Source organism: Miscanthus floridulus, chromosome 2 (genome assembly GCF_019320115.1).
Source record: "Miscanthus floridulus cultivar M001 chromosome 2, ASM1932011v1, whole genome shotgun sequence".
Classification (NCBI taxonomy): Eukaryota; Viridiplantae; Streptophyta; class Magnoliopsida; order Poales; family Poaceae; genus Miscanthus; species Miscanthus floridulus.
The window spans coordinates 48,049,558-48,121,646 of NC_089581.1; the positions used below are offsets into that span (position 1 = coordinate 48,049,558).

General features: G+C 44.4%; 2 protein-coding genes across 3 annotated transcripts; both read left to right on the forward strand.

Moving 5' to 3' along the window:
- The first annotated feature begins 28,850 nt into the window (after positions 1–28,850).
- LOC136536497 (uncharacterized) lies at positions 28,851–29,705 on the forward strand. The gene has a single exon (XM_066528769.1). It carries the CDS (start codon positions 28,851–28,853, stop codon positions 29,703–29,705), a length of 855 nt encoding a protein of 284 aa, XP_066384866.1.
- A 1,635-nt stretch (positions 29,706–31,340) lies between these two features.
- Positions 31,341–36,717, forward strand: LOC136538712 (tobamovirus multiplication protein 1-like). 2 transcript variants are annotated; one of them, XR_010779439.1, is made up of 12 exons: positions 31,341–31,718; positions 33,893–33,983; positions 34,061–34,113; positions 34,342–34,434; positions 34,539–34,610; positions 34,759–34,831; positions 34,922–34,967; positions 35,044–35,107; positions 35,440–35,493; positions 35,593–35,651; positions 36,217–36,296; positions 36,376–36,435. XR_010779439.1 is itself a non-coding variant. In XM_066530674.1 (11 exons), the coding sequence occupies exons 1-11, from the start codon at positions 31,527–31,529 to the stop codon at positions 36,472–36,474; spliced, it is 915 nt and encodes a 304-aa protein (XP_066386771.1). In that variant the 5' UTR covers positions 31,350–31,526; the 3' UTR covers positions 36,475–36,717. The 2 variants fall into 2 exon arrangements, 1 of the variants encoding a protein (XP_066386771.1); XM_066530674.1 differs by lacking the exon at positions 35,593–35,651 and having other exon boundaries at positions 31,350–31,718; positions 36,219–36,296; positions 36,376–36,717.
- Positions 36,718–72,089: the final 35,372 nt, after the last annotated feature.

Below are 72,089 nucleotides of genomic sequence, written 5' to 3' on the forward strand. Positions count from 1 at the left end.
TCCTCCTCCATCTTCATCAGCGCAGGGAAAACATAATTCTTGTCGTCATCCTCCTCCACCTCAGCCCAAAATAAGATCAAGGACATCCTCGCAGTCGCAGAAAAGGTCCTTAGATTCGGTCGCTAATGCTCCCAAAGTGGACCAACAGAAAAGAAAAAGACCGTTCAGTGGCAGCTGTTACCACCTCGATGAAAGAAAAATTTACAGCACACATCTTGAAGGAAGATTGTGTTAGTTTCTTCAATCTCTGTGCCTCACTGCCTTCGTTTTTTTAAGTCCGAATTTGAAAGGCAAACACAGAATAAATATGCTACAACAAGAGATGAAGAAATACACAATAAAGATTTAAGGAACATACAGGAGTATGTCGAAGACAACCCAGGATTAACCATGAAAGAGGCCGCAACCATCTATTATGATGTACAAGGGACGGCAACACCGGCAATGAAGTATAAAAGGGGCAATCTTTTGGTTCCCGATCATTAGTATAAAAATCTGACAACATATATGCGCCAGTTACATGAATATTATATGGCTCAAGCAACAGAGACGGACGACTTTGGTTTTGAGGTTATTATCCGTTCGCCACATGTTTTTCATTATCCTGAAGAAGAGAAGTTCGATGTCGAGTGGGAGTGCTTCTTCCAGCTATACCAGAAACGCTCTCTCGATGTTCAAATGTTGACGCTGTGGACTATGTAAGTACCCTACATGCACGATTTTACAATTAACTACTCTCTCGAGACACAAATTGTTAACTTTTGAACACTTCACATGATTTTATATAGGTGTATAGCAAAATTTTGTATTCTAAAAAGCAAATGGAATTACATAGGTTTCTTAGACCCCATGCGAGTCAATGAGAGGACATATCTAGGCCTCTATGGATGTGATGTGGAAGACCTGAAACAGAGATTGATTATTGTTTTCGATGAATTCACGATGAAAAAGAAAACCCACATAGTTCTAGCCTACAACTGTGAGTATGTGTTCTCGGCTTTTAATTTTATGCTTCTTTTTTCGTTAAGATTATTCGATAATTAGGATTCTGTGATTGCAGCAACCATTTCGTCTTCATTTGTGTTAATCTTGCCAAAAATCTGCTCGAGGTGTGGGACTCGAAGAAAAAACCATTTCATCATCTGGATACACTGGTGGCAGTGCTGAATTAGTAAGCGATCCTAATAACAAATTATTTTCTAATCACACATACCGCTTTCTAATATTTCTCCTTTTAATGTTGCTCAGTGTCCGAAGAAGACATATCGGTGGGACGTCGGTCCTATTCAAGGTTGTCGAAATAGAGGGGAAGTACCTATCACAGCCGGCGGGAAGCAATGAATGCGGGTTTTATGTAATGTGGGCAATGCTTCGCTACATCAGCAGAAAATCGGAAGAAACCGATAAGTTGGTGTGTATAATCCCTATTTCATTTATGTCTGTTAATAATTCAACAAAATATTTACTGTTTCTCTTTGGATATCATCTTTTTTGAACGACAGCGCAAGAAATATAACCATGAAAGGCTGTTAGACATGGAGATCATCGCACTGCAATCGGAGCTGACAAAATTCATCTTAGCCGAGGTATTGGAAAAAGATGGAGAATTTTCCATTGCATAATCCGTGAAGTACAAGGACCAGTATGGCCCAGAGCGGCTCGCCAGATTATTGTAAGAAGTTCGAGAAGCATGTGTGAAGTCTAAGAACATTTCTTTTTTATTTTGAGGGATCGAGATGTGGATAAGAACATTTGAATTATAACCGTAACATTTGTAATGTTTAATATTGATGTACCTATCGTCTACTTAGCGTATATAAAGCGAAACCTGATTCCACAAAAAAATAAAAATTAAAATCAATTATAAAACAATAAATTGCGAACGTGACATCACTGTCGGTTATCAGAAAATCGGCAGTGTTGTCATAAACATCACTGTCGGTTAGCAACAAAACCGGCAGTGATGGCACTGCCGGCTCGAGCCACAAACCGGCAGTGTTGGCTTAGCCATCACTGCCGGTTCTTGTCACAAACCGGCAGTGATTCTTACTACAACACTGCCGGTTGAAACACAAACCGACAGTGTTGTTGGAACTGAGCTCTACCGAGTGATCTTATGAACCGACAATGTTGGTTGAAATGAAACACTGCCGGTTGTGTAAAGAACCGGCAGTGAAGTTGAAGAACACTGCCGGTTTGTAGGAACCGACAAGTGATAGTTTACTCTCATCACTGCTGGTATAGTTGTGCCGGTTCAAAATCCGATAGTGATGGGGTATTCTGACGTAGTGATAGCTAGCCAATTACAACGGCCAACATTCTTTGTGCTATATATAATATAACACTCACTTTGTCAGACATAACCAATAGCTATGCCACCATGTTTAAAGTGATTTCGGTGATTGAAGAAAACATAACCAATAGGACTAAAAATTGTATGCAAGTCGAGAGGTTGATGTGAAGACTCGATGGAGAATCAAGTAGGCGAGGGAAAATAAAGGACCTCACTGGAAGACCATGCTACAGTGTGCGTTGACAAGTGGAGATAGTAGCCGATAAGAAAAATACACACACTAGACGGAGATACCTTAGAATCAAATAAAGATTTAGATGCCCCCCCCCCCCCCCCCCCCCCCCCCCCCCCCCCGTGGAAGCAAGAAGGGATTAGATACAATAATCGCAGAAGGAGTGGAAATCCTATACAAACATCAAATTAGTTGGAATGCAATTCCCACTAGCTTGACAAATAAACGACACTCATTTTCTTTTCCAGGAAATAATGAGGGACCGTTCCCTCAAAACAAAATTAAGGGACCGGTCATCTAGAAGGCTAGCGGCAGAAGAAGAAAACAACATTGGACCGGATGGCAGATTGGCAGTGAAGGTTGTACTAAAATACTCTACTACCTAGATGAAAGAAGCTTGGGACAAAGTTGCAAGCACCATACGAGAGTACAAATCTCTACCACTAATAATGTACCGGTCGTGAACTTTTCTAAATCCACACACACAAAAAATATCCACCACAGTTATGAACTATTTTAAATGCACCCGAACAAATGCACACGAAAGCAGCCATCCTTTTTCAAACGAATCGACGAGATCCACTCTAACCTCTCCTGACTCTCACTCACTCAAATCCAACGTACCGGGTTGGCCGGACCAAACCTCGTCACTCATCCCTCGTCCCGTCGCGCGCATACCCCACGCGGGGCTCTCCCGCACGAGTGACTTTCCCTCTCCCTAGGCGACTCCGACCCCTCCCCTCACCTCCCTGCCCCATAGCGTCGCGCACCCGAGGCGGCGGCGGGCGCAGGGCGACGGCGCCCCTACGGGCGGCGCACCGGCGCGAGCGGTCCCCGGCGGCCCTCCTCTTCCCCTGCAGCGCACACCCACGCCGTCCCCGTCCGCCACCCTCCGCCTCGGCACCGGCCCCGCATTCCCCGACGACGACCGCGGCGCCGGATCCCTCGACCTCAAGGAACCCGCCGCCGCGCCTCCCCGCACAGTCTGCGCCTCGTGGGCGCCGCCCTTCGCCTTGGATGCACGCACGCAGGAGGAGACGACATGCGCGCCCTGATGTCGGAGCAGACAAAGGGCCGGGTGCGGCTGGCAGGCGTCCTAAGTGGGGCAGTCAACGACGGCAGCCTCGTCCGTCTTGCCGCCACCGCCGAGCGGGAGCGGCTCGACGGCAGCGTGCCCAGCGCCGTTACTGGGGCCATCATGGTCACGGACGTGAACTCGTCGGGAGGGGAAGAGGCGGGCCCTCGCACGCTCCAGCGTCAGAACTGGCTCAGCGACGCAGTGGGTCCACGCTTGTGCCGCCGCACGGGCTAGAGCACTGAGCTTGACTGCCCGTCGTCCTCGCCGCCGCACACCTACTTCGACGTCTTTGCCCCGGAGTCGCCCTTCGGTCGCTCCTTCTCCACCGCCTCCCTCACCGAGCCCAGCCTCCGAGAGGTATCGTACGACAGCAAACTAACCGAAAGGTATGCCAGGGAGGGGAGAAGCCCGTGCCTAGGGACCCGGCTGCAGCCGAGACCTTCCAACTTCACCACTCTCATTTCAGCCTTCAGAGTAAGCCACCTCCCCAGTACGCTTTATTCTTGCAAAGAAATTTCCTTTCCTCTAACAATTAGTAACACCGGGTATCATCTTTTCTTCTCAAGGATTACTGAGCATTATTTTGGTGTAACAACTGTCGTCCAAACATTTTGGTGGTTCTGTGTGTATTTTGCATGCTAGTATGCAATTGTATTGTACTAAGGGGTGGCTGCCTATCGGTGCAGGACCCACAGGATACCCCGCAAGGAAGGGAGAAGAACTAGCCTAACTAGGATTCTTTCCCTGTAATCTTAGTAGTAGTATTATTTTTCTGTAATCCTACTACGGAACTCTCATTGTAAACCGACCGATAAGGACTCTAGCCTCCTGACTATATAAAGGAGGGAAGGGCTCCTTGGATCGGGAGTTCAAGAGAACAATTGTACAACACAACACTTTACGATCAATCCAACGCAAAGGCTAACGCCGACTGGACGTAGGGCTATTACTCGATCTACGATCGAAGGGCCCGAACCAGGATAAATTGACTGTCTCTTGCGTTAACCGTCGAGTTCTGCATACGCTGAAGCCCGAACATACTGTCCCGGGGACCCCCGTGGCAGGCTATCGGTGGTCAAACATCGACAGCTGGCGTGCCAGGTAGGGGCTTTCGGCGACTTTGCATCCGAGAGCTCGATGGACCTCGACAGCATGATCTTCTCGACAGGATCAACTTTCATCTTCAGTTCATGGATCTGCGAGGTAGGCGACTGATGGCAAGCTCCAAAGCCATCTCCTCGAAGATTCAGATCATCATCAAAACTTTTCCATTCCGGCGACAACAACAGATCAACTTGCCGGAAGATTCGCGCAGCTCGTGATGTCCAATCCAACCCGGATTTCGCGACTTCACGCATCTATTCAAACTCAAGTTCCGCTTCCGAGACAAAGTCTTATCCGAGTTCTTTCGGAAAACTGAGTTCTTTCCTGACAAAGCTCCGGGACATAACGTCAACCTATCAAGAATACTACTCGGAGTACACTCAGAGTACTTCAAAGAAGTCGGGTCCTCTTCCGTTCAGACTCCACAACATGGCAACGTCTTATCAGACACGGCCCAAAGGATTCCTCGATCTGGTGCTCAGAATGCCACTAAAGGGAGCCTAGGAAGGTCTCGTTCTAACTATAACATCTTAAGACTGCATCGTTCACTAGCCAGGTACCGTTCCTAAGGATGACGGCACCTAACTAGTCGATAATACGACAATAGCAACTCTACCCTACCAAGAAGGAGATTTGATCTATGACCTTGAAACCTCTACTGAAGTTATCAATAGCTCTGGCAGTACGGAAACCAACGACAATGATAGGACAACTCATGCTAGAGAAGTATTCATGATTTGCCGTCCTTGATCACCATTGATCCCCCCAGAAGTACCCGACGTGAGATCTTTAGATGAATCCGAATCCAACATATCACCATTTATCCAGGGGCACGATGGTGAGACTGAGAGTCAGAGGCAAGCGAGAGAAAGAAAGAACAAATTGAAACAAGGACATCAACACCGTGCTAAGCAGTGAAAGGACACTTGGATCAAATATGAATCAGACCTAGCTGAGTACAATAGAAGAAAATCAGAACGAGAGGTCGAAGAAGGACGGGTAGCGAATACATCCTACTGATAAGATCCGAGAAGCACTAGAAGAACTCAGGGCGACCTCATATCCCAATGAAAAACAAGAATAGCTCTGAGACTTTCTCCGATCAACAGTCTTTAGGACACACGATGGAAGGGCAACATCTCATGAATAGGAAGATCAAAATCAAAGGAAGTTCGCTTTCGAAAGACTTGGACCAAGTGGAAGTCACAACGGAGAGAGCTGAAGAAATCATGGTCAAAACAACCGAGTCGAACAACCAAGAAAGGCCAGAAGCAAAGCACCTACTCGGATAGCCACATAGAACTACTCTCACCAAGACGACAGTTGGCAAGAAAGGGGCGCAGAATCAGAATATACAGAAGCCAGAACGCACGATAGATTCCCCTGTTTTGTAAACAGACTTGCTTCCATATGACTACCTCACAAGTTCAAACCGTCCAACTACTCCAAGTACGATGGCAAGACCGAACCAAAGCAATGGCTCAGGATTTACTCACAATCGATTGAATTGGCTAGAGGAGACGATGACATCAAGACCTTGTTCTTTCCCATGGCCCTAGGAAACTATGTCACTTCAATGGTTTGACAAATTGAATCCAGGATCAGTCAGAAATTGGGAGGACTTGCAAAGAGCTTTCTATGAAAATTTTCACGGGTATTATTACACACCTAATCACCCACGCAGAGTTAAAAGGACTCAAGCAGAAAGGAGGTGAAAGTCTCAGAAATTACTATTGATGATTTGGTGAAACTATGAGCTCAAGTACATGACATCACACAACGAGAAGTAATCGAAGCTTTCTCTCACAGAATCATGGCTAGGTGGCAATTTCAAGACTTTTGCAAAGAAAATCCAAGAAACAATGAAGAATTCAGAAGAACAGTGGAAAACATGATTACTGCAGAGGAAAAAACAAGAGAAAGATTCCTAGATAGAAACAACAAAGACAACTCGGACAGGCAAATTCCTCAAAACTGCAGACATCAGGAGAGAAAGCGTGGTCCAGACAACACAGTAGCAATGGCTGATAAATCAAAGAAATTTTCAAAACCTAGAAGATATGACGACATTGAGAACATACGTTGCCCCTTGCACCCTAATGGAAAACACACCATCGGAAATTGCTACACCTTCAACAAGAGATACACAAGAAAAGATAGCAAGGGAAACAATAAAGAAGACAATTAGAAAAAGAAGGAGACAACCATGAAGACAAGGGATTCCAAAAATCTAGAGGGACAGTGGCAGTAATCTTTGCCAGGGTTCCAGATTCTAGAAGCAAACATCAAGAAAAACTAGCGTTATGAACCATCATGGCAGCAGAACCTGCTACACCAAGATATCTCAATTGGTCAGAGTATCCAATCCAATTTTCAAGAGAAGACCAATGGACAAGCATAGGAAATGCAAGCCATTACCCACTGGTTCTAGATCCAACCATTGCTGGTATGACTATTATGAAAGTACTAATCGACGGAGGAGCCGGACTCAACATCATTTTTTTAGAAACTCTAAGGAAGATGGGACTACAACTCGCCGAGATGATCACACCAACAAGCACACCTTTTTATGGCATAGTACCCGGCAAGGCAGCAATGCCACTTGGACAAATCACTCTACCGGTTACCTTTGGGACTCCCTCGAACTACCGTACAGAGTTCATCAAGTTTGAAGTCGCAGACTTCGATTCATCATATCACGTGATCCTCGGGCGCCCGACACTTACAAAATTCATGGCAATACCACATTATCCGTACCTATTGTTTAAGATGCCAGGGCCTAATGGTGTTCTTTCTCTTCGGAGTGATTTAAAGCACGCATTTGACTATGATATTCAGGCTATTCAAATTGCAGCAAGAGCATAGGCAAACGATGTAAGAAAAGAAATAGTCACTATTGCCGCTAGAAATAAGCCAAGAAGAACTAGAGATACCGGCTAAAAAGCCAAGCATCCTAGCACCACCAAAAGAAGCCGACGTCAAGCAAATCGACCTGGGCACCGGTGATCCCTCAAAAACGGCAACCATCAGTGCACACCTATCAGCAAAATAGGAACTCGCGCTCACCAACTTTCTTCGGGACAACAAAGATATCTTCGCTTGGAAGTCGACCGACATGCTAGGGGTCCCAAGAGAGTTGGCTGAGCACAGAATTGATATCAATGAAGGCTCCAAGCCTATGAAACAATGACTACGATGATTCTCTCCCGACAAGAAGACAACAATTAAAAAGGAAATTACAAAACTAATGGCAGCCGGATTCATCAGAGAAATCCTTCATCCAGATTGGCTAGCAAACCCAGTTCTAGTATAGAAAAAGAATACGGACGAGTGGCGCATGTGTGTCGACTACACAGATCTCAACAAACACTGCTCGAAAGATTCATTCGGGCTACCACGCATTGATCAGATAGTTGATTCAACAGCAAGATCTGCCCTATTATCCTTTCTGGACTGCTATTCCAGATATCACTAGATCGCATTAAAAGAACAGTACCAAAGCAAGACATCTTTTATCACTCCGTTCAGCGCCTACTGCTACAAGACCATGTCGTTTGGACTCAAGAATGCTTGAGCCACTTACCAAAGAGCTATCCAAACATGCCTTGGTGATCAGATCGGCGAAAACGTAGAAGCATACAGTGGATGACGTGGTTGTAAAAACAAAGAACCCGGATGCACTGATCGAAGACTTAAAACAAACCTTCGAGAATCTGAAAAGGTGGAGGTGGAAATTGAACCCAAACAAGCGTGTATTCGGAGTCTCGCGTAATCGAAGCAAGCGGAAGCAAATTCGAGCCTATAACAGAGATGGGCCCTCCTCGAAGCGTCAAAGATGTACAAAAACTAACAGGCTGCATGGCGGCACTCAACCATTTCATATCAAGACTCGGCGAAAAAAGGGTTTCCTTTCTTTAAACTACTAAAGAAGATAGACAAGTTCGAGTGGACGAAGAAGCCAATGAAGCTTTCAAGAAACTTAAGGCATACCTCACCTCCTCACTAGTCCTCACACCTCCAAAGAAAGACGAAGACATGATGCTATACATTGCAGCAACTTCTACTGTAGTCAGCACGGCGATAGTAGTAGAAAGAGAAGAAGAAGGGCGCGTGTATAAAGTACAACGCCCAGTATACTACATCAGCGAAGTACTGTTAGAATAAAAAATCTGGTACCTGCATGTGCAAAAACTATTCTACGCCCTACTGATCACTTCATGCAAGCTTCATCACTATTTTGAAAGCCACAAGATTACCGTGGTGACAGATTTCCCACTAGGAGACATCTTACACAACAAAGATGCAATAGGGCGCATATCCAAGTGGGCGGTTGAACTCGGTGCTCTCAACATCGATTTCACCCCTACGGAAAGCTAATTAAATCTCAAGCCCTTGCTAGATTTTGTTGCCGAATGGACAGAGATTCAACAACCTATGTCAAATACAATCCTTGACCACTAGAAGATATACTTTGATGGATCACTCAAGCTAGGCGGAGCCGGTGCGGGCAGTTCTCCTAATCTCTCTGGACAGGAAAACAACTCAAGTATGTCCTTCAGATATTATGGCAAGCTACCAATAATGAAGCAGAATACGAAGCTCTCATCCATGGGCTATGAGTGGCAATTACCCTCAGAATCAAGCGATTACTCATATACGGTGATTCGACAGTAGTCATCAACCAAGTCAACAAAGATTGGGATTGCACCAAAGAAAACATGGGTGCTTACTGCGCTGAAATCAGAAAACTCAAAAAACATTTCTAAGGATTGGAAATTCTACATGTCCTGCATGATTCCAACATTGCAGCAGATATCCTCGCCAAGCTCGAATCAGACAGGGCAAAGGTCCCACCCGGTGTATTCATAGAGGAGTTATCAGCTCCTTCTATCAAACAACCCGGTGAGACAACCTCAGAACTCACAGCAAAAGGCAACCAGATTCTGGTAATCAACACTTCATGGACATAGGTTTTTATTGATTACATCAAAGAGAATAAGTTGTCAGCGGAAAAATAGGAAGCCACACGACTTGTTCGCAGAAGCAAGAATTACAGTCCTAGTAGGAGACAAGCTCTATAGAAGAGCCGCATCATCAGGAGTACTCCTAAAATGCATCTTATTTGAAGAAGGCAAACAAATCCTAGACTGAAATACACTTAGGTTGCTGTGGAAATCACGCCGCTTCAAGAACACTAGTCGACAAAGCATTTCGCACCAGTTTCTACTGGCCAACCGCTTTGAAAGACATAGAAGAACTCATCAGAAGATGCAAAAGTTGTCAGATGTTCGCAAGATAGGCTCATGTGCCAGCCCACAACCTCATCTGCATACCACCTACTTGGCCCTTCTCCTGCTGGGGGCTGGATCAAGTAGGACCTCTCAAGAAAGCAAAAGGCAGGATTCGAGTACATCTTCGTGGCAATTGACAAGTTCACCAAATGGATTGAATTCAAACCACTAGCAAAATACAGTGCAGCCAAAGCAGTTGAGTTCATTCAAGACATTATGCACCGCTTCGGCATGCCCAATCGGATCATCACGGATTTGGGTTCTCCCTTCACGGCCATAGAATTCAAAAGTTGGGCACAGGACTGCGGTTTCAAAATAGATTACGCATCAGTCGCACATCCAGAGGCCAACGGATAGGTCGAAAGGGCAAACAGACTCATACTAGCTGGATTAAAACTAAGACTGTATGAAGAACTAGTAGACTATGGATCAAAATGGATTGAAGAATTACCCAAGGTTGTATGGGGGCTACGGACTCAAATAAGCAGAGCCACCGGATACTCACCTTTCTTCCTAGTGTATGGATTAGAAGCCGTACTACCCACAGACTTGATCTGGATGTCACCATGGATAGAGCAATACGGCGAAGGAGAAGCAGAACACACCTAAAGATTAGAACTCAATAGTACAGAAGAAGTCAGAGTAAACGCTACCCTGCAATCAGCAAGATACCTCCAAGGACTAAGGCGCCACTGCAACAAGAATACCCAGTCTCAATCATTACAAGTCAGAGACCTAGTACTAAGAAGAATACAAAAAACCGACAGACACCACAAACTACTCAGTCCATGGGAAGGTCCTTTTATCGTCACAAAAGTCATCAGACTGGGCACATATAAGCTCATAACTGAAGACGGAAAAGAAGTCAACAATACATGGCACATCAGTCAGCTATGAAGATTCTACGCATGAAAACAACTCAAGGGAAAATATGTATACAAGGCACAAGAGATCAACGTTCATGATCAACAAAGATAGCACTCACCAAAAACATATGTATCATTATGACACATCAATATTCATGATCAATAAAGATGATTCTTTCTCGACAAAAATATGTCTCATCATGGCTTTCCCCGAGTTGTTTCTTAAAAGCAAAATGGCTGAAAAGATGCCTAAGCATCCTGGCCAAGAGCAAAATAGCTAAAAAGATGCTTGAGCCCACCGATGAGGGTAGCTAACAAGCTAACACCTGAAATAAAAAGCAAAATGGCTAAAAATACACCTGAGCATCCCGACCGAGAGCAAAATAGCTGAAAAGATGCTTGAGCCCGCCGATGAGGGTAGCTAACAAGCTAACACCCGAACCAAAAACAAAATGGCTGAAAATACGCCTGAGCATCCCGGCCGAGAGCAAAATAGCTGAAAAGACGCTTGAGCCCGCCGAATGAGGGTAGCTAACAAGCTAACACCCGAACCAAAAAGTAAAATGGCTGAAAATACGCCTGAGCATCCCGGCCGAGAGCAAAATAGCTGAAAAGATGCTTGAGCCCGCCGATGAGGGTAGCTAACAAGCTAACACCCGAAACAAAAAGCAAAACGACTGAAAATAAGCCTGAGCATAAACCATAGCAATTTCAAGACAAGACCCTCCTAGCTACTTGTTCCAAATAGCAAGAGGCTCGGGGGCTACACTGGAGATACCCAAGAACACAAAGATCTACATATAACGAGTTGTTTACATGGAACAAAAGGAGGCCAGACAAGCACTCGACAGACCAAGAAAGGTTGTCAACACAAAGATCTATATATAACGAGTTGTTTACATGGGACAGAAAAGTACTCGACAAATCAAGAAAGTTTGTCAAGATAGCGCGCAGAGTTGTTTACAAGACAAAGACGAAAGCAAGACAAAGTACTCGGCAAGTCAAGTAACTCTGACCAATTGGACAAATCATCCAAGGAATAAACAAGGCATCCTGGCAAAGAAGACATCAACAAAAAATCTTCATTCAAAAAGAAGTATAATGTCATATTACAAGGCACGGGCATAAAGGTCAAATACATCAAGCATCATCATCAGGAGAAGAGATAACAATATTAAGATTATCTACAATTCTACTAGCTAAGTCTTCAACCTCAGACTCCATCCTCTCAACGGCATCAATGTATTCTTGACTATCAGCTTCCTCTGCTATCTTGGACAAAGGAGCCGCTGGAGCAAGAACCCAGACCTAGGCCAGGACATTCTTGGTACACAGTTGGGCGCACCTCTTCACGAACTCTTGGAAACGAGTCGGAATTCGAGGAATTAACTAAGCCCAAGATTGCCCATCATCCACTGGAGTTCGGAGAACGTTGGCTACTGAATGAAAGGATTTCCACAAAGCTTTCCAGTTTTCAGTAGCCATCGCCAACTTGCCAGACAAGTCTTCAATAGTTTTTTGGGCCTGCACAAGATCTCTATTAGCTCCATGCCTAATCAACTTAGCAAGTGCAAGTTACTCCTTAGCATGAGTAATTACCTCCTCAGCCTTGTTATGACTCGTACGAACAAGAGTCTTCATTTCATCAACGCCCTCCGAGAGCTTCTGCTTTTCAACCCGGAGAGCTGGATAAGGCAACAAACAACAAGTCAGCAGAAAGGAGAGTTTGAATGCAGAAGGAAACAAAAAGAACCCGTAATACTGTTGCACTCCTTCTTCAAGGCCTCCAAGTTCTTCATGGCCTCTGAATTCTTTAGAGCCTCCTGGATAGTGGCATCCCTCTGCTTTTCGGCCTCAACAACCCGAGCACGAAGACCTTGTTCCTCCTTTTGATGCATTTGACGCTCAGCCTCCATCTCGGCATGGCAGAGATCTAGCTCTACCTTTAGGGCGCTCAACTCGGAAGACAACTTCTTCTCAGTTTCCGACGAGAAGAAGAAGCCGGTATGGTCCCGAGAGAAGGACTGAACAAAAAGAAAGAGAGAAAAAAGGCATAAGAACAGGAGAAAGATGGACATCCAAAGAAAGAACTTTAGAAAACTTACTTGGAGTTTTTCTCCAAAAGAAGTTGCAAAGATTGTGAAGTCTCCCCAAGAAGCGGTCAACTCTGACAACCAATGAGTGGCATCAAATTGATGGCATCAAATTGATGAACCACATCTTCAGTAGAAAGAGGAGCGGAGGGAGAAGACGGCCGATGCGGAGAAGACAAGGTCAAGGACACATCATGGAAAGTCCCGGCTACTTCCCTAGATGAGTCCACTACAATGGCCATGGTCACCTCCGGGACAACCAAGACAGCAGTAGCATCATCACCAGAAGGCCTTGTCGCCCCCACAACCACTTCACTAATAGTGCACTGCGAGTCCTGAGGTTCAGTACTCGATGGCACAACAGAGGGCTGGCAAGAAGTCGACGGATGAGAGAAGACGAAGGCCTGAAAGTTGATAAAAGGACTCGCCAATGAGAACAAGAGAAAAGGGGGAACAGAAGCAAAGAGACGAAACTAGAATCCACTCACCCAGCTATCTTCTTCTTCATAAAATAAAAAGAAGACCTCGCAGGAGGAACCACTGACAGCAAAAACGTCCCCACCACTAGGCGGTAGGAGCGGTATAGCCGGTACCGGAGCTCTGGACGAACTCGATACCAGAGCTATGGAAGAACTCGGCACCAGAGCCATAGAAGAACCTGGTGCAGGAGCCTTAGAAGAACTCGTACCCGACGACCGCTTACTACAAAAAGATCAAGACCAAAGTCAAAACAAAGAGGAGGGATTCAGCAGCAGCAAAATAAGAAAATAACTCACCGCCGTGTGATAAGGGGTGCATCATCACCCTCTTCTTCCTCAGTCTCGACCAAGGCCACCATGGCACCAGCTAAAAAAAAGAACAAAAGAACTCGGTTCAAGACAAAAACAAGAAGACAAAGGGACAGAGTGTATTAATATGCTCACCTAAGAGCATGCTAGCTACAACTAGAGTACCTGGACGAGTACTTGGCTGGCGAGACTTCTTGAAAGCAGGTAAACCAGATGAAGAACCTTCCGCTTGCCCCCTCTTCAAGACACTACGAGGACCTCGAGGGACTGGACGAGGAACATATTCTTCATATACATCAACAACTCCGGAAGAAACTCTAGGAAACACGCTGGTGATTGGGAACTTACTGGTTATAGTAGCCCCAGCAAGGTTCTCCCCAGTATTCACCACGACAGGGAGGACATCAAGGGGGATCGGGTCGACAAAGTTGCGCTCCAATTCCTACTGAAAAGATTAAAACAACAAGATAAGGAAAATTAAGCGAAATGGATATAGCAAAAGAAATACAGAAAGAACCCGCACAAAGAGGAAATGGACTTATAGCTGGAGGCGGGTTGTTGGCAGAGTACTCGGAGACAGTAAGCGGGACAACACTTGCTCCTTTTAGCATCTTCTGGAGACGCTCGAGTACCTCCTCGTTTTGGTCAACTCAAGGGCAGGGACCATGTGCGATGGATCCTTAGCCCTAGAGTACTCGAAACCAAGGTTCTCTCGCTCCTTTAGAGGCTGAATGCGATGACGAAGAAAGCTCGAGACGATTCCAAAACCGGTCAAGCCCTGCTGCTTCAGAGTGCTTATCCGCTCAAGGAATGGCTAGATCGCCTGGAGCTCGTCTGGAGTCAGGGAGTTCTTTTCCCACCGGTCATTAACCGAGGGACCAGATCCAGAATGCACGGTAAGAGAAGGAATCAAATTGGCGGCATAGAACCAATCAACATACCAATCCCTCACAGAATCAACCAGGTCATAGTCAAAGAACTTGCTTTTAAGACCCTGGCGAAACTAAATCCCACAGCCACCAAGAACGTTGGTATCTTCACGGCGGGGTTGAGGCTTCAAACGAAAGAAGTGACGAAAAAGAGAAAGGGAAGGAGGAATTCCAAGGAAAGCTTCACAGAGATGTACGAAAACAAAAAGATGGAGGACGGCATTAGGAGTTAGATGGTTCAAACTAACCCCAAAATAACCAAGAAATTGATGAAGGAAGGCGGAAGCAGGAAGGCAAAGACCGACACAGATAAAGGAGACGAAAAGGATAATCTCACCAGGACCTGGAGCAGGGACCCGATGCTCGCCTGGAACTCTCCATTCAGCAATGCCCTTGCTCTGGATCAAACCATCACCAGCAAGCTCGCGAAGCTAGGCCTTCAGTTGTTGTCAGGAGCCGGCCAAGCTTTCTGGGCAGCCCTCATGGCCATGAACTCCTGGTTCTCGATCACAGGAAAGAGACGACTCCTCGTCCACGAAGGTTTCCTGAGACTTGGTCAGCAGCCTTCTTCCTACCCATGTACTAACGGAGGCAAGAAGGAACTAGGGGAAGAGAAGGTTTGGACGGCGGCGCTAAGATGGCGGCGGTAATGGCGACGGACGGATTTCTGAAAGCTAGGGTTTCAAGGCAAGAGAAGGGCAGTAAAGAAAAAGAAGATGAAGGGTCTTTAAATAGATTTTACAGTGATAAAAACGGCCCACTAGGCCCGTTAAAGCACCGTGTGAGAACGCAACGGTCCATTTACTGACACAGCTAAAATGACGGAGGGCACAAATCCACACAACGGTACAATTCAACGGAGCAGATTTCAGACTTATCCATCCAGCACTACGGCGGAGTTATCAGATTACTGCAAAAAAACAACCCGTCAACCATGAAGAAAAGAAGGGCTACCTCACAAGGAACATAAGAGCTCGGTTCTTATAGAAAGAACTCAGGAATCTCATGAACAACCAAGGACTACAGCAGAAAAATAAATGACAACTCAGAAGACAAGATCCTTTCCATTACAAGCGACTTCAAAAATAGAAGATTACAAATCTTACAAGACCCAACGAACTCGGTACCACGAAAAGCAAAGTAGCAAAGAGGAACCCAGACATGGCTAGGCTCTGGAATGACTACGTGTCCCAAATTGCTACTCGGAAGAACAAACCGCCCTTGGCTACACTGTTTTCTTCAAAGGACGGACGCAGTGCATCCAAGGTAGAAATCAGCAGCACGGCGGGACAACATGGAGCAGAGAAGGCCGGTAGGCATCTGTCTACCCAAGACCGATGTGATGCTAGATATGGTGTTGATCCGCACCGGACAGTCTCAGGACAGGCGACGAGGATCAACCCAGAACTATCAGATGAAGGAACGAAGCCCATATCACAAGACTTCCTCCAACTACCGCCACGTACATCCTGGTACATTGCTGCTGCGGGATTAGCCTACCTCTAATCCCTATCACAAGACTTCCTCCAGCTACGACAAGACACACAAGAACTACTAAAACACGCTCAGGGGCTGCTCTACTTCACAAACTACCATATTCATGACAACGAAGGTTTCAACAGAATGTTCAATGGATGAAAACAAGCACTCCGGGTGAGGTATTTATAGATCGAAGGAGCGGTGCACATGGACTAGGAGTACCAACGAAGCAAGCCTAACAAAGGACACAGTGAAAAGACTAGGCTCAATAATGGAAGACTAAGGCGAGAGGGAACAGTACTCGAAGACGAGCATATTCGGAAGAATATACCAACACAGTACAACCCATGAACAAAAGGCATTTACACTCAACCACCACCATACAACTACATCTGACAACAGCAGACCACCAGAGAATACGCCAAAACCCTACATCCGAGTTCTTCCTGAACAAAACAACCCGGATATATGCTCGGGGGCTGCAAAAGGAAAGGTATACAGTTCTTTCGAACAACTCAGATTCAAGACCCTCCAACTTTTTATTCCAAATAGCAAGAGGCTCGGGGGCTACACTCAGTGAGTGCACTTTTTCCTTCAAAAAAGCACACGTCACTCAGAACACTTCTTTAAGACAGACGAATTCAAGGCCACAAGATAAAAAGAACCCGGACATAGCTATATCCGAGCTCTTTTCGACAAAAAGAACCCGAACATAGCTAAGTCAGAGCTCTTTTCAACAAAGAAACCGGGTATATGCTCAGGAACCTTTCAACGAAGAATCAGGGAGATTTCAAGAAAAGACCCTCAAGCTCCTTGTGCCAAACAGCAAGAGGCTCGGGGGCTACATCCAAAATAGGGTACTTTTTTCTTCAAAAAGGTACACACCACGCGAAGATCTCACGAAGCGCTGCACGGTTTCGCTCAAGAAAGTACTCGGACGACGCTTGTTCCTGCTCGATAAGACTTGAAGGAACAAGACGAGACTTCCAGAACTCAACCATGAAGTGCTCGGGGGCTTGTCGGTGCGGGACCCACTGGGATACCCCGCAAGGAAGGGAGAAGAACTAGCATAACTAGGATTCTTTCCCTTTAATCTTAGTAGTAGTATTATTATTCTGTAATCCTACTAGGAACTCTCATTGTAAACCGACTAGGACTCTGGCCTCCTGACTATATAAAGGAGGGCAGGGCTCCTTGGATCGGGAGTTCAAGAGAACAATTGTACAACACAACACTTTACGATCAATCCAACGCAAAGGCTAACGCCGACTGGACGTAGGGCTATTACTCGATCTACGATCGAGGGCCCGAACCAGGATAAATCGACTGTCTCTTGCGTTAACCGTCGAGTTCTGCATACGCTGAAGCCCGAATATACTGCCCCGGGGACCCCCGTGGCAGGCTATCGGTGGTCAAACATCGACACTGCCCCCCACTCTACCTATAGTTGTGGACACTGTGGAATTCAGATTAATGTTTCTGATTTAGTTCCTCGGACATAATGAACTTATTATCCTTTTTTTGAAGAGATATTGAACCGAGAGTAAGGCAACATTAGCTTACTGATCTTGTGATCCACATGTCTAGATATTCTCAAGTCGTTTTAGCTCATAGATAGACCATTTTTTTTATTCCCTCCTTTTGCTTCCATCGTCATGGACTTTTATACACTTGCTTGGTCAGCGTGGTTTTCTGAAACTGTCGCAAGCGTTGCCCGGAAGAATTTCCCGATGCTTTAATTTCACTGCCTGCACAAATTTTCTTGACAGTGAACTTTTTCAGCTCACGAGTATTCTCCCAGTTACATTACCTTCTTTGCTGGCTAGCTAATTCCTGCCCTTGTCTTGCTTCAGGAGTACGTGTACAACAGGCTTTAGTTCAGGTGACCTTGTGACTGCCTACAATGCATGCATGCCTCCATCCGTACAACAACAACAAAAACAAAGCCTTTAAGTCCAAAATAAGTTGGGGTAGGCTAGAGTTGAAACCCAGCAGAAATAATCAAGGTTCAGGCATGTGAATAGCTGTCTTCCAAGCACTCCTATCTAAGGCTAAGTCTTTGGGTATATTCCATCCTTTCAAGTCTTCTTTTATTGCCTCTACCCAAGTCAACTTTGGTTTTCCTCTGCCTCTCTTCACGTTACTATCCTGGCTTAGGATTTCACTATGCATCGGTGCCTCTAGAGGTCTCCGTTGGACATATCCAAACCATGCAAGTGATCACTTGCTGCTACGCATTTATGAATTGTTTCGCCATATGCCTGCAGCTCAGCTGGCACTTCACGTTTGTGCAGGGGTTCGTGAAGCAGATGGTGAACCAGGTCGGCCGTGCTCATGGGTTTCAATGGCCTCATGAAGGCCTCACTCACCTTCGGCCTTCCTCAATTACCCCACGCAAATCATGTTCAAGTCAACCAAGGTAAAATTGGCCCCCTTCCTTTTCACTGTTCCCCGTACGCTTGAAAATATAATACTCTGAAAAATATTGGAAGAACAATGCCCAATGATTTCTTTTTCATCTATACCTTCTATTCAGGGTCTTTTTGTTTTTGTTTTAGTAGAAATACAGTTCCTTTTTGCGAGGAAAAAGAAAAAGAAAAAGAAATATAGTTCTTGCGATATTACAATGAAGTCTGAAAGACGGAAACTTTGAACACAATTAGCCCAAGCAGTAGGAAAAGAATCAAATACGCCATGCTCTTTTATTGAGATAATACACCCCTTTTTCATCCTCGACATGATGTTGGTTTTTGGTCCAACCCCTTGTCATCATTAGTCTGACCATTGTCAAAATTGTGGTAAATTTCCTTTTTATTCATCTTATCATCTACTGCAACCTAAAACCGACTCCTTTTCAACAGGCAAAGCTCGTGCATATAAAAGCCTTCAGGATAGCTCGTATTGGGCTAAGGTGCTTTACTGCTTTGTTGATCATGTAAGCATATGCCGGGTGATTTTAGCATATGCCCGCAGTGGTATTCTAATATTCATCAATGTTCAAGACATGATCCTTTTGTATCGGTCATTGATTGATGCTTGCAAGATTTACAGGTTGATCAATTTTCTTTTGATGTATTTTGGATGGTTTGGTTGAAATAACAATATTTATTCTTCAAATTAGAGATAAAATTATCTTTCGCTCAATGTTTTGCTATAACGGTAGAAGGGTGGGCCTGGTGCAAGCGGTAGAGTCTTACCGCCTGTGACTGGAAGGTCCCGGGTTCGAGTCGCGGTCTCCTCGTATTGCGCAGGCGAGAGTAAGGCTTGCCACTGACACCCTTCCTCAGACCCTGCACAGAGCGGGAGCTCTCTGCACTTGGTACGCCCTTAATGTTTTGCTATATAACGGTATAATTGTAGACTCTCGTATATTTTACTGTGACAACAATATTTGGTTATACAATATATAAGATGTGAAAAAGAGGGAACATCTTGAATCCGGTATTTAAGGAGTTGAACCAGGATTTGTAAATGCATTTCTCTTCCTACTGTCTACTTCCCTATTCGGCATCTATTCTCGAGTGGTAACTGACAGGTTGCAGATATACAGTTTACAGTACTAAATTAGATATGTCTGATCCTGAAGGCTGGTTTCTTTTCTCCTTTGTGAGGCATATTGCTGCACTTTGTTGACTGTTCTTCCTTCATGATTTGCAGTTCGTGGCAGGGAGACACACTATCTTCTCTCAGGAAGTGCTGATGGTTCTACCATGGCTTGGAAGATTTGGTTCTGGCAAAGGTGAGGTAAACTTTATTATGTATTTGGATGGTATTGTTGTTATTTGGGAGATGGCAATTGAGCCCACCACCAGTGGTAAGATTGCTTCCTTGTGGATTGGCAATATTACTGTTAGGAGTCTAATCTTTTGACATGCTGGTTTAACTATTCAAACTCTAACTTTTTAATTTATGATTTTGACGGTTCTTGGGAATGTGCACTGCATTTGTACCTGTGATGATGGGCAGTAACCAACCTGTATAAAAAGGAAAGCAATTGGTCACTTTTCAGTATTTTATTCTATGACCAATATCAGGCCTTAGCTAAGGAATAACAAATCTTATGTTGCCTGCTCTGTATCTGAATTTTTTACTCAAGGTTATGAGATGGATACAGATTAAAAGCTTTTAAAAAGGAAGGCAACCACAACAACTACTAAGAATCAAGTGGTCAGCAGGTGAGGGCTACTCCTACTCTGTATCATTACACTTTTGGCACCACACAGAAGTCAGTCTCTCTTTTTTACTCTCCACACAAGATGTCTGACTTTCATTCCTTTATTTTTGTGCTTGTGCCTTTGTGGCTATGTGAATTTTTTTTGTGCAAATTTTAACCTGTTGCTTTTCCCAGGCATGTTTTGATAACAAAAATAATTCCTCACTGCTACTTCTTTCTTTTTTAGTGGCCTCAGTGTCTAGAATATTCAGATCGCGTTTCCATTCAGCAGCTAATGAAATTATGCTCGTCAAGAGTGCTACCCTCTAACTTGCATGAAAATATTTAATATTTTGTGGTATATATAGGCCTCGGTGTCAAACATATTCATTTCATGGAGATTAGGGTAGCTACTTAGTTGTTGACACTGATACGAAGAATACAGGATTAAGCACTGAATTTGGCTTGCCATTTGCTGTATTATCTTCTTTCTCTCGAGAAATCTTGTCAGAATAGGCTAAAAGCTACTGCTATAATTGTTATTTTATGACATTGAAGTGTAATAATTCATACAGGATGGGAATGCACGGAGGACCAAATTCTTGGTAGAGATGTTGAAGTACAACCACAACAAATCTAAGACAACATTCCTGAAGATATACAAGAACTTATTAGGCGCGAGGATTTATGTGGCTTCAAAGATATAATAGTTGTGATGTTATTTATTTGAAATGTTGCTCTTTAAGTAGAATTGCAATGGACTCAAAACTATGATAACTCATCATGAATCTCTTTTGGCATGAATCTTAATCTATCTCACTATTTACTTATTTTTAAGAAACATAGTTATTTGGTTGTTCATGTGCATCCCTGAAAGCTGCCGTGGTGTTAGCACGAGCACTATACTAGTGATATAAAGGGCACCTGTATTTCAACGCTGAAATGCTCACCTTGCAAAACTGGTGAAATAAAGGCATTGAGGAACTAGAGGCACCTAAGCAAACTTAAGAAGTAAAGTATCAGTTATTATGGTATATATATACTAGGAGAATATTTTTACAACATATTATAAATATATATACTAGCAGTAACATTTGTCCTTACAACATATTATAAATATTGCATAATGATATCTGTTAAATAATAAAACGGGTTAGGCTTACCTTTCATTATTACAAACTGTTGGCTTTGTTGTCACTGCAGGTAAATGTTTTGGAGGACGCGATCCACTAGTGAAGAAACTGCAAGTTCTATTATTCTGTAGTCGCCAAATATCAAGTGGCTATTTTGCTTTTTTTTCCCCTAATGCTGCAGGATGTATCTCATAGAAAATGAAATAATGGACTTTTGATAAGTGGTAAAATGGCATTATTAGTATAAATGATCAGTAGCTAAAGAACACGCGCTACTATTATTGATTTCTTTTTAGTTTTGACTGCTACTCTCTTGATGAGTCCTGACTTTCAGATGCGAACTGATCTTTTAGCTTCTTTTGTCTGTATAGCTTTTTTTCATCTCAGACCAACTGCTCTAGTAGTACGCATGTAGTATTAGAAGGCATAGCTACCAACCTGATGTTAGCCTCTGTCGATTTAACGGTACCGTAGTAGGCTTTTGGGACTTAAAGGTTTTGTTTTTGTTGGTGGTGAAACACCATGTGGCCTAGTTGATTTGATCGTTTCTCAGCTGCAAGTTCATGTAATAATGAACTACTTGCATGCATGCAACGAATGAGAAGAATTAGATACATAGGAAAATGCAAAATTGTACTCCATGCATCCTTCCTTGTTTACATGTTGTTTTGTATATAACCAATACTTTATATATATAAGCATTTTAATTTAATTATTTTTTTCCTAAAAAATAATCATTTGAAAATATTCTGATGTCAAGTATGCCAATATCAATTTTTTTTATGTCCAATATCATTTTTTTATGTGACATGTCGCGTCAGAATTGTGCATCCAATTTTAGTGTGTAAACGCATTTTCAAATAATATGCGCTTGTGTCTGCCTCTGTCCACGCATAATCTGCCGAGGTCAGCATTCCTTGATAAGACGGATAGATACATGGATGGTTGGCAATCATCTCTGCTGTACCATGGGATGATAGGTGTTGGTGAACGCGCTCCTTCACTCTCGTTTCAAATTCCTACATTTTGCCTACGTTTCAAATTGCGGCACTACTAGCGCTCGTGTAGACGTCCGTGTCCGGACGTCTGTGGCTGCAGTTCATTTTTGCGCCTGACATCGGTGTCAGCTGCTCCTAGGAAACTACGCCCCTACTTCGCGCCTCTATCCGCCCGCAACCCATCCGCTTTCCGCCCACGCCCCTCCGCTTGCCGCACATGCATGTCGCTTGGACTGCCTGTGCCCTACCGCCCTCCGCTTCCCGCACCCATCCCTTCACTCCCCCATGTGCATTCAAGGTGTCCAAGCAGCAGCAGCAGGCGGTTGTGAGATGTGAGTCACTTTGTAACATGTGCAATATCCCGATCTATTTTTAAAACATTCAGATAAAACACTTGCAACATTCGTACAAAACAACAGAAACACTTGCAATATTCGTACGAAACATCTGAAACACTTGCAAAAACGCATGAAAACTCTTGAAAACCCTTGCAAACATACGCAACATCCAGATAAAATAGTTGCAACATACGTGTAAAACATATACAACATCCAGATGAAACACTTGCAATGAACGTCTGAAAAAATAGATGAAACATTTGGAACATACACTTGAAACAGACGTATATAGCCATTGCAACATATGCAACATCACGATCTACTTTTGCAACATCAAGATGAAACACTTGCAACGTAAGCTTGCAACATGCGCTGCGCAATGTCACCTTGCTGCTTGGACGAGGTACTTGAGCAGCGTGGGCACGCCGACGAAGGAGAGCGCCGCGGCGGCCAGGAGCCTCCACATGCCAAGGTCAAGGTCTCCTCTAGGGAGGTTCGCGTTGATGAGTGCCCGGAGGAGGTCGTCGTTGTCAAACCCCGTAACGCCGAAGACGTCTGACTCGTCGACCACGTCGGTGTCGATGAGGTTTCTAGAGGAGTGGGCACGACGTGGTGAGGTTCTAGATGAGGAGTGGGCGCGGCAGATGCAGTGCAGAGAGGGATGAGGGCATACATGTGAAACATATACAACATCCAAATGAAACACTTGCAATGAACGTCTAAAAAAATAGATAAAATATTTGGAACATACACTTGAAATAGACGTGTGTAGCCATTGCAACATATGCAACATCACGATCTACTTTTGCAACATCAAGATGAAACACTTGCTATCACACCCGATTTTAAGGATAAAATAGGATGCATAATCTTATGTGCACCCAGAGATCAGTCACACACATAAGCTGACAAATTATAGATAGTATCATCACAAGTGTTTATTACATCATGATTAATATGACATTGTCTTCACATAAATATAGTGGAAGTATAAAGAAAACTCTCTCGTGGAAGCCCCATAGCACAGGGACGTCAACTGGTTGACCACAAGTCTAGTAATCCTCAGGAAAGCCATCATTACCATTGCAATCTGTTACCCATCTGAGATTTTTATCCAGATAATGAAAATAAACAAGCGTAAGTACATATCGTACTCAACAAGTGTAACATGGGGTTCATGAGACTCAAAGGCTTGACATAGATTTAACATCATTTAGCTTCTAGTTGTCATAATTTTAGCATAAGAGTAGCAACAAGTTGTTTTAATCCTAAAGTAAAACACATGATCAATGTAAACATAAGTAATATATATAGCAAAAACAATTACTTAATAGTGATCATCTATTCCATAAGGGTTTCAAGGCCACTCATGACCGTGAGCATGGTTGTTATAACAATTTTATACTTTTCAGAGGTTGTACACTTTCACTGTGAGTCGTGATACCCATATGCCCAGGTTTATAACTCCCAAAACACTTCCAAGATAAGCAGGCAGGGTTCACTATAAAGTATTTTAAAGGTTCATCTAACAAGTTAGGGCCGTTAGGTTTTCAATTGGCAAGCAGATATAGGAACCCCTTATCGAATGACACAATTCTATCATGGCTATACACATAAGAGTAGAGGATATCCTATCTCCGTCTTGTTAAGCCCCTCTTGTGTCATAAAGGTAACCACTAACAAGCTAGAAAATATTCTCATACTATGCTAAAGCTAGAGCCATGTGACCCTCACAGCTGTACTGCAAGTCACGGATGATCACTTATAGATAAATCCTTAGGGAGAGGAATATGAAGCATTTAGAAAAATAGCTAAATACTCTAGCCCTCCTGTTTTCAAGTTGCTAAAAAGTCATGTTTTAATGTTTATTGCATATACCATTAATCAAGTTATAAGATCATGGTTTAGTTGAGCACTAGCAAAGCTACCCAATGCATATCCCATAGGAGTCAAGGCATAAGTACAATTCTAGGAAGTTCTTATCAAGGTGACAAATGCAAATATGGATTGATTATATTAAAGTGAATAGAAAATAAGGATGATCCTATGCTATACTTACCTTGATCAAAGTATTCGTGTGGATCCTCCTTGTCAAAGTAGTACTCTTGATCACCCACGACTTGCTCACCGTCTATACTCGATAATCACAGCAACATACAAGCATCTAGAGCAATCATGCATAACAAACCAAGATTATAGATTAGAACAGTACACCAATAGCATAAAATCAAGATGAAGAGTTTGTAAAATAAATCTACATCTCGCTACGAACACACAGACGCGAAGATCACGAAAATCAGAGCTAAAATGAAGAATTTATGAATTAAATTAAACAAGATTTCCTTTAATAAAATAATAAATTAAATATAACCTTGAATTTCAAAAGTTGGAAATATACTTAACAGTAGTATAAACATATAGATTACGCAATTACAAATCTAACGCAACTTGAACAGATCAAATCGGAGTTAAAACAAAGATTTTATGGCAAAACAAAATCAGTGGCAAATCTGTAAATAAGGAAAACGTATTTTGAATCTAATAGAGGAATTCTACGCTTTCTAAAAGAGAAAACGTATTCTAGAAATACACTTTGGACTGCGGGTTCGAATATATAAACGCACGGGGGCTCTTTGGCAAAATTGCCGGCCAAAACGGTATCAGCGATTATCGGCCGTTGGATCGATGATGGACGGCTGGGAATAGATCAGAGAAAGAGGTTGTCGGCGTGGCCGACGATGAACTGAGCGGCGGTGGCACCATGGTCGGCGACGAGCGGCGCTCATAGAACACTACCTACGGGCTACGGTTGAACGAACCGCAAGCACTAGGAGTACGAGAAGGAAACGATGAACTCACCACGATCAATTGTCGCGGCTTGTGGGGTGAACGGAGGCGGTGCGGATGGTGATGCGGCGCTAGGGTTAGCGGTGGCTCGGCGACTCGACGAGGTAGCGGCTTTGGCAGGACTTGATGAAGAGGCGGCGCGATGTGGGGAGTCGGTATTTAAGGCCGGGGAATACTTGGAGCGCACGCCGAATGGAGTCATGGCGGCGGTGGAGTCGAGCGGCGTCGGTAGTGTCCGGCGTGGACACGACTAAAGGTTGAAGATATCGCTGACACACGGGTCCCACAAGTCAGCGAGACGCGCGGGAGAGAGGGAAATGGCATGGGCGACGCTAGGCCGGCCTGCTGCGGGAGAGAAAGCTAGGCCGCGCGAGAAAAAAAAAGGCCGAGCTGGGCTAGAATCCAAGAGAGGGAGAAAAAAATTCTTTTCTATTTTCTTAAACACTTTTTCAACCAAATTCAAATCAAATTCAAATTCTTTTGAAATTTTAATCAAACGGAAGCATCACAAAAATAAGTATGCATCAGCATGAATGCACAAACACGTAGCTGACCTTATATTTGATTTTAAATTTTAACAAAGTTTTTATTTTTTTCTAAGTTTAAATGCTCCTAAATTGCATAAATAAATCAAATTCACCTATTTAAAAATCTTATAAATTTTAGGGTGTTACACTTGGAACATTAAGATGAAACACTTGAAACGTAAGCTTGCAACATGCGCTGCGCAATGTCACCTTGCTGCTTGGACGAAGTACCCGAGCAGCATGGGCACGCCGACGAAGGAGAGCGCTACGACGGCCAGCAGCTTCCACATGCCGAGGTCGAGGTCCCCGCCAGGGAGGTCTGCGTTGATGAGCGCCCAAAGGAGATCGTCGTTTTGTCAACCCCCATGCCGCCGAAGACGTCCGACTCGTCGACCACGCCGGCGTCAACGAGGTTGCTAGAGGAGGAGTGGGCGCGGCGTGGCAAGGTTCTAGATGAGGAGTGGACGTGGCGTGGTGGCAGATGCGGTGCGGAGAGGGATGGGGGTGTCGGGTGGAGTGGGGCGGGCGCCTGATGCGTTGAAGCCGCGACGAGCGAAGCGAGTGGGGATTTCCATTAGTGGGGGTTATGTCGCTAGGTAGAGATGAAGCAGAGAGCATAGAGGGAAGTAGGCTAATTGCTGTTGGGCCCGATTTACCGCGCAAGCCAGGAACGGGGTCAGAACGGACGCCTTAATCATAGCATTAGCGTTCAAATTGAGCCTTATGTGGGCAACACTAGCTCAAATTAAACTACATTGTCACGTTGTGCAGTTGGGCTCTTTAAAAAGGAGTCGGATATTATCCTATTAAAAGCTTTAGATAATCCACAATCAATTATACGATAATCCATATCTATCGGATTTTGCTGGTTCTAACCTACCTGTATCCATATAAAATCGGATTCAAATTATCTATATCCGTATAGATATAAAAAAACTCCTTGAAAATCTTATTCGGCTCAAATCATATTGATAAATTATTAACATCACTTTCACTCTTGACAAAATTCTTGATAGCATCGTCTAAACATCATCACTCGTGCATGGATAAGTACTTTATCATCTAAAAAGATACTAATATTTATCATATTATTAAATAATTATTATCCCTAAATAATTGTCGTTTTTGTTTTCCAAGAAACAACTTTGACTAAATATATACTTTCCTCCGTTTTTGTTTAATTGACACCGGTGACCAAAACACAGAAACCAAGGTGGACATCTGTCTTATTCAAAATTACCATAATACCATTGGTCCTGTTATTCATACACGTAAGCACCTTCTAGACGTTTCAGCTCCCGCCAAAGGGGACGTCGTTCAAAATTTGAAATGAGTGGCGGGCTTGCCCAAATACTTGAAGCAATTCTCTATTCTTGTTGAAGCCAACTTTTTTGCGATGCTCCAGACTCCGACTGATGCTAGAGCGCTCATGGACTTGAATCTGCACCCAGTGCAGAACCACGATGAAGAAGCAATGGGTGGTCATCTCCCGTATGTCCCGCCTCCTCTATACCTGTTTGATTTGAATTTGTCTCCCGATGAGAACTACGGCAGTCAAAAAGCTCCCCGAGAGTTTGATCTCAACATCATTCCACAACAAGAAACAGAGGAAGAAAATCGCGTTGACGGATTGTCACTTGCAACCTGTAAGTTATTCTTTCCTAGTTAATGTCCGTCAGTTGAATTCGTTTTGTTTTCCTTCAATATTTGTCTCTTCCACCCCGACACAAACTCCGTCGACCAAATTGACAACTCACCAGGTCGAGGTTCACCACCAAATCAAAGCCCCAAACCACTGGATCCATCCACTAGCTCTGTGAATCAAAATATTCTCTCTCCTAATTGACCTCCCCTGCCCAAATCGACACCCTTCACTGCTCCTTGCGGCATTGCTGGAATCGAGCTGCTCGCTGCGATGTTTCGGACCAAGGTCTCCTAACAACGTGTTGCTCAGACCTGCTACTTCACTTGCTCCGCCCATCTTTACGATTCTTATTGTCAGAGCTAAGCTGGCCCAGGAGTGGCCTGTAAACTCCATTTCTAATTTCAGGTGGGGAAAACTCCCCCCGGTGACACTAAAAAAAAGAGTCTGTGACACATCCAAAGTTTTGCGCACATACAATTAGCTTCCTTTTGATTTCAGACTGTGCTACACAAGTTCTAATCTAACTTCACGCATATTCCTGTTCCTCTCGAATTTCATTTTTTTCTTCCGTTGTTTCTAATCAGTACTCACATTTTGATTATCTACTCAGGTCCTGCAATTAAGTACCATTCCAAGAACGAACTCCCAAATGATAAACGGAAACAATTGTATGAAGCTCTTGTTTTGAGAAGTACTAAAGGTAGGCTGACACGAGAAATTGCAGCCGAGGTTGCTTCATCTTTTTCTGTTAGTACCCGAACAGTTTGGCGGATATGGAAACAGGCAAGGGACTGTCTAAAACAGGGAGCTGATATTGACATATGTAAGAAGAGGACTAAATGTGGGCGCAAGAAACTTCAGGTTGATCTAAGCCTGATGCTTCGTATCCCTCTATCAAAGAGAACTACATTGGCTGATTTGTCAAGGGAGCTGAAAGTAAGCAAATACAAGCTCTGGATGCTTAAGAATGAAGGTGAGATAAAGCGACATTCAAATAACATAAAGCCATTGTTGAAGGAGGAGAACAAAAAACAAAGGCTGCGGTGGTGCATTTCGATGCTTGATCCAATGAGCATTTACACAGACCCAATTTTCAAGGACCTAAGTGACATCGTTTTCCTAGATGAAAAATGGTTTTATATTACAAAGAAGACTGGGAGATACTATATTCTTCCTCAAGAAGAGGAACCTTATCGGACATGCAAAAACAAAATTTTCATCCCTAAGGTAATGTTCTTGTGTGCCATTGCTCGCCCAAGGATGGATAGTGGTGGAAATTGCACTTTTGATGGGAAAATTGGGTGTTTTCCTTTTGTCACATATGAACCTGCTAAAAGGACTAGTAAAAATCGAGCTGCCGGGACGTTGGAGATGAAACCCATTATGTCAGTAACAAAGGAAGTGATGCGTTCCTTTATTATAGATAAGGTTCTTCCTGCAATTCGAGAAAAGTGGCCAAGTGAAGATCGGGGAAAGCCAATATTCATCCAGCAAGACAATGCTCGCCCTCATATCGATGCCAGTGACCCTTTATTTTGTGAAGCAGCAAAACAGGAAGGATTTGATATTAAGCTGATCTGTCAACCACCAAATTCACCAGACTTTAATGTACTTGATTTGGGTTTCTTTGCGTCACTTCAGTCCATTCAATATAAGAAGGGTTGTAGGACATTAGCTGAACTGGTCGCGGTGGTTCAGAAGGAGTTTGAAGAATATGACCCAACTTTGTCAAATCGTATATTCGCATCACTACAGCTCGCCATGATAGAGGCAATGAAAGTAGGAGGAGGGAACAACTACAAGATGCCCCATGTTAGCAAACCTGTGTTGGAAAAAGAAAACAAGCTTCCAATGCAAATGAAGTGTGATCTCAATTTGGTACAGGAGGTATGCAGGCAGCTCAATGAATGAGACGGGGTTGCTTCTCTACATACTTCTAATTAGGGGAAATTACTGTATTTTGGGAGTTTTTGGCCTAACGAGTGTAAATATGTACAGGGCCTCTAGTCACTTACTTCAGCTAGAAAAAATCTGCAATGTATTCTGTTTGGTCCATGTAAATATGTATTGCGTCTGTATCCACTTACTTTTATTTACTACACACTCTGTAGAGAAATCTGTGTTGTGCATGTAAATGTGGACGAAGTCTGTTATCAGCAGTTTGAGTTGAATGGTTAAGTCAATGCAAAGAAGAACCTTAAGTAGTCATATTCCAAATCGTTTTCTTATGCTCCAGAAATATCAATAAGGCATACAATAGTTGGAGTGCAAATCCCTGGTTAATTTGCAATCTTTTTGGCAAGACAAATCATAAACAAGCAGTTTGGAAGTTTGCGGTCACTAATTTTGTTAAGCACATGCGCGGAACGCAAGAATGCCCTTTCCTTTAATCATGAATCATGAATGCATTTCATTGACATTGAGTAGGTCGTGCAACATGTGGAATCTTTGAATCTTTTATTGTCAGCAGCTAAGAATTTTTGGGCAGTTCGGAATAGACATTTTGCCAAACACATCATCAGCACAGAGTAGCTCACGGCTGGCATGTCACACGGCAATACACAACATCATAGATTTAGCCTAGAGGAATTGCAGAGATTCAACCTTGTAAACGCACGAGCACGGCAACGGGGTCTGGGACTGGAAGCCAGAGAAAGCAGCTCCCGAAGAAGCTCGGACAGGAGGCGGCGGTTCATGGCAGAGCAGATCGCTCCAATGCTCGTCTTAGCGTTGCGCACCTGCAGTGTGGGACGTAGCTCTCCACCCCGTGCCGAATAACCCTATGTGAACCTCCTGCCTTCGCCATCCACCTACGGCATGCGGCCTTGCGCTTGCAACCGGCGGCATCGTGCAATCGCATAGACGAGAAACAGGGGGCGCACGAGAAACAGAGGTGCAGGGCAACGGACCTCTAGAAATTTCCGATTACATAACAAATATATTAAAATTTTCACATAGGCCCACAAAGGGTAAAATTGGAATAGTAAAATTCGGTGACAAGTATTACCAAATAAAAAAAGTGGTCATAGGTGTCAAGTAAACAAAAACGGAGGGAAGTATATATATGTATAATAATATTTATGCTATAAAATTAATATCATTAGGTAGGTCGTTGAATTTATTTTCATAATAAATTTATTTGGAGATACAAATGTTGCACGGATTCCCTACAAATCTAGTCAAACTTATGGCACGAAAACAAAAAAAAACGACAGTTATTTAAGGACAGAGGGGGTATTTCTCATAAAATATATTTTTATAGTATATTTATTTGGAGTCATACATGTTAATAATATTTTCGTTATAAACTCAGTTAGACTTAGAACAATTGGCCAAATGTATAAGTGCATTTTTCTGGATTGGAGGGGGCAGTACTCTAGTTTTTACTTTTTTAGTAGTTTTTTGGGACATTTGGAATTTGCGCACTCTCATTGCACTTGCTCCTCTTCCGCTCAAAGAACTCAAACCCGACGCGAACGAGTGGCCGGCAAATCAGTTACTGACATTGTGGGCCCGCATGGACCCTGAGCCAACCTTGTCCGTGTCGTCCTGCCCCGCCGATCGCACAACTTCGCAACGGACACGAGGAAAGCTGATTTGGGTTGATCTGAGTGCGAGCTCTTCGAGAACACCGCCGCCGCCCGCTCCCCCATCTGGCCATCTCTGTCTCCTGTTGATCTCTTCTCTCGCGGAAGAGCTCGCACTCAGAGGAGAGAGAGAAGAGAAGAAGAGATGAGGAAGCTAGTCTCCTCGCACCTGGCGGCGCTGTCGCCGCCGGAGGTGGCGTCGGCCGCGGCCGCGGCGGGAGGGGCCGCGCTGGCGCTGCGGGGCTGGTTGGAGGAGGTGAACGACTCGCCGGCGTGGCAGGACCGGGCCTTCTTCTCCCTCTCCGCCGCCTACGCCCTCGTGTCCGCTGTCGCCCTGGTACGCCCGCCGGCTGGACCTTGTTCGAACCCCACTCTAACCCTATCATCATCTCCGCCCAATCGCGCTAATCACCCCCCATCTGGTTTTGGTTTTGCGGGTGATGTGGCGCCTCGATCTGAATGGAACTTCGGTGTGCGGTAGTGACGCGTGGTAAATTACGAATCTATTGTGTTTTGTCCTTGAGCGTCAGGATTGTCCCCGTTGCTGTCCCCAAACGTCTCCATCCATTTATGGTATTGTGGCTGGATGAAATTGTATGTGTCAGGTGAGACTGTGGCTATAGAGAGGTGGGTTTAAAGTTGTTATAGCGGAATCCTCTGATTTCCCTCCGGAAATGAGTGCTGTTGCCATTATGGCATCTATTCACACGGTCTACATAGATAGGATTTCCTATGCATAAGGTTTCTGAATTGTCCATAAATTATGGATGGAGATTCATTCACCATAGCAGTAATCAGGGCAATCTTTCTATAGCTGGCTGAGTATTTGCCGGAATAATCCTGACAGGTGCAGACAAGTTGTACTATATGGCTCTACAGGAGGTACAGACCAGCAGCTGCATGTCAGGCTGTATCAGTCACGACTAACCATTCTCAACAGCCATCTTTCATACACAGATTGAAGATTAATACCATTTTGTCGCTGAAACAACATAGTGTTGTTCTACGTCTACCATAATCGAGGGCAATCTTTCTGTTTAGACACTTAAGAATCATCCTTGCAGAAGGAAGGCATAATATCCATTAAACAAACACTTGATTGTCCACGGAAGCATGGAATCCACCAATTAGCTGTAATCAATTGCTCCATCATCAATTCTATCACTTCAAGTTGTCCATCAAGCTGCTTTTGTCAAGGTTTAGTATGGGGGATGAATTGCTTGTGAGTTGTGGCTTTGCCGAAGAAAATTAATACAAGTATTGATTGTCACTACAAACATCAATCTACTTCCATCTAGTGCTATCACTTTAATTTTACCATAATTACTGCAACTATCTTTCTCATGGCGTTATGCTTTTGAGCGCCACAAACATGAAGCATTTCCATCTTTACTGCTAATGTGTTTACAGTTTGCCTCCATTCTTTTCCAACATCCTTGCTTAATGGTTGTTGTGCACACTTCTTAGATTAGAAACTTTTTTTTCCTCCTTTTCCACCACAATCCCTCTGGTAGGATAAGAATGTTGAAAATTGTTTATTATGTGCATAAGTTGGCATTGGTACGACATAGGATAGTTCATTTCTTTGACGGAAGTTCTCTGAATAAAACACTAGCCAGGATATAGAGATGAACATTTTGCAACAGTCCTCCTGAATAGAGAAGTAAATACTAAGATTATGGCCATCTAGAGGGTAAGGAATACCTAATAAGACAAAATCACTATGTAATAACATTCAGTCTTGCTTACCTGGTCATTTTCTTCCTTCTATCCTTCTACTTTAAAAAATGGTAGAACCAGTCTTTTACTCTCTAACCTACTCAGTTAGGTCTTGCTACATTTTTATGAAAATGTATTTTGGAAAGGACCAATACTCTGGATCCTCTTACTGTGGCCCTCTGAAAGTTTTAGTAGTCACTAATGATATTTTCTTCCTTCTATCATGACATTTTCTTCCTTCTATCCTTCTACCTTTTTAGTTTTTATTTGGTTTGCTGGACAGGTCGAACTGTCTTATAAGGTATTCATGGGATAATTTGTTTATTCTGTGTGATTTGTTGTATAAGGTGTCGTTTGGTCACTGTTGTTGGTGAGGTCATGTTTGGTCGCTGACCAAGCTATTTTGGCCCTTCTCCTCTCTTAATGTAATGATACACAGATCTCATGTGAATTCAAGAAAAGAATCGTGTATTCAATGCTATTTGAAAGGATTGTATTCGTGCTAAGAGTGCAATGCAATTCTGCTCTTACTGTATTCCAAAAACTATATTTGTTTTTCGATGCTATTTTCACTAAACTTTGTGTGCCTTTAAATTTTGAGTTTCCTGTCGGATAATGAACTGCTTTTACGTATAGCAATGTTTGAAGTTGGAAATATTGCATGCTACATTAACCATATTTGTGCCTAGCAGATTTATAACATTATTCTGAAACATGTGCGGTCATCACTTTGAACTTCAAATGATAGTGAAATGAATATCCGTTAAGTACTCACTTCATTCAGATTTGCAGATTCAATTAATCAGAATTCAGTTGCGGGTGCCGGAAATTGGTTGGACCACACAAAAGGTTTTTCATCTCATGAATTTCATTGTGAACGGAGGTAATGTGCTGTCCTAATGTTTTATCTTCTATCACCATTGCATTCTATTTTTAATAACTATGGGTTGCCTCTTGCAGTTCGTTCTATTATATTTGGATTTCATGCATATGTGTTCCTTCTTCAAAGAAAGGTAAGAACCATGTGTCAAAGAAGATTTATCTAAATGTTATGGAGGCCTTTTCTTTCTTCAGTATATATTTGTAGTATCTGGATTGTTGTTTTACAAGAGATTTGTGTTTGTAGTCCCAAATCCATAGCTTTCTTATGGACTGCTCAGTGCATTTTTTTTTCTGTCCTATTTTGTTCTTCCAGTCAGTCATGTAGTTGATTATTCAACTAAACCTTTCTGTTTCAACAGGTGTATACTTTAGTGCTGTTAGATCTTCCTGGTCTCTTGTTTTTCTCGACCTACACATTGCTTGTGCTATTCTGGGCAGAGATATACCATCAGGTGTTACCAATATCTTTTTGCTTTTGGCATTTTTTCTTTTCCATCTACAAATTCAGCTCATACACTCATGAACTTATATATGTTAATTTGTATGTCTATGCCAGGCTAATCATCTTCCCACTGACAAGCTAAGGACTATATACATTGCAGTTAATAGTGTCATATATGTAATTCAGGTTGGTTTTTACCTGGTTTGTTGATTCTATTGTCATCTGATATTAGGGTGCTTTGTTTAATTAACCCCAACTGTAAAATACATTGCCCAATGGTTTTCTGGTATCTGTAATAGAAACTATATTCTATGTATCTAATAGATGTTTGTAGGTTTGTATTTGGGTATACCTTGGAATAAATGACAATCCTCTCGTGGAGCTTGTGAGCAAAGTATTCATATCAGGTACTTTCTTTTGTCACCATTGCTAGAGAAATTATCTGTTTAGTTTACCACCTTTTAGCTCGCTAATGTTTTTCCTTTATTGATTTTCAGCTGTCTCATTTATAGCTCTTCTAGGATTCTTAATTTATGGTGGAAGGTAGCTTTTTTGTGTGTGCATATTCTACTGTTTTTATGAGTTCATTTTGAATGTATTTCTGTTCTCGTTTGTCTAGGTTATTTGGCATGCTGAGACACTTCCCAATTGAATCAAAGGGGCGGAGAAAGAAGCTGATTGAGGTCATTGTTACACTAACAAGTACCTTACAGACCATTTGTACTGTTAATGGTGTGCATGCCAACAAAACAACTTTTTATGCACAATTACTCCCTTGTCCTGTGCCATTACTTCACAGCGGCATCTCTCAAAACTAGCCAGTCTAAAAAGGCATTTGTTTAACTTCCACATCAATTAGCTCAAATTGTAAGCTGCAATATCACTGGAAAGTCTCTTGACTTAATGCTTAAGATTCCCATGCCTGTACCTAATTAATATGTTCATTGGTGCTAGCTTAAGATTCACATGTGCTATAAATGGGACTAACTTTATATGTATTAAAATTGTTTGTCAGGTTAAGACCGTGACAGAAATTTGCTATACCTGCTTCTTGATTAGATGCATTGTGGTAAGTATTTAGTTCTTATTGGCTCTTAAAGTCTCAAATATTTATTTTGCGAAGTTCTTTCAAGAATAATGCTTGTTTGTCATTGATGTGGGACTAAAGATCAGGTGTACAACCCTACAGATTGTCCATTTTTGAGATCGTCCATTTTCGAGATCAATAGATATTAAAAATTCTATGTTGAGTGGGCACATTTGTTATTTACTTATTTTACACCCTAAAAGTAGATACAACTATTTACAACATAACTTAAGAGTCGAAGTACCAAACGCCCAACATGATAAAGATGATGAACTCAAATGTTTGATCATCGCTATTGCTTTGCGGCCTTGCTCAGTAGCTTGCAGGTTGCAGGGTTTGCGTCAAAGTTAAGTTTGACTTGACAAAACTAAAGTGCTATAATCTAGTGGCAGATCCATGATTCAAGACCTATGGGGCCAAACTTGTAAATTTAAGTCAATTAACACAAGCCGTACACAATTGGCATATATAATTGCCAATAATATGTAGGGGTTCAATGTATTTTGGCAAAACCTGTGGGGCCAGGTGGCCCGAGGGCTGATACATCGATCCACCACTGCTATAATTTGGAATAGAGAGAGTATTGTTAAGTATTGACTAGTCCAGTTCTCGTAACATGCCGACATGTGTGTCCTATCTTCAATTATTCAGGTTTTTAGTTGTATCACCAGTTCATAAGCTTAAATCATGCTTTGATGTGATGACAGGTGGCATTTTCATCATTTTATCCAGATCTGTCTCTTGAGGTTTTGGATCATCCAGTTTTGGATTTCTTCTACTACATGGTAAGTACCATGAAATGTATTCTTATACACTTATTTTCCTTTGCAGTTTTTCTTTTTGATGCAGTATTTTCCTTTGTAGTTGACAGAGATACTGCCCTCTGCCCTTGTACTACTCGTCCTGCGGAAACTTCCTCCCAAGCGTGTATCAGCGTTAGAAGATTTCGGCATGTTATGCTGAGAAATCCTGAAAGACCAAATTTTCCTAGAATTATGTTTGTCACAGAGCGAACTGTGATATTTGAGCATGGCTTCGAGAGGTATTTTGTCATCTTAGCGCCATGGCTATATGATATAAGAGTACTCCGATGCTAAAGGCCCAATTTTTGGGGGGCATTATATATATTAATCTCCCTGTACAAGTAACTTGTCTATATTTTTATTAATTGTCTAACAGAAAGAACTGTTTGAGTTGGTGACTTTATTTGCATTTGTACCATTTTATCTATTGATTGAAACGGCAGGTAGAATTTTTTGATGGCATCGCTATTCTCTTTATGATGAGCGGCACTTTTGACACCTGACATACACCCTGTTCACTTATGCTGAAATTTAGCTTATGTTGATGCTTATGCTGAAATGTTGTGAGAGAAAAACACTGTTATATGGTTGAAAAGTAGTTCAAGCGAACAGGGACATATTTCCTTTCTTAGAGCCTGTTTGGATCCACGTTAAGATTAGCTGAAGTTAGTTCTGTTTGGACCCTCAACTAATGTTCTACTAACAATTACTCTCTCTGTTCTAAATTGTACTCAACTAATGTTTTTACTAATAATTACTCCATTCTAAACTATAAGATGTTTTGGCTTTTCTAGATAAGCAGCTTTTGTTATGAACTTAGATATAAATTATGTCTACAAACATAGTAAAAATAATTTGTATGTGGTAAAGATAGTCCAAACAGACCTAGCCTTAATCATCTACTTTTGACAGCTGACGAGAGCGAGCGTGCTGTAGTGTTTACGTGTGCTTATCTTATGAGTTGTACTTTTTTAGCGAAGTGATAGTATTTTCTCTTATAATAAATCAGTGAACTGTATTTTTTAGCTTGTCTTTTCAGCAAAGCAAACATGGCCCAATGTAGCATTACGTACACATCATTTCACTATCAACTGCCCAGAGCAGTTACCAACTATATCAGGGGATTCATTGCTCCAACAAGTGATTTTCTTATTTTTACCTCTTCTTATAAAAACTCCGCCTACGTTATCTCAACATAGCAGGTCCTAAGCTCTGGTAAAGGAGGAGTGTTGTGATAGGCGTGGCGAGCCAACGTTAAATCTAGCCATTCTAATGGAGATGAAACCCCAAAGAAAACTGTTGGAGCGTAACCCTCTTAGCGACGCGTCATATCGGAACCCGGGTATGGTGTTAAATGACCAAGGGCCGGGTCATCACCCCCGTGACGCGCCGTGTCGCGATCTGGGCACGGTGTCAAGTGAGCAAGGATCGGGTCGTCGCATCCTTAGTGACGCGCTACATCGGCGCCCGGGTGTAGTGAAAAATGAGCAAGGGTCTTCGCATCTGAGTCGACGGGTGCAAAGGGTAAGGAAGCTAGTAAAACCAACTAGGATCCGTTTAGGTAGTTGGAATATAGGGTCGCTTATAGGTAAGTTAAGAGAATTAGTTGATACTACGACTAGGAGGCGTGTAAATATATTATGCGTTCAAGAGACTAAATGGAAGGGTCAGAAGGCGAAGGAGGTGGACAATACATGTTTCAAGCTTTGGTACACAGGAACAGTCGTGAATAGAAATGGAGTAGGAGTTTTGATTGATAAGAGCCTCAAGAATAATGTGGTGGGAGTGAGAAGGCAAGGAGATAGGATTATCTTAGTCAAGCTTGTCATTGGTGATATGGTCTTGAACGTAATTAGTGCGTATGCCCCCCAAGTAGGCCTCGACGAGAGTGCTAAGAGACAGTTCTGGAAAGACTTAGATGGCCTGATTAGAGCTGTACCTAGTAGTGAGAAGCTTTTTATAGGAGGAGGTCTTAATGGACATGTAGGTACTACAAGTGCAGGTTTCGAGGCAGTTCATGGAGGTTTTGGGTATGGTAGTAGGACTCAGGAGGGGGAGGAAGTTCTGGACTTCACGGTAGCTTTTGACCTGATGATAGCCAACACTTTCTTTAAAAAGAGAGAATCTCATCTAGTGACTTTCAGTAGTGGACAACACTCTAGCCAGATTGACTTTGTCCTCGCAAGAAGAAAGGACAAACGAGCATGCTTGGGTTGCAAGGTGATACCAGGGGAGTGTGTTGTTTCTCAACATAAGCTTTTGGTGGCAGACTTTCGTTTTCAGGTGCGTGTCCGTAGGGATAAACAAGCTAAGATTGAAAGAACAAAGTGGTGGAAACTGAAAGGGGAGACGTCAGAGGTGTTCAGAGAAAGGGTTATCAAAGAGGGCTCTTGGAAGGAAGAAGAGGACATAAACAACATGTGGGAGAAGATGGCAACCAACATGCAGATGGTGGCCTCAGAGGTGTGTGGAGTAACCAAAGGAAATGGAGGTGATGCTAAAGATACTTGGTGGTGGAACGAGGAAGTTCAAAGGGCTATTAAGGACAAGAAAGAATGATATAGACGCTTGTACCATGATAGGAGTGTGGACAACATAGAGAAGTACAAGGTGGCAAAGAAGACTGCAAAGCGAGCTGTAAGTGTGGCAAAGGGTAAAACGTACGAGGATCTTTACCAACATTTGAGTACGAAGGAAGGAGAGAAGGATATTTATAGGATGGCTAGGGTTCGTGAGAGAAAGACAAGGGACTTCAACCAAGTTAAGTGCATTAAGGATAAAAGGGAGCATCTCTTGGTGGAGGATGAGATCCGACATCGATGGTAAGAGTATTTTGACAAATTGTTCAATGGTGAGAATACAAACACAACCTTCTAGTTGGATGACTCTTTTGATGACACCAATAGGCGCTTTGTGCGGAGAATCCAAGAATATGAGGTCAGAGAGGCGTTGAAAAGGATAAAAGAAGGTAAGGCGATGGGACCGGATGGTATCCCAATCAAGGTGTGGAGATGCCTTGGGGACATAGCTATAGTATGGCTAACCAAGCTGTTTAACCATATTTTTCGATTGAACAAGATGCCTGACGAGTGGAGGAGAAGTATATTGGTACCAATCTACAAGAATAAAGAGAATATTCAAAGTTGTACTAATTATCGGGGAATTAAGTTGATGAGCCATACTATGAAGCTATAGGAGAGAGTTATCGAGCATCGCTTGAGAGCAATAACACGGGTCTCTATGAACCAATTTGGTTTCATGCCCGGAAGGTCAACCATGGAAGCCATTTTCTTAATAAGATAAGTTATGGAGCGGTATAGGAAAAAGAAGGACCTACACATGGTTTTTATTGACTTGGAGAAAGCTTATGATAAAATACCAAGGAATGTTATGTGGTGGGCTTTGGACAAACATAAAGTCCCAACAAAGTATGTCGGGCTCATTAAGGACATGTACAACAATGTTGTGACTAGTGTTCGAACAAGTGATGGAGACACGGATGACTTCCCGATTAGGATAGGACTACATCAAGGGTCAGCTTTGAGCCCTTATCTGTTTGCCTTAGTGTTGGATGAGATCACAAGGGACATACAAGGGGACATCCCTTGGTGTATACTTTTCGCGGACGATGTAGTGCTAGTTGATGAAAGTCGGACAGGAGTGAATCAGAAAATGGAGTTATGGCGGGAGACTTTGGAGTCCAAAGGTTTTAGACTCAGTAGAACTAAAATTGAGTATATGAGATGTGACTTCGGCACTACTACTCGGGAGGAGGAAGATATTAGTTTGGAAGGTCAAGTAGTGCCTAGGATGGATACCTTTCGATATTTAGGATCAATGCTACAGAGAGACGGGGATATTGATGAAGTTGTTAGCCATAGAATCAAAGCAGGGTGGATGAAGTGGCACCAAGCATCTGGTGTCCTATGTGACAAAAGGGTACCACAAAAGCTAAAAGACAAGTTTTATAGGACGACGATTAGACCTGCTATGTTGTATGGTGCAAAATGTTGGCCTATGAAAAGACGACATGTTCAACAGATAAGTGTCGTAGAAATACGTATGTTGCGTTGGATTTGCGGTCATACAAGAAGGGATCGAGTTTGGAATGATGATATACGTGATAGATTAGGGGTATCAACAATTGAAGAAAAGCTTGTCCAACACCGGTTGAGATGGTTTGGACATGTACAACGGAGACCTCCAGAGGCACCGGTGCGTAGTGGAATCCTAAGCCAGGATAGTAACGTGAAGAGAGGCAGAGGAAGACCGAAGTTGACTTGGGTAGAGGCAATAAAAGGAGACTTGAAAGGATGGAATATACCCAAAGATTTAGCCTTAGATAGGAGTGTTTGGAAAACATCTATTCACGTGCCTAAACCTTGATTGCTTCTGCTGGGTTTCAACTCTAGCCTACCCCAACTATTTGGGACTTAAAGGCTTTGTTGTTGTTGTTGTTGTTGTTGTTGTTGTTGTTGTTGTACCTCTTCTTATAAAATACTGGGTATATTCCTGAGCATTTTGGTATTTGTCAGAATACTCCCATGTCCGGCTGACGTCGGTCTTCTAGGTTTTCCATCGGTATACACTCTTTGTAATCATCTTCGTGACGCTTCGCTTGTTCTCGAAGGCTCCGCATGAACCAAACCCCTAAGCAACGCGCATTGCATCCCTAATCAGCAATCAACACTCAATGCAAATGGACTTTTGTCTAGTGGTTGGACAGTTCAGTGGGACGTTACCTACCAGGGTTCAAACCCAACCTTGGTGTCGCACCTATTTTTGGATTTTTCCAAAAAAGCAAGGTACACGCACGCGTGCACATTCGGTGGTACTGTGCATTTCTCAATCTCTTCTTTGCGTGTGTATGGTTGCGCATGCGTGTGTTTGCGTGTAGTGTGATAGTGGAGTGTGGGTTGTGTGTGTCCAAAGTTATACCGATAAAAAAAGCAATCAACACTCAACTATTGAAATAGTGGGGCCCACATGCTTGCATTAAAAAATGCCACCACGCCTTCCTAGCCTCATGCACCAACAGGTCCAGATGTTAACGGGGAATTCTCCATCGGGGAGTGCTTGCCCATCCCCGTCCCCATGGGGAAGAAAATTCCCCATCTCCATCCCCGTCAAGTGTCACGGGGGGAGACTTTCTCCCCATCCCTCTCCCCATGCAGGGAATTAGTCCCCATGGGGATCTCCGTACCCGCGTCAGTTCATGATAGTTCATCTTGATGTCAACCATTCATGTATTCACAAATTCACGTTAATGGTATACAAACAAATTCATGATACAAAGAAAAGACATCACAAATTTATAAATCAACACATCCACGACCAACGGGTTCCAATCTGGCCATAAAGTCCTCACGGCCATGCTTCAAAGCATCAATCGGACTGTGCATCAGATGCCTTCCGCAACAAGCTCCAATCGGCCATGCCTTGCCACAACAAGCTCCAATCTAGGACGTGAGAAGGAAGGCAATAAAAAAATGTATCACTGAGAAGATAAACCAATAGCTAGAAATAGAGGGTAGCCGCCGAATGCTTACTAGTGCTGCTCCTAGCTCTGTGGATCTATAGCCCCAATAGTCCACCACTCCCGCCAGGTTGCTCGCTGTAGCAGTGTAGCATAAGCATCTACACACACGCTTGGCTGCCCGCATGTGCCTGCTAGCCTCGCCCTATCTCCGTGCGACATGGTTGCTTGGTTTGACCAGAGAGGGTGGAGGAAGCATGAGCGGTGGCTGGCAGCTGCGAAAGGGCAAGTTGGGGACTGAGGAACTGAGGAGCTAGGGTTGCAACATTGTTTATATATCTAGGTATTGGGCCTTGCTAGTATATGGGCCTTTGGAATCGGGTCCCCATGGGGAGCGAGGACGGGGGCCTGCATACCATCCCTGCCCTCGTGATCCTCGACGGGGATAACTTCAGTCCCATTTAATCCACCGTGGGGGTAGAATTCATACCATCCCTGTCCCCTAATGGGTGAATTCCCCGCGAGGATTCGGGGAACGGGGCCCCGTTGACATCTATACCAACAGGAGGTCATTCTAGTTCCCAGACCTAGCCCTAGGGCGGGGTGAGCGGGGTGGCCGCTCGAGGCCCTCCATGGCTCCACGCCAAAGGGCCCCACCAGGTATGTATGTATATATATTATAATTATACTTTGTATGGCTTTTGGTTTAGATTTGCCCCAAAAGTGAATGAACTTAATGTAGATAGGTTGCACGTAGAGTATATAGGTAGGAGAGAGGAAGACTGTAACACCCCGATGTTACGATCTTATTTAGCGCCGCGATTTAGGCCTAAGTAAAACTTTCGAAACGATTTCTCAAATTTTAAAATTTAAATATTGAGCTTAGGTTTAAAATACCATTTTTAGCAAACTATATTGAGCAAAGTAATTAAATAACACTTAAATATTTTGTCTCTGTGGGTTAGTGCGAAGTATGAACTTTTGCGTGAAATAATTATTAGTGAAAGTAATCGAGTTCAAAACTTAATATGAAATAGAAATAAAAACAAAAGTACCACTGGTCTTTTAGCTCGCCTACCAACATCTTGAATTTTATTGCCACTGTAACTTTGATCCACATATGGTCACTATGGCTTATGACCTCCTTAATTATGAACTATGCATGCCATTGTCACCATGAACACGATACTAGCCATATATCACATAGCAAGGCAGGCATGCACTATTGAAGCCTCCAGTACCCCTAGTCTAGAATGACGGGAGAGCAGTGGCACAGAGGTGGTTGGAAATCGTGCGCTGAGAGCTAGCCTCTTGAACTCTCGCTAGCGTTTTCCTTGTTATGGTTATCTTTCATCGGTTTTGAATATAATATGCTCGGTACGATGCTCATGATGGACTGAGCTAGCTAGTCGGTCGCTATTGTTTGCTTGCTGCCTTCGCATCCCATCGAGTTGAGTCATCTCATCCATGTCTCTCTGTTCTGCATCTGACACCATGCCTCTGTAGCTCATGCCATGCCGTGTGCGCACTCCTACCCTTGCGATGGCCTGCTCCACCCCTCGACCATCTGATGTGCAATGTCTTTGGACGTTTGCTGCTACAGTCACACCAAGGTTGCCTGGCCCAGCCACGCTGTTGGCGACGTCTCCCTGCCTCGCCATGCCCCTGGGTGTATGCCACTGCCGCTGCGTGATGGCCGTCTAGCCCCGACCCCTGTGTCGAGGCGTGCGCCTCTACATTGCTGCCCCGCTAGCCGACGCTAGAGGGATTGCTCGGGGTTGACTCCTCCTACCCAGCACGTCACGCCAGGTTTCTTGGTCTCATCATTGGTACTCAGGTGCTCGTGTTGCTGCTACCAGCCAGCCCTCGCCTGGTTTTAAACCGCTCGGCTCGCCGTGTGCTGCTCCGCGACATGACCATAGCTAGGGCACCATGCTCCCCGCCCTTCCAATTCATTTGGCTCGAGGCCTCACCACCCAATTCCTCACTTCTGCAAGTAGCTTAGGTGGTTATCTAGCAACCCAACCCACACCTGGCCTCAGGCGTGTACTGTGGTCGGCCAATTTGGTGTTGGGCTCTTCGCCGGTCATGTGTGCCGCCAAGTTGGTAAGTTGGGAGGTACGGCTCGCGTGATCGATAGCAATTCGATTGCTTGTGCCCTTGGACTCACCGCGACCCCCTCTTTCCGATGCTCGCATTGTCTTGACCAGGTCGGCCATTGGTGACGAGGTGACATGCAGGTGCCTGGCTCGGAGCGCCGCCACGCAGTGTGGGCGCACATGGCTAGAGTTCTTCAGCCTCCCTCCAATCCAACCGTCACCATAGCATGCACCGTGGTAAGCTGCTATTGCTTCTCCACTATCTCTACTCGCATGTGAGTGCATAGGTTCACTGGAACGGCCTAGCCATCATTGTGAATCGCCGCCCGCCGCTTTCGCTCATGTGAGTGCGCATCGCAGCTTCCTATGGGCACCCAACGTCACCGTTCGAGTCAGAGGTGGTGGTTGACCTCTTAGCAGAGTCAGTGTGGGCCCCAGATGACCGGCGTGGCCACACAGCACTGGTCGGAGTCATGTTGTCGTGCGCAGGGGTCCCTAGGACCACCCCGTTGTAAAGACTGATAGTACGAGGGCCTGGTCATGACACTACTGTTGGTAGGAATAGTGCGAATAGTATTGGTATAAATATCGCAAAGCTTGGGGTTGTTTTTGAAAAGAAGCCAGCGTGCGCGGGCTCCCTACTTGTTGGGCCGGCCTGTTGCGCGCGTAGTCGCTCCCGCGTGGGCTGCTGTGGCTGCCGGGCCGAATTTGTTGCCACCGGCCCTTTACGATTTCTAAAGCCTTTTTCAATTTAGTTTCCAAGTCTAATTGTAAAATCGATATAAAATGGTATAGGAGTCCAAAAATTATGAAACTAGTTTTGTTAGTCCCCTAAAATCATGCTCTATCTGTTAGTATATTTTGTTCACAAAGTTTGGCAATATTTTTGGGAGCTATATAATTATTTTAAAATGCTTAATATTATTAAAAGGTGAACTTGTAGGAATTTCCGGGATAAATCGGTAATAGTATTGACTCTAAAAATTTGATAGTAAACTACTAATATTATTATCTACTCACTGTAATTTTTGTAGCTCAATAATAATTAGTTTGCTAGGTAGATAATGATGCTCTATTTTGAATAACGATTAAATCGATAGAATGAAATAACGAAATCACTTCGAATTATATAACTAAAATAATTGTTGGGAAATAACGTCTTATTTGACAACCTAGATATGTAGCCTACTTACGGTCATCATTAGAACTAGCCATTAACTCGAGAGGCGTATGTCATATTTTACGAGTCACGATTGCAGTTGATTAATTACATATTGCATTGCATCGCATGCATATCATATAGGTATGATGATGGATCGATGGATCAATTGAAGGATGATTGGAAATCCGAAGGTGATGCAATGGACTTTCTATCCAGATGATGTGGATGATCTGAGGATGCAGATACTAACTTTTAAATATATCTTACCCAGGCAAGCCCCGGTGCATAACCCCTACTTTCTGCAGTTTAAATTATATTTGTGCATTAAGTTTTAAGAAGTTGAATGAAACCCACCTGCATATATATCTTTATCCTATGAGTTTTACTAGTATGACAGGATCGTGTAAATTGCTATGCTACAGGACTCCGGTAGAAGTCGAGTAATTGCCTGTCACTCGCGAGAGATAGGAAATATATTACTGTATTATTATCACTTGGAAAATATAAATGGTGGAAAGGAAAAATGGTGATCGGGCAGGGATATGGTTTGGGTATTGGTGGGTGTAAGAGGTTGTGTCATCGTGGACACGGGGCATAGCTTGGTTACACTGCTTTCCCTGTCTGGTTAGTTAAGGACCGATCATTGCATAAGACTCTAGGCAGGTCACAGACTTATTATCATGAGCACATACTTGTGTATGGGCACTTGGAAGACTTGTTGCTCTCTTGTCGTGGATCTGGCTCTTTTTGGACCGACTGTCAGGGTTTCTTTTTGGTGGAGGAGGTCCTTGCACCGCACTGAGTCCGGGACTCAGGGGCGGAGGCTTAGAGTCCCAGTTTGGACGGGGACCTAGACACCCAGGACAGGAGGGTGATGGGTTAGTCCTGCTTGTGCCTGGGGTACAAGCGGGGTGTGTTTTTTGGGGTACCCAGCTGGGGGCATTGATTCGTGAATCACTGGGCGATCTGGTACGGCTTGTCTATGGTTTAGCATCATAGTAAGAACTAAAAGATGAAAGATGGAAGAAGGAAATCTGATTGCTTACCACCTGCTTGAAAGTAGCATAGGTGCTTACATAGAATGGTTAGTTAATGAACCAATGCAGCAATTTAATAAAAATCAAATATAAGGATGCACGCTTAGTAATGCTTCCTGCAAATGCAATAAACCCATAAGCCAGATAGCCTTGCATATCATTGGAGTCTTTTCTTTTCTCCTGTCGGGTAAGTCTTGCCGAGTATAATTGAGTACTCAGGGTTTTATTCCCCCTGTTGCAGGTGACAGGTGGATGCAAGAGCTGATTCTTGTGTGTGGATTCCTCCAGGTGGGCTCAGAGAGGATTTCCTTTACGCTGCGATCGTAGTGTTTATTTACAACTCTCACCAAATGTTTTTATAAATGAAAGCTTTATAATATGTTGTCATAGTTTATATATCAATACTTCATCATGTCATTAATAGATATTTATTTCCGCTATAATTCTAATCACATGTTGATATTCCGCGTTTAAATTAAATTGTTCATAACTCTGATAATATGTTTACATTTCGCTACTATATTAATAAATATAATACTCTGATGTTGTATGAAAAGCGATGTAAGAAATGGTTAAATGATTTAAGTTTTATTCTCTCATTTGTGATCCTGATGGCAAAAATGTGGATTTTCGGGTTCTCCCCTGGGGTGTGCCCGACGGAACGAGTAATTTAGTGTTCTCCCCTGAGTGCTTAGTGTCTAATGGAAGACAAGCACTCCTGCGAGGCATTAGATTAGGCGGTTCTACCACAAAGACATGTTAGGTGGCATAGGATGATATGATTATGTCCATGTTTCTTGGTGGAATGGGCTTCCGAGATATTGAGCTATTCATTCTTGCTTTGCTTGTGAAGCAGGCTTGGCGGATTGCCGTGGGTACATAAAGGAGAGGGTACATAAAGGAGAGGGTGTGAGCACAATCGAGTCAAACCCAACTTTCTGGGACCGTTTTCATTGCCGCAAGAGATTGCCGCCGTGCCCTATCTACGGACGTCAATCATGTCAATGGTGATGAGGACATGGCACCTTCGGAAACGAACAATGATTATAAGGTGCGCTCATTCCTACATTTGCATAGTGGCTTTGGTTATAATTCACTTGGTTCCACATGTACATGTCACTATTTGATTGTAGGTTCAAATGTGTTTCATAATGGAAGTTCATCAGAGTTGAACTTTCGGTTCGTCGACAGCCCGACAGTGCCTCATTGGGAAGGCCATAACTCATCCATCCGGTGTGCGATCGAGGTCAATGAGCACTTGATGGAAAGCTTGTTTGATAAGCTTTCAAATAGATCTGGTTCCATCTCAATATCACATCGGCAAGGCCTCCAAATCGCCAATATATTCTATCGCTGTTTCTGCTGGGAGCTACATTGTCGTTATGGGCTTGTTATTCATCCTTGGGACCCTGGCCCAAGTGGAAGCACACCCCAAGGACTTGGAGAACCCACCAAGAAAGCCCTTGGACGTCCTCCTCCTTGGCCACCACCTTAAGAGGCCAGCAAGGACGTCCAAGCCAAGCCAGAGGCCCAGTCCAATCCGAGTTCGAGTCTGCCTCGGCCATCAGGACCAGTCTGCAATAAAACAGACGCCCAGGACGCATCCGAACTCCGTTTTTGATGATCCACATATGGATGGAAAGATAATTTGATAAGGAAGCCAATCCAAGTAGTTTCACATCAAAAGCTCTTCAAAATCAATGGGAATCGTCGAAACAAGTCAGCGTCCAGAATCTGTCAGGGTGCTGCAACACCTTCTTTTGGGCCGTTGGGCCTTGTAACGTGTTGGAACACCTTTAGGACGTGAAGAGGGATCCTTGGACGTCCCTTAGGCTATATAATCAGTAGCCACCACCTACTTTAGGGTTTGGGTTTTGCTTAGATTATTCTGTCAAGAAACAGTTTCGCCGTTCTTCGGTTTGTGAGACCCCAACTCGTGAGATTAATCATACATCTGCAATTTGGTTGCGATCTTTCTTGTTCTTGCTTGTGTTCTTCGTTGCACAGGCAGGGATTAGCCTTCTTGGCGAGGTCAACCTGGTCTGTGACTCGGTTGATAACCAGAGGAGCTGTGGTGCTAAGATTGCAGGGTTCGATCTTTCGATCTGAAGCCGGATTGGTGTGTCATTCTCTGCCACAATGATAGTTACCATCACCTGACGGAAGATCGGGATCCCTGTCTCCATTAAGTGGTAATCAGAGCTAAGGTATACCGTCAGGTTCACATTTATTCCCTTGTTTGAGTGTTTCGCATTCGTCCCATAGTCCAGTGCCACACTTGTTTTTCCTATCCTAGAACCTTCCGCGCCATAGCCTTTGCATATTTTAGTTTCAGAGTCCGCTTTGTTGAGTTTGTGTCCTAGGTAAAAATCTTGTTGCTGGTTTAGATTGTGTTCTTTTCTAGTTTGTGTTGATCCCTCCACCCGCCGCTATTCCGTATCACCATCGGTTTGCATCTTGTGTCCATTAAATCCCTGATTCAAGCAGCTTCCTTAAAACAGTCATAACTTTTGCATCCGAACTCGAAACGGGAAAAATTTTATATCTACGGAGAACGCTAGAAAATTTTAGATCTATTTCATCTGGGTTCGCAAAAATTAGATTTGCGAAATTCGATTAGGAAAATTGAGTTTCTGGACCCACAAGTTTTGGTATGCTTTTTAGAGCACAGTCCTAATTTTCTATAGGCCACATCTTTTATTCAATTGAGCTCAAATTTTTTGTGGTTTATTCTTGTGTGCTCCTTGCTTAGAAAAAATATCAAAAGAGCAAAAGCAAGAAAAAAAAGATTGGACAAAAAAATAAAAGAAAAAAATAGTAAAAGAGAATAGAAGATATCGAAAAGGAGCACATAAGGAACACTCAATAGCTCTATTGTTTGTGGTACCTTTTGCCTTGTTCATATCCGTTGCTACCTTTAATACTTGTTTCCTTTCATCCTTGTTTCCTCTCTTGTTTATCACAACTGGTGATAGGAACACGTATAGGCCAGCAACTAGGACAAGTGCTCTGGACATTTATTCAATATTGCTGTCTGTCACTGACTTGTGTGCCACATATACATATTTGTTCTTTTGCGTGCCTCCCAAGCTCCACATATACTTCAGATCGGTACAGAAAAAGACCCTTGCAATCTTGGTGTCACACCCTCACAGGTATCACGTACCAGCCACCGGTTGTACCGTCCACTGCTTTTGCGTTGGTAAGAACCTTGTAAGAGCTTGATAAGGTGTTTCCTTTTGCTGTGATCTTGAGAGGCAGCACCACTCCACCTGTGTAGTAGGATTATTAGGGATAACCTTCACTATTTGTTCCTTGTTTTTGTGTTTATAATGACAGGTTGTTCGTATCCACCGACTTATGATGGTATAGGTGCTGATGAGTACATGGAGTGGGAAATTGCTATCGATAACATATTTGCTACTCGCCTTATGTGTCTAAGGAGAAAGGTAAAAAATGCAGTTAGTGTTTGCGACATTCTGCTTTATCTTGGTGGGAGTCTTTAGATCCTTCTAATAAACCTCAAACTTGGAATGATATGAAACTCCTTATGCGAGAAACCTTTATTAATCTACCTCCTGTTTTGACTTCGTATGCTGAGGTGCACCATTTAGAGGAAGAGTCTGTTGATATTCCTCTTGCTATGACTAACCTTCTGCAGAATAATGTACATAAGCGAGAGGATGTGGAAGAAAATGAGGAGCTCACAACCTCATATGCAAATTCAGAACCATCACTTCACCATGCACCTATTACTCCTGCTGAGAACACAGGTAATGCCCATGGTCCTACACTCACGGAAGGTGAAAATTGTCTTAATGTACTAAATTTTTCCACAAACCATGCTGTCATAGAGCAATTGTTAGTGGAACCCTCTCTTGATTTATCTTTGTCCCATGATAATTTACTTGATGTTCCTTGTGACAAAGATGAATTGGTTGAAGATGCTTTAGTTTTACATGTTTTGGAACCAATTACTTATGCTGAACATAAAAAATTGCTTCCCATTGCTATCGAAAAAGATGAAAAGAAATTATTGTATTCTTCAAATACTTTGGGTTACATTGAATTTGATGTTCCGTGTAATCTTAGTTCTTTAGAGGAGAAACTTTATGCATATGCTGATTTGCCATGGTTCTCTAGACATACATATCATTTTATTGGAAAATATAATTGTAAAGGAGAGTATATGGTGCATCGTGTCTATATTTGTTCAAATCTGAAATCTCCTTATATTGTGCAAAAGTATGATCAATCAAAGGATTGCAATTGCTATAATCTTGTCATGTCGAGTTCCCCTAGATTTGTTATAAAGAAACATGTTAAATTTCAAGAAGGGGAGCAATGTTGGCTACTACCAACAATGTTTTCTTCATCTAATCCCAAACCGAGGACGGTTTGTTGTCAAGAAGGGGAGGATGATGAGGACATGGCACCTTCGGATACGAACAATGATTATAAGGTGCGCTCATTCCTACATTTGCATAGTGGCTTTGGTTATAATTCACTTGGTTCCACATGTACATGTCACTATTTGATTGTAGGTTCAAATGTGTTTCATAATGGAAGTTCATCAGAGTTGAACTTTCGGTTCGTCGACAGCCCGACAGTGCCTCATTGGGAAGGCCATAACTCATCCATCCGGTGTGCGATCGAGGTCAATGAGCACTTGATGGAAAGCTTGTTTGATAAGCTTTCAAATAGATCTGGTTCCATCTCAATATCACATCGGCAAGGCCTCCAAATCGCCAATATATTCTATCGCTGTTTCTGCTGGGAGCTACACTGTCGTTATGGGCTTGTTATTCATCCTTGGGACCCTGGCCCAAGTGGAAGCACACCCCAAGGACTTGGAGAACCCACCAAGAAAGCCCTTGGACGTCCTCCTCCTTGGCCACCACCTTAAGAGGTCAGCAAGGACGTCCAAGCCAAGCCAGAGGTCCAGTCCAATCCGAGTTCGAGTCTGCCTCGGCCATCAAGACCAGTCTGCAATAAAACAGACGCCCAGGACGCATCCGAACTCCGTTTTTGATGATCCACATATGGATGGAAAGATAATTTGATAAGGAAGCCAATCCAAGTAGTTTCACATCAAAAGCTCTTCGAAATCAACAGGAATCGTCGAAACAAGTCAGCGTCCAGAATCTGTCAGGGTGCTGCAACACCTTCTTTTGGGCCGTTGGGCCTTGTAACGTGTTGGAACACCTTTAGGACGTGAAGAGGGATCCTTGGACGTCCCTTAGGCTATATAATCAGTAGCCACCACCTACTTTAGGGTTTGGGTTTTGCTTAGATTATTCTGTCAAGAAACAGTTTCGCCGTTCTTCGGTTTGTGAGACCCCAACTCGTGAGATTAATCATACATCTGCAATTTGGTTGCGATCTTTCTTGTTCTTGCTTGTGTTCTTCATTGCATAGGCAGGGATTAGCCTTCTTGGCGAGGTCAATCTGGTCCGTGACTCGGTTGATAACCAGAGGAGCTGTGGTGCTAAGATTGCAGGGTTTGATCTTTCGATCTGAAGCCGGATCGGTGTGTCATTCTCCGCCACAACGATAGTTACCATCACCTGACGGAAGATTGGGATCCCCGTCCCCACTAAATGGTTTTCTGGTGAGGGTACAGAAAGAGATTGACGTGGTATACCACGGAATCAGATTCGAATTAGCGTCACTCTCAAATCTTGAACCCCAGGGCACCTCTCAAACCGCCCTCCGCTCCTCCCCAAGCAAACCAACCAAAGCAGTGGCACCTCACCTGAACCCTCCATGCGGCCACACTGGTGGGGGAATAAGTCACTGATGTAGCGGCGCCTACTGATTCCTGGACGGCGCCGAGCCCCTACCCTACCTACGGACACCGCATTGCCGTAAACCATCGACTTGTAACCCTCACGTAGATTCTGTTCGCCCGGTAACTAGCCGGTAGGCTCTTGTTCGACCTCTCCAAGCATGGCAGCGACATCCATCGAATCGGCTACACCTTCAACCCTCCCACCATGATTATGAGGGTGGCGCGTGGGGCTGACCGGGGCCAACCACCTTCCGCAATTCACCTTTAGGATCTTTGTAATGGTCAAGTGACATAAAACACCCCATGTGACAAACCAATCACATAACACACAACATTGTACCAAAAAGACATTGATTTAGTTAGAGGAATTTTCTGGAATCATTATATTACAAAGGTAGGGAAACATCGGTGTACAAAGTTTTATAATTCCCTCTCTAGGTTTAACTCTTCATTGATTCACTCAAAACTTATTAGAGTTAACTTGTAGCTCATCTTGGATATGCCCATTCCAAGGCCTACTATGCAGCAGTGTGTTGAGCATTGGCTCAAGCCGACCGAAACAAAATTACCTGCAAAACAAATTAACGGCAGCACCGTGAGTACATTTCATACTCGCAGGACTTAATTCCAACATATAGATATTTGGTGGATGCAAGGGTGTTATCAGGCATTTGTACATTTGCAGAAAAGCAATGGCATTTATTAAAAGAATGACATGCTCATGATTCATAATTAAATTATCTAACAATTAAAGTTAATGATAGCAATTAAAGTGATCAGTATTTATACATCACATCGTCAAAAAGTTTTGTCAAACTATTTCTATTCGTATCCTATCATGTCAAGCCTTCTTTTGCTCTTGTCTCATAATGATGTCTGTCTGTTCAACTTGTATACCATTATTTTCGATTGGAGTTTTTCTATGGATTTAACGCCATTATGTGCCTCTACTTTCTTTGTGGCCTACGGATAACAAATTCTCACTTAGCCAAATTTGTTTAAGGTTGATAGAGCGTGACTATTCTAACACACAAAAGTATTTTCCAACCTAATCTTTAACCCAGTTGCAGCATAAAATCCTTAGAAAGTAAATTATAGAATGGAAAGACTGCTAGGAAGACTCAATTTTTTCATGAGATATTGAAGTGTTAGTACTCTTTATTTGTTCTTGTTGGAGGATGGCAATATGAGTCCATACCATTTTTTTATTGATGATAGAAATGTTCCTAGTTCATGGTAACTATTGTTCCATGTTATGCTGAGAAATCCTAAAAGACCAAATTTTCCTAGACTTATGTTTGTCATAGAGCGAACTGTGATATTTGAGCATGGCTTCGAGAGGTATTTTGCCATCTTAGCGCCATGGCTATATTATGATATTAAACGTTGTTGTTCTAGGCCACGGCCTTCGAACACCAGTTGTCACTCAAGCAAAATCAAGCACGAGAAGTGGATAAAACAAGACTTGAGCGAAACAAGATGAACGATTTCATTGAACTTGTTCCTCCTATCCTTTACAATCCCTCAACGGGGCTATTTATACATGCCTATAGGCCTCTCATAGGACATAAATGCCCTTTCAACTACTACAAATTCGAGGAATATTCCACAGCAGCCTTGGGCTTGTTCACCATTTGGAGTGCCCGCCTTCCTTGGATAACGCCAGCCCGGGGAGGCCCGACCTGCTCCACCTTATGTCGCCTGCCCAACCGACCAGTGGGGGCCCCCTAGCGGCAAAAGTTGTTGGCTATATGAAGGCGGGCGATTCCTCCTTTGGCAAAACCTACAGAAATGATTGACCAAACCGTTAATGGCTATTTGCCTGAGCGAATAGCCGAGACCGACTGTGCGCCCTCCTTCGGTGAAACCTACAAAAACAATCGCCCAAACCATTAACAACTATTCGCCTGAGCGAATAGCCAAGGTCGACTGCGCTCTCTCCTTTGGTGGAACCTAACCCTGGCCTCTTAGTCCACCCTTTTGCCATAACAAGAAGGGAATTCTAAGAATGGGACGGCAAGCACCGCCCTTGCTTTGCTGCGGCGAGAAGGGGCCTGACACACCCTTCTCTTCACACATGGTTAGCCCTCTTGCCTATTATTATAGCGAAATGCTAAGTGCAAGGAACTAGGATGGCGATTGAGCCACACAGGGTGCCCATAGGTGGGGCACGCCCCCAACATTATTAGCCCCTTAGAAATGCACGAGGAGGCTCTCAGTCTGAGCGCATTTGCCTTTGGAATTTATGGGACTGTTGCAGTGGGGCTCGTACACCATCCTAGGTGAAGGGTGGAGGTCTGTGCTATTGCTATACACGAATATGTGTGTGTATTTTGTTGTTACTAATATTGTGATGATGATAATGATTTTTTTGCATAGCGTGTAACTGTTTTTCAGTTATCACGCCGTGTAACTATTTCTCGAAATTCGAAACATCATGGCGATCAAGCAAACCATCGCGTCACTTCCTTGGTTCACACGCTAGGCCCGATGGGTGCCTATATAAGCCCCTTGGGTCACAAGAGCCATGCGCGCTCATCTATCCTTCATCCTGCTCTCACAAGTCGAGCCTTCGCTCTTCGTCCTTTCGCTCGGATTGCTTGGCGGCTTTCTTGCTCTCGTCGGGACTCCACTCTTCGTCGAGCTCTTGAGTAGGTTGGCTCTTTGATTTCTCCTATTCGCTTTTCATTTGCTTATTGTGTACTTGTATTATTTTATTGTTTAGATCTTTTGCTTCTTTACCATTTTTGTTTCTTTTTGGATTTTCTTATGTACCCCGCTTGGATGTCGAGTGAGTCATCGTCTGGCGAAAGTTCGTCTAGCGGGAGCTCATCTGACACTTCAAGTTCGAAATCTCGCAGCCATTCGCAAAGCGAGTCTAAGCGCAATATGGCCCATTCGGCAAATGCTCAGGACAGTAACCTGGCATGGGAGGGACTTGGTGTAGGTGGCCTAGGCCCTTTGCACAATGACTCTAGCGAGGGTCCTGATACTGATGTGGAGATTGTGAAGGAAGGTGAGGAGGGCAAAACTGCAGAGCCAGTGCCCATCGCCGTTCAGGGCCAACCAGATCTAACTCCAATTACTTACTACTTGGGCCACTCTCATGTCACAGAAGTGGAGCTCAATAAGTATGTCGAGCGAGGTATTCTGAAGCCTTTGCTTCGTAGCTTGTGCCCTGCTCCGAGCTGAGAAGAAGTCCCCCACCTAGAGCCCTACGTGGTAGTTGTCTTTCATGATTTATTCGAGGCTGGGCTACTGGTTTCCCAGTGAAGATTTTGCGAGTGAGGTTTTGTAGTGTTTCAACCTATAGATCCATCACCTGACTCCTAATGCTTTTGTGTGGCTCAGCGTGTTTGCCATGGCACTGAAGATGTGTGGTTACGCTTTGAGCGTGAACACGTTCGCTCGCTACTAAGAGACTCATTTTCACAAGAAGACAATCAAGGACAAGCAGACCAAGATCGAGATGGTGGCCCACTATAGGTCCTATAACTTTGTCCCAATGAAGATGAAAGGCTTTGTGCAAGTCGTGCTAGCCTATCCGGAATAAATGGCCTCGGTGGACCGACTACTGGTTCTACCACTGCATGTGTTCCGATGAGGATGTGGTTGAGGCTTTATCCAATGGACTACTAAAAGTGCATATACTTGTCACGGAGATGATGCCAATAGAGGGATTTTGCTTGGTTAGATTCTGGTTGATGGGCCATGTGATATCGAAGCTGTAGACGCCTTCGCCCTGACATCATGCTGGCAGATTAGCCATGATTTGGTTGAGGAATGGATAGCTTGGGATAACCCTCCATTGATCAGTGAGACTCGGTTTTCTGACATAGAGCAGGAGGGACAGATATGTCTTTCCACGTCTTGTCGTCGCACCATCGGAAGCGTTTACCATTGATTTTAGCTTCGTGAACTTGATAGAACACAAGGCCAAAGAAATCATTAGATTTTAAGGTGATAGAGAGCATAAGGGCCAGGTTCAGTCCTTAGCTAGGGAATAGGTGATTGAACTGCGTCTTTGAAGTGATGGGTCTTTGCTATGCTGACCGGTCTGTCCCTTCAACCAGCCTTCCGACTAACGCCGCTGCCCCCGTGGCCATGGTCATGGGGCCTGAGGTGAAGACGTAGGGCACAAAAGATGATGGCCGGACGTGGGGCGAACACTGTTGCAATGGAGTCCCATAAGTGAAAGCTTAGTGGCTGAGGACATGGTCCTATAGAGCCTGCCAATGTGCGGATTAGAAGAGAGATTACTGGCAAGGTCGGAAACAGCAAAAAGGTCATGATCAAATAGACCCGCCGATTCGGGCAAGTCTGGACTGAAATGGTAGTGTTATGTTTTTTGTACATTCTCACAGTTGTTTTTGGTTGTCCTTTCATTTCATAGTTCATTCTTGTTTTGTCTGTTCGCTAATGCGATGCTACCTTTGGTGTTTCAGGCATATGCGAGCTTTGATGGGATGGCCAGTAAAGCCAAGGTGGCTGATGCGAACGATGCCTTCGGTCTTGCAGATACTATGTCCATTGGTGCCTTTTGACCACGAAGGCAAAGAAGAATTCGTGCAAGGCCAGCGAGCCCCCGAAGGAGACCGGCACGAAAAGGGCAAGGCTGGCTTCTGCCGTAGAGGTGGGTACTGCTTGCCTGATCCCTAGTCCCATGGTGTCTCATGATGTTTCAGGCCCTGAGCTACAGGGTAAGTCTAGATTTTATGTGGAGTACATTTGCTTGAGCGACGATTTGGTCCATAGACAACTCTTCGTCCACGGGGCGCTGCAGCTAAGTTCTCGCCCTAAGGATTATGGTGAAATGTGGGTTTATTTGGGGTTGAGGTCTTCTGGCAAAACGAATTCCGCAAAGGAGAAGACTTACTGGATTGCTCGTTCTTTAGGGGCTGCGTCAAGTTCTCAGGTCATTGCCAACGTGGACTTCTGCATGATTGGCCTCTTGCCTAACCCAGGTGTAGCTTGCTTCACCAACACGTGCGTCGGTTCATTCTAGGCTCTAGAGTTGGAGAGGGACCTTTTGAAAGTTCCTAATTCATCCCTTGTAGATGCTGTGAACTTCGACGCTGCTAGTGTAAGTAGTTTTTTATTTGCATTCGCTTTTGCTGTTTGCTTTCCGTCCCACAGCCATTTGACAAGGCGCACTCGATTTTTGTAGTTTATGCTCCTAGCTCGGGGGCTTCAGCATTAAGAGTGTCCTTTTCGCCAGGGCCTAGAGAAAGATCTTATGGCCAAGGATGAAAGGATTCAGGCTCTCGAGAAGGAGCTAAATGCGGCCAAGGAGTTGGCCAAAAAGAATGCGTTCGCCTACAAGACTGCGGAGGAGCTAGTTGAACAGATGCACCAAGACTTCGATGTGTACCAGAAGAGGAACCTCAAAGAGTGTTGCAAGCTTGTCACTGGCGCCTAGAGGGCGGCAAACATGTATAAGGATCTCATTGAGAGCATAGGCGAAGAGTCGAAAGCTCCCCGTGATGCTCCTATTGTTAATTTCATGGAGTGGCTAGTGAATGAGCTAGCCACCATGAGCGACTACATGACCATTGGGCGGGAGCATGCTTCTTTTATTTTGCTTTGCACTTTTGCTCAAGCTTTGGAAGAGTGTGAGTGTGACCATCTCAACAAGTTTGAGATCAAGGACCCCCAGGCTTACTAGAACGTCCCCAGCCACGCTCATGAGGCTAGTCAAAGGTTCTTTGAAGGCATTTGGCATCGAGGAGGTAGGGTTCTCACCTTGCTAAGGGCCGCTATGAGCCGCGGCAAGGTTTGCTTCTATTTTGAAATCATTTTGCTTTCACTTTGCCTTCCTATATGCGATATGTTGCTTAGATAGTTTTTATGAGTTTTGGGTGTGTGCTATGCAGTCCATCCAAGAGTGCGCGGCGATCAAGGAGAAAGTAAAGAAGTACATTGCTAAGCAGAACGCCCATGGGGGTGCGACTGGGAGCGGTTCTGGTGATACCGAGGCTCCGCCGACCCCAGCTGCTGAAGGTGGGGTAGATAATTAGGAGTTGATGTTTGTAACTTTTGGAAAGCTTTGTTCGATTGAATGTTTGTAAGACAGTTTAAACTCTTTGTGGTTTTGGTGTGTATGTTCCGGGCGAGGAGCTTGCACAACCCTTGGATACTTATCTGCTTATGATTAATTGCAATGGCTTTTATGTTGAAGGCGCTTCATGGTTTCACCACCGCAAGAAGTTTCCCGGGTCTAGTATGAAAGGTTTTTTGGGGTCGTGATTCCAACGCTATCTTTGGAAAGAAGGATTGCTTAATAGGTACTTCTATTTAGAATTTGATCCAACTATTTTGGAGGAGTGGAGGGTTCGACATAGGCATTCTAAACAAAATCATGGGAGCCCTCGACGTCTAGCCTCAAGGATCCTAAGGAGGAGCCGGTTGAGGAGATGACATTGGATCTTGAAAACCGTTGGTATAGCTTTTATGTTCGCCCTACCAAGAGTGAAGTGTAGTTTGGTGTATGGACATTACCTAGTGTTGGTAATCTCGTATGCTGGGTCTTTGTGTAAAGTTGTTCGTTTATGTTGTGTGTTTTGCCCTGCGCGTATCTTTATATATATATATATATATATATTTATGTATATATATATATGTTTTGATTTGGATGGAGGCAGACTCTCGAGGTGGCTTCAGTGCTGGCCCCTCATCCTATCGCGTAGGCAGAAGGGAGAAATGTCGTCCCCCCAACCTTTAGGGCAAGGGGATACGCTAAGACAGATACTCGAGGTGGCTCCTCTGCTAGCCCCTCGGCGTATCGCTTAGGCGAAAAGAGAGATGTTGTCCCAACCTTTAGGGCGAGGGGATACACTAAGACGGATACTCAAGGTGGCTCCTCTGCTAGCCCCTTGGCATATCGCTTAGGCGAAAAGAGAGATGTTGTCCCCCCCAACCTTTAGGGAGAGGGGTACGCTAAGACAAATACTTGAGGTGGCTCCTCTGCTAGCCCCTCGGCATATTGCTTAGGCGAAAAGAGAGACATCGTCCCCCCAACCTTTAGGGCGATGGGATATGCTAAGACGTATACTTGAGGTGGCTCCTCTGCTAGCCCCTAGACATATCCCTTAGGTGAAAAGAGAGACGTCGTCCTCCCAACCTTTTGGGTGATGGGATACGCTAAGACGGATACTCGAGGTGGCTCCTCTGCTAGCCCCTCGACACATCACTTAGGAGAAAAGAGAGACGCCGTCCCTCGACCTTTAGGGTGAAGGGATAGTTGGTCCGTTCGCCATCTTGATATATTTTCATTTTCTTTTTTATCTTGGTTGTTTTACATTTGACTTCTAACTAAGTGTATTGGCAGATATGTACAATCAATATCTTTCCTTCTACTTCTTGGCTCGCAACATCTAGTTTGTTTTGTTAATTTGCTAGAGTGAATCAGCACTATTGCTGGGCGAATTAGCTAAATTGATGTGCGGTGTTGTGATGTCGTGCTTACCAGCACAGAGCTATAGCAAGAATCCTATCTCATGTAGGTAAATGGCCTTGCTTTATGGTTTCATCGTATGGGGGAAGTTACATTTTTTCTTGCAACATCCCTCAATGCTTGCTTGTCACTGTGCTGCGGCCACATCCTCTTGCCTCATCTTTTAGCTCGGTGGCTGGCGAATATAAGGTGCATGCTCCTCTTGGACAGTATACACCCTAAACTTTATGTGGTTTCTCGCAACATCTAATTTTTGCTACTAGCGGCCTTATGCTTGTACAGCCTTCTATCCCACATTCAAGACTTTGCTATTTCGGCGGATGCAGAAAACCCTGACACTCTCTCAAGCCCACTCATCGCCTTTATAGGCGAGAGCTCCTCTCTCACTATTGCTCTTGACTTGAGCGGCATGGGTGTCTAACCTAATTCTTTTGCTCTAGACTAAAACTTGATATGCTATCCGGGGGTGCCTTGGCCTCTTATTTATAGGGTTCTGGGGGTTGATGTCATTAATTTTGGTTGTTGCGGTTGGTAGCGGTATTTACCGCTAATGTCTGGTGCCTTTCTTAAATTTGGTTGTCCTTTGTAACACATGAACGTACATGCATCCGCACGTATCGAGGACGCTCCTGTCTTCTGTTGATGACATGAATAGGATTTCGCGTGGTCTGGATAGTGGCCATTGTTTTCTACTCTTTTATTGGGTGTGGAAAGCTTTTTGTGGTTTTTGTGCCTTTTGAGTTCGTCGCCACTCCTTATTGGCGCGAATTGGTTTTAAGCCTATATGGCTTCTTTTGTTCACCCACACTCCTTTTTGGTGGGGCGAAATGTTTTTTAGCCTATCTAGCTTCTTTTGTTCGCCCGTAATCCTTTTTAGTCAAGGAAACATTTTTGAGCCTATCTGGCTTCTTTTGTTTGCCCGTACTCCTTTCTGGTCTGGGGGGAAACATTTTTGAGCCTATCTGGCTTCTTTTGTTTGCCCGTACTCCTTTTTGGTTGGGGAAACATTTTGCCTTAGGGGCCTTCCCTATTTCGCTCTCACTCCTTTTTGGTGATGAGAACAGTTATTGTAGCCCTTAGGCTTGTTTTTTGGTTGCTGAGTTTTTAATCATGACATTCCGCACGATCGTAAGATGATGTAACTTGGTTTTGCGCTTACTGTTGTCGATATCCGTCACCTATCGAGGTCAGGTTTTGTTTCGACGTCTTACTTTTTGGACCTTGCTTGGGGAGAGTTTGAATTTAATTAATGGGGTACAAAGGATCACCTCGTTAAAAAAACCTCACACCTTCTAATGAAGGCTTCCCCTGTGAGGAAAAAGAGTGTGGATCCCCCCTTTTTAAAGTTCACAAAAACAACGAAAAGAAAATTACAACCCCTTTGAGGGCAAAAATGTTGTGGGTAAAAACGGCGTAGATTATCTGCATTCCACGTGTGGGTCGTTTCGACCCCATCTTCGTTGAGCAACTTATATACTCCTGGCTTGACCATTTTTGCCACCACGAATGGCCCATACCATTGGGACTGTAGCTTGCCCTGCTTGTCTAGATGATGGATGAGCACCATGTCGCCTGGGTTGATGTTCTTTCGTAGAATTTTCTTATCTCTCCATGTATTTGTTTCTTCATGTTACTTATCGAGGTTTGATGCAATGTATAACCTAGCATTTTCTGTTGCTTCAAGCTCCACGTATCGCTATATTGGAGTGGTTACTGCAATTTGGGTGTGGAAAGACCCTAGCTTGAGCTCCTCTATCATGATTGCCTCTTCACCATACAACAGGCGAAAAGGGGTGAACCTCATTGTCTGAGTGCACGAGATGTTGTGACCCCAGACAGAAATGACCAATTCTTGGGCCCATTTTCCTTTTGGGAAGTCAAATAGTGCTTTTGATACTACACTGAAAATCAAGCCATTTGCCCTTTCGACTGTTCCGTTGCTCTCTGGGTGGTTCACTGAGGCAAATGCTAGTTTGATCCCCAACTCGCTATAAAAATTTCTAAACTCTATGCAATCAAACTGCTTTTCGTTATCGACTGTGATGTAGGACAGGACCCCAAAATGCAGATGATCCTTAGCCACACGTAATTGATTAAGGTACCTGAAGTGATTTTTGCCAGTGCCTTGGCCTCAATCCACTTGGTGAAATACTCTAAAGCTATTGCTACGAAACGCAAGTTGCTTGGCGCTGTCGGCAATGGTCCCACAATGTCGACTCCCCACCTCTGCAAAGGCCATGTCGAGATGATTGACGTGGTTGGGTTAGCTAGGGAGCTCTGCTTTTTGGCAAACATTTGGTAGTTTTCGCAACTGTGGACCAGCTCCTTTGCATCTTCTACTGCTATCAGCCAACAGAATCCTTGTCTCATCGCTCTGTGAGCTATTTTGTGGGGTCCCCTATGAGCTTTCGTACATTCTAGCATGCATTTCACTTAGCAATTTGATTCCTTGAAGGGAAAATCCACAGAATGAATTTTAATATGATAAAACCAAGAACTGATTCCATCATATTATCATATTTTAGTCGATGTCACAATCATACATCGTAAGATTACAAGAATACAAGATATTACATCACTAGGGAACACACCTATTACAGAGTTAATCTAGTAGAAGACTATCGAGTGAAGGCTCCTCCTTCACGGGCATCATCAGAGTTGGCATAGTGCAGCACAGATTCCATCTCCGAACCAAACTTGGCGTAGGCACAAGACCTCCTAATCCTTCTAAAGTCAGCATCTCTGAGAAGCAAGAAATCTGCACACCACCAGATGTGTGCAGGCTAGGGTCAGCACCGATGAGCTTTAGTGGAAAAAGATAAACAAGGGATCTAGCGATCCTAATATTTGGCTGTGGTTTGCATTCTTAGCGCATGAGAAGTAAATAACAATAGTAATATAATAATAATATCCAATTTTTAACACATTCACCACCACACCATCCATATCCATCCACCAACCATCCACCCCAAGCCATCTCCACACCACCACACCATATCTCATCTCACACACTTAGGTCGACAGGCCAACTCCCTCTCGGCCTTGTCTCAACGGCCCGTAGCCCCCAAGGCTCAAGACCAGAAAATACCCCAACCCTAGAGGGAGGAAAGAAGGACTCATCTCCTATCTAGTTTAAGCAAAACCCAGGAAAGGTCCATAGCTGACAAGTCGACATATGTATCGATCGATCAACCAAACACTCTACAGAGGTTTTACATGCCCATAAGATTAGCCATCCTTAGAGTCTAGAATCTTCTAGGTAGAATTCTAGTCGCTTGCTAGCCTAGAACGATGCCACCCTGCCTCTTAGCCCTGGAACATCCCAAGTCTAGTCTGGGATGGCTGATACTGTGAATCGTAGATAGAGCCAGGGCCCTCCGGATGTCAAGAGCTAGGTCCACAAGGCCTCCTGAAGTCTTGGAAGGGTGTGGGGGGAAACAGCATGCCCTGTACCTCCTTGCACATGTTCGCCTAGCAGTAGTGGCATTGTTCTACCAAGTAGTCCGACCGTCCCACACCATATAGGGTGAGTGGGATGTAAAGGATTCCTGGTGAGTCTGAGTACTAGTAAGTCCTTAGGGATTGACCAAGCCAGAATGTCTTCATCAGGGTTTCCATTTTACGTGCCACCACAGCACCTCTACCTCAGGCTCCACCTCTCCAAGGTTCACACCCAAGGCCACCTCCAATTACCATTTACCCACCATAGGTATTCCATATCCAAGTTCCCAGGTAGCACCACATGGCAAGACTCACCCCAGGCTCGTCGTTATTCTAGCTCGGTCGACACAACCCTCACTATCCATGCACCCAAGACACACGCAGCACGCTCACACACCACCAGTCCAGCACCCATGGCCAAACCCTTCCGAGGGGTTCACCACCAGCATCACATCCCCGATATAATGCGAAGTGGAGTTAACAATAAGTATAGTGGTGTAATATGCAAGCAAGCAGGCAAGTAAGCATATATAAGTGAGCGAATGTGCAAAGCAGGGTGACATGGTAGAGTGGGTTGCATCAGGGTAACAATGGCTCAGGTAGTAGCATGCATCAAAGTACTATCAAAGGAATAATTATAAAGCGCTAGCAGTTCTAGATTTTATGCAATGTCTAATAGGATTTTCTAAAAGAGGGTGCTACCATGACACCTGTGATGTCGAGGTAGTAGTGGTACAAATCTTCGTTAGTTGATGTAGTCGATCAGCAAGGTCTCCTCTTCCCAGGGTTCTATCGTCGATCATGTTCTCCTTCTCCATCGGGTTCTGATCCAACGTTGTCCTCGTGGCAATTACCTCCAAAACACACTCAAGGCAAGAGAACAAACAATATTCCAAAAAGGCGACAAAACCCAGAAGGAACACAAAGAGGAAATGACTTGGCCCTCTCGACTGATGTCCCATCCATGGGCCAAAGAGACACGAGTGGTGGTATGCTGAGCACAAGCTTAAGTCATGGCCAAGCCAGTATGGCTTTACGATAAACGGTTTAAGCCAGAGCTTATCCAGAGCAAACACCACGGCTCATGATCTCTTGATCCGATATCATTAAATTGATGGGGATTGGAAGTTAGGTCCCAAGAAAGAAGAACGATGGGGTTCAGCTCTTATAGCCTTATCCCGCAAGTCACAATTGGACATGAGTAGCAGACAAGAACGATTAACACTATTATAACTTGGCTCCAACGTACTTCGGCTCGCCCGCTATGGTAGAAAGCAGTAGCGCAAAGAGATTGGACATCAACGGTTTCCCCTTGATCCACACGACACAATAATGTCGGGAGCCAAGAAGAGAGTCGCTCAACACGGCAAAAGATGCGGGGGTTAGCTAGGCACATCCATGTCATATTCTCAGACACATCTTCGGGAAAGATGGTTTTAGACGGTCTATCGGGTCGACACGCATGGGTCCGAGGTACGACATAGACCATAGCTTCACTAACCCAAAGGGAATAGTCAGGTCTTTGATCCAATCATCATGGGCAAGACAGAATCAAACAGAGCGGGCTAATGGTGCAACAAGGGCAAGAACAACAAGGGACAAGGTCTACTTCTTCCAACACTCGCGCCACGATGAAAGACAGGGCATTGGAAGGAAGCGACAAACACCAAGTGCACAAACCACTCATAGGGTACCCGACTTAGGTGCACTGGCACTAAGACATCTCTCTAATTCATAGCGGTGCGGTTGTCACCACAGGAGTCAAAGAAATGCGATGGTCATACAAGGTACAAGCATACGGGGGTTTGAGCACGAAGAGGCAAGTAAAAGCAAAAGAGTGGCGTAGCTCCATGGTCATGGCGAGGCAAACTCATGGCCATGAGCTTAACCTACATGAGTTGACATTCGTCTTCTACAATCATCATATCCTGATTTGTCCACTAAGTTAGGCCACAAAGGGCTCATTGTGTGCGGGTGATATCCGCACCAATGTTCAGTCCACAATGGCCAGGTCCTAGGGCCGAATCGGATTACTAATAATTGTAGTATGTCGGAGACAACTAAAAGCGAGGGTGCGAGTTACGCTCGCCATTACGACCATGGTGGGGTGAACCCACTACCAAAATGGTCGAACGAGGTACGATCCCTCGACTGGCTTGAAGGCATGGTCCTTAGGCAAACAAACACAACATAAGAACAAGAATCCTGACAACCCAACATAAGATCTAAGACATGACCACATGAATGGAGTAGCACAAATCCATAGCGAGGGGGATGGGTAGACCTGCACAAGGGCATAGTGCAGACAGATATAGATAGATCAAGATCACGTATTGTAAGTGTACGAACGAGTATAAGAATGAGCAAGAAGGGGCTTTCGTCGGTGTTGGGAATGGTGTCTGACTAGGATTCGACTTCGCGACAAAGATGAAGATGGCCAGAGGCGGTTGTGACTTGTCCCGGAGGGTTGTGGCTTCTTCTGGCTAGCTGAGGCCAGCTATGGCCTACTGTGGCTAGCTGTGGCTTGCTATGGCTTGCTGCGGCTGGCTACGGCTGGCTACAAGTGGCTATGGTTGGCCAAAGGCTGGCTATGGCTGGCTGGGCATGGCAGCGACTGACTAAGATGTGTCTACTGCTATCAAACACAACTAGGAATGGCGACGAAGGTGTTTCGCAAGACGGTAGGGCCAGACCATAGGTCTAAAAGAGAGGCAGGTCTTAGTCTCACATTGTGTGGCATAAACGGGTAGGCAAGAACATGTCCATCATGTAGAGCTTGATTTTAGAAAAATGTGAGAACAGGTTTCACATTTTTCTGAGGTCGTATGAATTTTCTATGATTTTCCGAAGTTAAATCCATTTTTTGAAAAAGAAAAAGGATGGGGTGAACCAGGGCTTGACACGTGGTAGCGCGGGATTGGTCCAGCTGTAACAGTGGCTGATAGGTGGGCCTAGTCAATGGTCAATGGGGCTAGGCCTAGAATGGGTTTGGATGGGCCGGATCAGGGCTAGATTTAGGCCGGACCGGCCCGGACACGTGTCGCGCGGGGAGGCCATCCACGTGGCAGCGCTGGGCTCCTACTGGGCTCGGGTCCACGAGTGTGGCTCATGGTGCACCATCAGGTAGGGTCTAGTGGACCGAAGGCTCGGCTCATGGTGGTCCAGGTAGCCTAGGACATCATCCAACTATGCGGCTGGGCTCAAGGGGCGACGGCGAGCTCCATCAGTCTCTTCTTGAGCCATACGGTGGCCGGGGTCATCGAAAATAGTCTCGCCATGGCTACAGCAAGGGGGGACATGATGGGCCAGTGAGGTGGTTGCAAACGGTGGGAAGGTCCGCGGCACGGCAGTGCTCCAGAGCACGTTCATGCCGGTGAGGTCAAGTGGCTAGGGCGGTTAGGGTTCATCTTCGGTTATGGCTAAGGCAGGGCATGTTCCAGGGTGAGGCAAGTCTCATGGTGGGCTTTCCCATAACCCTACCCTCTGGGTGTGGGCGAAACAGCCCCACCATGGCCGTGTCCTAGCCATGGCGAGAGTGCACGGCGTCATGGTGGTGACTGTTGTTCCCTAGCTACTAGGGGCTCATCAAGGCTACAACTTGGCTCGTGTTTGTGGGTGCGAACGTGGCGTGCATCCAGGGGGGCGTGGCTCGGTCCTGTGTATGTGCGTGTGGTGGAAACAGCGGGCTACCTCAGGCGTGGATGTAGCGCGGTGTTCGGCAAGGATGTGGACGAGGCGCAGAGGGTGACGAAGCATGGACGCTAAGGCGAGGCATCGTGGTTGCCGCTCGAATCGGCGAGGACAACGTTGGGCATGGGTGCGGCTTCAGTGATTCATCATGGACGCGGTGCTTGGGGACGGGGCGAAGCTCGATGCGGTCATGGCTCCATCGATGGTCCTTGCAGATGCATCATGGTGAGGATGGCGCGACATTCGTGGCCGCTGGGGCACATCCCTTGGCGTGGTATAGCTCCAGCTCGGCGTTGCTGTCCTCGGTGCACGCGACACGCGCGTGGGCTCCGAACATCGTGGCTAGCTGCGGTGCGATGCAGCGCGACGCGGCGAGGCACCAATGGTGTGGCCGCGGTGGCTGGCTGAGGCCATGACTATGGAGTTCAACGAGGAGGGCTGCACAATGACGCTGTCGCTGCCGGGCTAGAGGCGCTCCTGGTGGCGAGGCTCGGAGCAGCGCTCGTGGGCGACAGAGGCAGAGGCAGGTAGGGCGGCGGCGGCTACAGGGATTGGTCGAGGGTGCCGACTGTTGCGGTATTTATAGGGCGAGCGGCTAGGGTTCCTGAGGTGCCATCCATCCTTGACGTCCGTGCATGGGCAGAGACACGCGGCGCGCATCAAGCGACGTGGAAGCCGAGGCACGTGGGGTCACAAGCTTGCGTGCAGTGTGCGTGCAGGGCGCATGCGCGTGTGTCAGAGCGAGCGGCGGCGGCATCTGGAGGCCAGGGCGCATGTGCCCTAGGGTTGGAGTGGGGGCTTCGGCTGCTGGCCAGGCTGGGCCGTGCAGTGGCAGCGGCCTAGTTGGGCCAAGGGAAGGGGTGGCCTAGTTGGGCTGGTGCTTCGTCTTGGGCCAAAAGGCTTTTCTATTTCATTCTCCTATTTCCTGTCCTTTTCTATTTCTATTTCCAGCCTATTTCCTTCCATGGTTCCTATATTGTATACATGTGTCACCAACATGTACACCTCCTAGTGAGGTCCACTGGAGGTCAACTAGGGGTAGTGGGGTCCATGTCAAGGGTTGGCAACTCACGGGCATTGAGTTGATAAAGATAGTTGGTTGATTATAGAAATTAGGTCAAGGGATTCATGAGAGATTCTAGAAGGAGTCAAAAGGATTGGCTATGGACTTGTGCTCTCCAACACAAAACCTTAAACCAACTAAGGAACCCCAACAAACTCCTACAAGCAACACTATATGTATGCAACGATTTATTTATAAATTGTTCTTTGTTTGACCTAGTATCTATATGCTACACACATTGGCTCAAAAATTTTAAAAAGTTTGTATTTTTGGCTTCTCCAAAAACCCGGTTTGTTACAATTCCTGCACCATTCATTCCCCATGCTCTATCGCAATGCACAGTCCAAATTGGTTCTTCAAATTGTATTGTTGTGTCATAAGCTGCTGGGGTCTAGTCTACGATGAAATTTGCAAGTGCTTGAGACTTGATAGCGGATCTGTGCTTGAAGTCCACCATGAATTCATTTAACTCGGTGACCCATTTTTTGATTCTGTCGCTGGCTTTGCTGTTGTGAAATAGCGCTTCTAGCGGTTGCGCTGAAAGGACTTTGATGCGATGAGCTTGGAAATAATGTTTTAGCTTTCTTGATGCCATGACCATAGTGTATGCTATTTTTCTTGCTCAAAATAGTTGAGCTTTGCTCCCAACAAGGCCTATGATACAAAATATACTGGGAACTGCTTCATCTTGTATTTGTGTTCCTTTTCTTTGACCAGCACTGCACTGACGGTTGTTGGTGATGCTGCAAGATATAACAACAATGTTGCAGATGGCGACAATTTGGACAAAGTTGTCAACTTGGTTATGTAAGTTTTGAGTTTGTCAAAAGCTTGTTGCTGCTCATGCCCCCATTCGAAATGGTCTGAGCTTCGGAGAGTTCTAAAAAATGGTAGGCCTTTTTTAGCTAATCTCGAGATTGTAGGATCTATAGGAAGATAAAGGTGGCCTAGAGGGGGGTGAATAGGCATGTAAAAATTTAACTCAAAACTCTATTAGAACAAAGTGCGGCACTGCCAGCCTTCAGGGCGGCACTACGGCTCTACGAAAATAAATCTAACACAACTGAGATTTTATAGAAATGAACCTGACCCCACTAGCTGCTTAATTCTACAATATAAAGATAAGATCCAGTTCAAAGACTGAATACCATAGAAACTCCACACAAGAGTGGATCGAGCTACCAAACCCTAACACCAGCTAGCAATGAGCTAAAACAGCAAGTAAACAAGATGAAGCACGTGAGACACAAGATTTATCTCGTGGTTCAGCTTACCCCAAAGGTTTGCCTAAGTCCACGTTGTTGAGGAAGCCACAAAAGGCTTGAGCTTGCCATAAAGGCTTGCCTTACCCTCGTTCTCAAATCAAGAGGATGAACTCTTGAAGTGAGAGGTGGTTTCTTAGTTTCGAGAATAAGGTTACAAACCTCCCAAGGCTGCCACACGAGTTGGCAAGCTCAAGGGCGATGCCTAGCTGGCTAGGAGGAAGCTCCAAGAATAATAAACCCTAGAACCGCCAGCCAAACATGAACCAAATGCTCTTAGACTTTGGGAATCAGTGGATCTGCTCTCCAATCGAGTTTTGCTGCCTTTTCTCTCAAGTTTTGATGGTTGGAATCAAGGATTTGCTTGAGGGATGGAGGAGCAACAATGGAGGAGAGAAGGTGAGCTTTGGTTCTGTTCTGTTTCGAGCAGAATGACTCAGTAAAGAAGATAACCGTTGTGGGCTAGGCCTGAAGGGTATAAATACCCTTTGGGTCCAACGGTCAGTTAAGGGCGGCACTGCCACTCTTAACAGGGTGGCACTACCACCCTAGCCAAAACAGGTAAGTTGAGGTGAAATTTGGCTGGCTATTTTGACTAGGTGAGAGGATGTAAATCTAAGAATTTGAGCATCTAGTTCAATAGTTGACCAACTATCCTAAAATCCCTCTTAATAGTACAGCTTTTTCTAAACTCAATTTCAAAACATAAAAGTATTTAAACCTCCTTTGAGCTAGGTCTGGCCACCTTTTGTAATTAGGACACCTGCAACCTATACATCATCCTCATTTTTCGATTTCATGCTTGTCATCTCGATAAATCTCATTAGTCCTCTAATTTGGTGGTTATCAATGTCAAAACCCACAATAGGGCTTAATTGCACTTACAATCTCCCCCTTTTTAGTGATTGATGACAACCCAATTAGAGCTTACAAATGATATAAAATCTAAACTGAGATTTTTGGACTATGGGTGTAAAAGCCTCCCCCTAAATATGTGAATAGAGATTTGAATTCTCAATTTGGCATAAAAGGCCATGATTCACATTTTAGGTGTGGTGGGAATCTCCCCCTACATCCATGCCTATTGTGGGGTGCTGAATAAAGTGTCACAGGAATAAACATGATGCATATGATAGGTTATATCAGTTCAAGCACACAAGACCCTGGCTAATACAGCACAGGGCGGCACTACCGGCCTCAAAGAGCGGCACTGCTGTCCTGACTATATTGGTCAGGTAACAATCAGGTTCCTACAGTAGATCATATGAATACAAAACAACCTAAACTCAGAATATGACAAGCTAAAACAGTAACCATGAATGCATGTCCATATCCGAAGTAAATTAAGTCACAAAGTAGCTTATTTCATAAAATAGAGTTTTGAGCGACTCTCAAACTCACAACCTAACAACTACTCTCATAGGATCTAGACATTAAGCGCAGCAGCAAAGAACTCATGGCGTCGAAAATCTGTTGACCCCTCTAATTTTCTCCCCCTTTGGCATCAAGTACCAAAAAGAGAAAAAGAAGAAAAGTCACTCGTCACTGTCGGAGTCGACGCGAGCACGTCCTGCGACAAGGGTGAGTGAAGTGAAGCGTGCTAAACATCACAGAGAAGCTGCCCCAGCTACAGTAGAAGGACCTGGCTAATCCGTCTAAGGTCACAGTCTCCTGGAATATGTGCGAAACAAAGCTGCCTGAACCTATGGATCGGCCTCTATAGGGTGAATCTCTATACCAAGGTCCTACTGACGTGGGGGCTGCTCAAAATGCTACCTCTGTGGGTATCCATAGTACTGACTAAATGGCTCATATGAGTGCCCATACTACTGATCATCTGGCTATTCATCATGGTGCTCATGTGGCTGATCCTGCTCTTCGTCAGAGGAAGAAAGGCGAGGCAAGTTAGGAAATTGAGGTGGTGACTACACTGGTGGAAGTGGTGACAGCCCTACCATCTCCCTATCATGCCTGAAACTCATGATATCTATTATCTCAAAGCGGTCACAGGTCTTGATGGCTGCAATAAACTCATGACCATCCCCGCTCTCCAAGTCACCAAAGTCAATGTACTGCATCTTGCTAATCTTGCCCTTTGACTTGGATAGGATGGCTGTGGCATAAAAATTAGATTGGAAAGCATTCCAAAATCTATAATCAATGCCACTGGACTTATCAAAGGAGTAAGGATCAATCTCTCTAGCTTCACCTATCTTCTTCCAACTCATTGAATAATCAGTAACCTTATGATTGTCACTGTTTTGGGGAGGATTGAGGTTGAACCCATCAGTGTTTTCTCTCATGTAGCTGCTATCAAACTCTGAAATGTGTAGAGGAGAATTAGGCCACACACGAATGGTCAATCCCATCCTCTAATTTCTTTCTTCTTCAGCAAGGTCTTCATCAAGATTTCTATCACTGGGAATATATCTTGCCTATCCCCTGCCTCTCTTAACCTTTTGCTTAGTTGACATAACCTTCCTTTTTCCTCGGTCCATCTATGCAATTAAATGAGACTTGACAAGAAACTATATAAGATAATGAGTTAGAAACTATTGCAAGCAGATTTTAACAAGAAAAAGAATTTTGAAAATGAAATAGGAAGCTTTGCTGGTTTTGAAATCAGCATGGTAGGCTGGCACTGCCGCCCTCAGTTGCTTCACTAGTTCATTTTCACCTTTCTCGTTCTGGCTAAATCCTACTTCCAACAGTGTCTATCCATCATCACAATTTCATAATCATAGTCTAAATGAAAAATATATGAAACCCTAGCCATGAATTTGAAAGATTGAGTATGAAAAACTTTAGAAACAATTTTGATAAAAGAAAATCATCAAAATCATTTCCAAACCCTTCATACTCCCCCTAGAAACAAAAATCCATGACTAAAAACTTCACATTGCATAGATCGAATGGGGTTAGGGTTTCACCTTGCTTCCAAAATGATGGAGTGGAGGGAGAAGAGGAGAAAGGGCTCAGCCAGGAGCTTCCTGCAGGGGGCCAGCGACGAGAAGACTCGGCCAGCTGCAAGGGCAGCACTGTCAGAGTGGCAGTCCATAGGGAACGGTGACAGCGCGTGCTTGAGGGAGAAAGAAAGTGGAGCACGGGCATCGGCGTCGGATGGGAGAGAAGGAGAGAGTTGGGTCGGGGGCCAGGGAATGAAATAGATAGAAGAGAACGAGCCCCGCAACCCAGCCAAAATTGGTAGAAAATGGCCCAGTTTTCAGAGGGCGGCACTGCCGGCCATTATGAGCGGTATTGCCGCCCTACCAATTTTGCAGGGATTACACTAAAACTTTAT

Coding starts and splice junctions, on each gene's coding strand:
- LOC136536497 (XM_066528769.1), top strand. CDS start 28,851: ATGCTTGATCCAATGAGCATTTACACAGACCCAATTTTCAAGGACCTA.
- LOC136538712 (XM_066530674.1), top strand. CDS start 31,527: ATGAGGAAGCTAGTCTCCTCGCACCTGGCGGCGCTGTCGCCGCCGGAG. Junction 35,108..35,439: donor GGAGAAAGAAGCTGATTGAG/GTCATTGTTACA, acceptor ATTGTTTGTCAG/GTTAAGACCGTGACAGAAAT. Junction 35,494..36,218: donor TCTTGATTAGATGCATTGTG/GTAAGTATTTAG, acceptor ATGTGATGACAG/GTGGCATTTTCATCATTTTA.